This window comes from Thamnophis sirtalis, unplaced genomic scaffold (assembly GCF_051295495.1).
Source record: "Thamnophis sirtalis isolate CommonGarterSnake01/CBP01778 unplaced genomic scaffold, rThaSir2_p1.2 scaffold_2, whole genome shotgun sequence".
Classification (NCBI taxonomy): Eukaryota; Metazoa; Chordata; class Lepidosauria; order Squamata; family Natricidae; genus Thamnophis; species Thamnophis sirtalis.
The window spans coordinates 69,982,012-70,049,370 of NW_028261382.1; the positions used below are offsets into that span (position 1 = coordinate 69,982,012).

General features: G+C 44.7%; 1 protein-coding gene, 1 non-coding gene and 1 pseudogene across 3 annotated transcripts; 2 read left to right on the plus strand and 1 right to left on the minus strand.

Moving 5' to 3' along the window:
- Window positions 1-6,041: 6,041 nt before the first annotated feature.
- TACR1 (tachykinin receptor 1) lies at window positions 6,042-22,859 on the plus strand. Of its 2 annotated transcripts, XM_014063564.2 has the most exons (5): window positions 6,045-6,522; window positions 15,485-15,679; window positions 20,613-20,763; window positions 21,552-21,748; window positions 22,091-22,859. In XM_014063564.2, the coding sequence occupies exons 1-5, from the start codon at window positions 6,140-6,142 to the stop codon at window positions 22,380-22,382; spliced, it is 1,218 nt and encodes a 405-aa protein (XP_013919039.2). In that variant the 5' UTR covers window positions 6,045-6,139; the 3' UTR covers window positions 22,383-22,859. The 2 variants fall into 2 exon arrangements, with proteins under 2 accessions (XP_013919040.2, XP_013919039.2); XM_014063565.2 differs by lacking the exon at window positions 15,485-15,679 and having other exon boundaries at window positions 6,042-6,522.
- A 5,579-nt stretch (window positions 22,860-28,438) lies between these two features.
- LOC148048913 (uncharacterized) lies at window positions 28,439-32,748 on the minus strand (annotated as a pseudogene).
- A 417-nt stretch (window positions 32,749-33,165) lies between these two features.
- On the plus strand, window positions 33,166-33,274 carry LOC148048914 (U6 spliceosomal RNA). Its single transcript, XR_015695737.1, has one exon. It is a non-coding gene; the product is annotated as a U6 spliceosomal RNA (small nuclear RNA).
- Window positions 33,275-67,359: the final 34,085 nt, after the last annotated feature.

Sequence of the window (67,359 nt, forward strand, 5' to 3'; positions counted from 1 at the left end):
ATGTTCTTGAATCCCTCTCTGTGAGATGGGGTTGTTTCTAACTTTTTTTAAGGGCCAAGCAACCTTAAGTGGAATGCTGTAGAAGTAAAGCGAAAAACAGGTGATGGAAAACTATTTAAGTAAAGCAGATTGGACTATCAGGATTGTTCTTTTCATGACTTGTTTTCAGTGCTGCCCCCTGCTGGCTGAAAAGGGTCTTCAGTTTTTGGACATAAGACAGGTTGCAGATATTTAAATGAAAGCTTTATTGGTTTTTTGTCATGCACTTCTTCCGGGGATGCTTGTTCTTTGATTTGACACACCATCAGTGGTTTTCTTATCTTTGTCTTACTGTCCAAGCAGCATAGGTTGGGCAGAGACTATAAATCCCAATTTACAAGCTATAAACATGTTCATTCAACAATGAAGTCAAAACCACCCAAAAGTCATAATGGCTTTATTCAAGGCACAACTACAGCCACTTCCTTTTGTTTGTTCAATGTCCATATCTAACCTCCTTGCAGTGAAATGTTTTGTTTCCAAGTTGGCATGCTTGGACTTGGAGAAGCCACCTCACTTGACAAAGTGTTTTATCCTGATGATACCAGCCTCTAGGCGCTCCCTTTCCTGAAGGCCACCTGGGGAACGAGGCCATTAGAAAAGCAGATCACTAGTGGATGTAATATCTAAATTAGGAGAGGATATGGATCTGCAGCCTCACTGAATGCCCAGATAATTTGACCTCTCTTACACATTTATTGACATATTGCAAGGTTTATTTACTATTGCCCCTACACGGATTCCCAGGACTTGATATTTTTATGAATCCAATAAAGACCATTTGAACTTGCCATTACATTGTACCGGTAAACCAAATCCCTCCCTTGGCATCCACTCAGAACAACCATAAAGAAATCTCTGGTGACCTCTAGGAAAGCAGAGTGAATAGGAATCTTCCAAAGATGCCTCCATGCCATATGCTCTGTGGAAGAAGTCTGTTCAAGCCACCAGAAAAAGTGTCATCCAGATCTCCAGGTGAAGTGTTAATGCCATTTTATAATACTCTGGTAAGGCCACGCTTGGAATACTGCATCTAGTTCTGGTCACCAAGATACAAAAAGGATGCCGAGGTCCTAGAAAGAATGCAGAGAAGAGCAACAAAGGTGATTAGGGCTCTGTAGGCTAAACTGTACAACGAACAGTTAAGGGAATTAGATATGCCTGGTCCATCAGAAAGAAGGACTAGAGATGACATGATAGTGGCCTTCCAGTATTTGAGGGGCTCTTCCCTCACAGAGGGGAGAGGTTCAATCTATGTTCCAAAGCATCTGAAGGCAGAACAAGGAGTAACAGGTGGAAGATTACTGAAGAGAGAGCCAACTTAGAATTAAGGAGTAATTTCCTGACAGAACAATTAATCAGTGGAACGAACAGCCCTTCAGAAGTTCTGGGTGCTCCATCACTGGAGGTTTTTAAGAAGAAACTAGAGGACATTTGTCCAGAATGGTACAAGGGCTCCTTTTTTAGTAGAGGGTTGGACTAGGAGACCTCCAAGATCCTTCCAACCCTATTATTCGATATTCTATGTTCCAAGCAAGGTCTAAGTGTTGCCTTAAAGGAGAGATGGGAGGCGTAAAAGTGTAATAACCAAGACCATGCAAGAATCTTGTGAGTTTAAAATCGTAGCCCAGTCTTTCTCAATCTTGACAAGTTCAAGACATGTGAACTTCAACTCTACCTAAAGAACAGCTACAGACACAGGCATTTCTTGCCACTGGATTTCCCAGGCATGGACTCCTGGACAGAGTGAAAACACAGACGGTGCTCTCAAAATGGAGACTCAGAAGGGTTAGGACTCTCTCCTACATGGTTGTTTATACCTTTAAAGCCCTGCCCTCAGGCTTAGATCTAAAAAGGCACAAGAAATCATTAGCATCAGCCAACCTACAGCATAATAGCTAGCATTAACCAACCTGAGATGGAGAGACCGAAACTAATTAAAACAGTTGTCGGATTATTTGTCCTCTTTATGGCAGCAACCTTTGGAGGGCCTGCTCCCAATGGAAAGGATGCTTAAGAGCTCTGGCACCCCCACCCCACCCTTTGCTCCCCACCCATCTCTGGCTAGTTGGCAGCTGGAATTGAGCAGCCTTTAAAGTAGGACGTAAAGTGAGATTTGGACATTAAGTGTGAAACCTACTGGGTCAGGCTGGACAGCCTCCTACAGCCTCTTTACTTCTATATTAAAGCAACATAGGCAGAGTTGCAGCTTGCAGCTTGCAAAAGAACAGGAAGCAAGTGCCTAACCACAAGATGTCCCTATCAATGTTCCCTCTAATTTTTTTTCAGTGTGAGCAGAAAAGTATAGTGTTTGAGCAGCATATTTTCATGCCTGAGCACCTGAATTTTTTTCACAGATGTCACCTAAGACAACAATGAAATCAGTATTATTTGAAACTCAAAGTTATGTTTATTCAAGGTACCCGCTTAATTAAAAGTGTTATATAATATCAGTATCACTTAACAACGCTCCTGCTTAGCAACCAAAATGTTGGCTCAGAAAGTCTGGCATTTGAAGCACGCAAGTCTTAAAGCTGTTGTTACAAGACCCTTGCACCCCTAACCCTTTAGGGGGAAAAAACCCCAGGGGTCTTCAAACATGACAGCTTTAAGACTTGTGGACTTCAACTCCCAGAATTCCTCCCTAAGGGGAATTGTATATTTGGACTGTTTCATAGTTACATTAGAGAACTACATTGTTAGAACTTAGCACAAAAGATACCTTTTATCTGAAAATCCAAATAGAGTAAACCTGCTATTATCCCAGAGCACTAATGTCATTTGTCCCAATCTGTTTTACGAGTCTGTATTAAAATAGATAGAAATATTTTCACTAAATTTTATAGATCTATATTTCAGGAACCTATCAGAAGTTAGGGCAAGATAAGAGTGGAAGAATGAATTTTGTTGCAGGTCATCGGGATTTTTTCAGCATCTTAAAAGTGGAGCGCATGTGCATTGAACTAGCAATACCCATTTAATAACAAAAGGAAATGGCTGAATTAAATTTGGTAAAGTTGCAAGCGAGCTGTAAAAAGCTTGTGGTTTTTAAAATCATAGAATCAGAAGGGATACTGGAGGTCTTCTAGTCCAGCCCCTTGTCCAAGGCAGGAGTCTTTATATCATCTGAGACAAATGGCCGTCCAGTCTTTTGAAAACCTGTAGCAAATGAATTAAGATTCCATTGATTTTAATTGTTCTTACTGTCAGATTTCTCCTTATTTCCAGCTTGAGTCTCCTGACAAGTTTCCATTGCTTCTTGTCCTGTCCTCAGGTGCTATTGCTGCCGCCTCCTCCTCCTCCTCCTCCTCCAACAGCACCAAGACATTTGCTGCCCAGCGCTGCGGCTGAGGTGAAGCCGCCAAACCTCCCGCTGGGGCCCCCCGCAGCGTTGGGCGGAAATCCGGCAGTGCTGTTGGAGGAGGAGGAGGCGGCGGCAGCAGATATAGGAGAATGATTTCTTACTGTTGCTTGATAAACAGTTGGAATCTGAAATTTTTCCTGAAGAAGTTAAAGGTTTAAATTTTTAACCAAAATGTCTTTTAAACTCTGTATTATCTACTTAATGTTAATCATGCTTGCTCATTTTAGTTCCACTTATAAAAATAAATTTACTGGACCAAAATTGAAGCCAATATAGAAAATATTTCAATTAAAGCCAACAAACAGATTGGCTTTAAACTTCCTATAATTAAAATATCAAGCTGTATTCTCTGAAGTCAGCCATGTTCATTACTATACCTACATTTCTCTATTTGCCCCAAAGGATTTAAAAATATCTTGAAAATAAAGAGAAAAAAACTTTTTCTAGAATAAAGCTTAAACAAGTAAATAGGAAAAAAGACATAAACACATACAATAGATTATGTAATGTCCATTACTTCACTTTGTAATTCTTCCGTATAAACCAATCCTCTCCATTCCATTAAATATGTGCCCATAACAGACTTTAATATTTGTATGTGTGTAAGTATGTATAAACATACATGTTCAAGCAGATATACCTCCTAATCATATACTGCAACAGTAAGAGCAATAAAGTTTATATTCATTAATCAAATTTATACAGCCACACATCTATCTCATCCAAGGCACCTCTTAGACATATTAGACAACTTCCACTCCAATCTTCTCTTTTGGATGCCCCCCTCGCCCGCTGCCAGGAGAGCCTCCCTGACACTGAGCCGGAGAGCCTCATTCTGATGCAGCCCCAGACAGGAACAGTGCATGAAGTTGTGACACTCCCAATGAAAGCACAGGAGACCCACTTGGAGAGATCAATGGGATCTTCTAGTCCAGAAACCCAATGGTGACCTCATACTACTTGCAACCACTAAGATATTTACTTTACAAACAAGCAAATCAAAATAAAAATCAGAAAGGAGGTACTGATAACATCTTCAGAAATGTATCTTGATGTAGGACCAAATCCCTCCCTAAAATGAAAAGCCCACCAGTAAAACACTACGGAAACCGCCGGAGTCAAACTTCCTCAAGAAAATGAAAAAAAAATGTTTGCCACGAAGGATGCTGGACAATTGGAAACCGTTGCCTCTTTAGCAAAGGGGGAAGCAGCCGATTCCTCCTTCTCCCCTCCTGGATAGATTAGTGGAGTTCTAGCCGCCTGCAAGGGACTTCCCCACGTTTCCTTTACAGAAATCTCTGCGCGGCAGATAGAAACTGCTGCGCGGGATTTTCTTGCCATGTGCGCGGCCGCGCAGCCACGCACCTTAGAGGGAACAGTGGTCCCTATGTCAAAACCTATGTCAAAACCCATGTCAAAAGTCCAAGGTTCAATTAAAGTTCGTTAATGACACGTACTCCATAAACAAAAGGAGAAGACAGACCCCATCTCCTTCTAAGTCTTCCTCCTCAAGGTAAAGACTAAGAAATGTGTTAAGTATTTCCGTATTACGCTGCCTTTGAGAATGTATAAGAACGCGTGCTTCGATAATGAAGGTGGTTCAGAACTTGCAATGCTAGCCATGGGCTAGCTTTCTGAACCTGGCTGCCAAATAAACTTTTCCTGTAAACTGAGAAGTCTAAAGCCTGTCATTTTCTGCAACACCTTCCTCCTGCTTTGTGGTTTGAGTTGGCCTCCTGTTCCTTTTCACCCATTTTACCCTGAAGAAGGAAAGGACGCCACGCCCTCTCCCCCTTGCCCAGGCTCCTGGACCAATTGGGAAAGACCATTCTGAGAAGGGGAGAAAAAAGGGCCCCCCTCCTGGGAAGAGGTTATCCATCGCATTTTACATGGCTTGGGGGTCACTTGGAGCAGCAACTGTCCCAAGGGATTCCTGGGCCAATTGGGGCTGCAGACTCTAAGGGGTTTGTTACCTAGCCTCTCTTCCACTTTTGCATTGCTACTTTATATGGCAAACCTGAGGAAAGGACGGTATCCTCTTGATTCTCCTGAAAGAGACATTGGATCCTTCAGGCTGAAGAAGTTAAATAAAATCGCACTAACTTTGGTGGAATCTCCCCTCCCGTCCGGCCTCCAGTTCCATCCAGCCAAAGCCTCCTTTTAAGGAGGGCCGCGGGTGGGGCGGAGTACTTGAGCCAGAAGCCCCGGCGTCTCTGAAGAAGCGGGGGAGACCCACAGGCCTTCCGAAAGCCCCGGCAGAAGGGCAGGAAGGCGGGGGCGGCTGGTTCTCCGTCCCGAGGAAAGGAGGCAGCGGGGCAGCTCGAAGCCGCCGAAGGCCGCTCCCGCCTGACCCGTGGAAGAAACTTCCTAAGGCGAAGCCTTCGCCGCCGACCCGAGCAGCGCAGGAGAGGCGGCTGGAGGCCGGGACCGGACCGCCTTCGCTCCACGCCGAGCGCCCCAGGGACTGGGTGGCGGGCCCGGCCCTTCCGACTCCCCACGAGGCGGCAGGCGGGGCTGGTCAGAAGGCGCGTCGGGGAACTGCCAGCCGTCACTGCCCACCTTCCTTGACGCGCCGCCGCCGCCGGGCTATAAGAAGCCGCCGGGCTGGCGCAAGGCAGGCAGGCGCTCCGGGCGGCGGAGGCTCAACAGGCGGCCAGAGGGAAGGCGGCTTAAAGCGCGAGGGGCGCGGGAGGTGTTGCGCGGCGACCCGGCTCTGCTGCCGGTGGGGCAGCGGGCATGGAGGCGAGCACGGTGGCGGCGGCGGCCAACGGCTCGGCGGCCAACGGCTCGGCGACCAACCCCTTCGTTCAGACGGGCTGGCAGATCGCGCTGTGGTCGGCGGCCTACGCGCTGGTGGTGCTGGTGTCGGTGGTGGGCAACCTGGTGGTGATGTGGGTGGTGCTGGCCCACCGGCGGATGCGCACCGTCACCAACTATTTCCTGGTCAACCTGGCCTTCGCCGAGGCCGCCATGGCCGCCTTCAACACGCTGGTCAACTTCACCTACGCCGTGCACAACGACTGGTACTACGGGCGAGCCTACTGTCGCTTCCATAACTTCTTCCCGGTGACCGCCGTCCTCGCCAGCATCTACTCCATGACGGCCATCGCCGCCGATAGGTGAGATGCCGCCGCGCGTCCCGGCACCAGCTCCCGCGCGGCCTCGGCGCGACTCTTCGGGCGGGAGGAGCGGGAGGGGAGCGCGGCGGGGCGGGTTACGCTCCTTCTGCCCCGGCCGGCCGCAGTTGGGCGAGGCTCGCTGGAGGGAGACGGCAAGGCAGCCGGACGCCCGCGGGAAGGCGGCGGCTCCAGGCTTTGCCGCGGCAATTGATGTTGCCCGTCCAGGAGCAGAAAGTTCCGCCCTTTACCCCCGCCCGGCTTTTGCCCACCGCCCGCTTCTAAAGGAGGGGCGGGCGGCGCCGGTGATTAATAGCCGGGACTCACACGGACACTGATGGAGCCCCGGCGGCTGCCTGTCCTCAGTGCGCTGAAGTCTTCCCCCGGGGAAGGGGCCTCCGCTGCTCTTGCCTGGGTCCCTTGGGAAAGCCCCCCACCTGCTCTGTGGCCCCTCCCAGACTCCCTTTCCCAATTGGGGCTCCACAGGGGCTACTAGAGAACGAGGCGGGCCGGTCCTTCCGCGCTCTCTGCTCAATTGCCGGAGCCTCGGCATGTTCAAATGCCTGCCGGACTTCGCACATCAAGCGCGCTGCAGAAGCGAAAACAATGCGGTTCTCCCGACAATCTCGGGAGGCGGCTTGGCTGAGAGGCAGAAACTTGCTCAGATTCGGTGCATTTTCACTTCTTACATCAGAATAAGTCCCCCGCCCCCCCCTTTTTTTACCGAATTGGAGCGAAGACCAGAGACGCATCTAAGGCCTGTGCAGGTTTCCGCAGAAATCCCGGCGAATTGTCAAACCCTGTTTCAGAATTCATCTCTTTCCTGCTTTGGCAAAATGCCCTAAACGGGCACTCTGGCTTTACCAGAGGTGCGAAGTCACAGAAACAAAAGAAAGCTGCACGGGAGATGCTAATGCTTCCACCTCAGTCCTGCCTGGAGCCCCAAGTGGGATCCCTGCTGTTCCCCCTCCTCCTCCAGGCTGTTCTCCCCACAACAGCTCCCTGGGAGCTTGGTTGGGCTGCGGCCACCAATGTCTCTTGTGGAGCTTGGGGAACCTTTTGGGTCCAGGATGGATCTGACAAACGGCTCCCAACTGTTTGATGAGGTTTGATGGAGGCTGGCAAAGTGAGCTACTACCCCTCTCCTTTGCCTGGGGGGCCACCCAGGAAGAAGGCTGGTTTATTTCTGTATGAATTTGAAAATTGTCCTGCATGCCCATCCTCAGACTTTATTCCCATGGGCAAGCTGGTGGCCCATGGAGGGAGCAAAGTCAACTGGTTCTCCTCCTTCATGGCTACCCCACTGCAAATGCCCTTTGCTGCCCGTGGTGGGATGAGGGGCTTGTGAATGTGCTTTGCGGGACATGAGCTAGGAAGGCAGGTAGGGAGCCTCCTTGCACCAGTGATGGCCAGCAGGGTCTTGGAGATCAGCTGGTTTAATAAAAAAAGGTTCTCTGCCCTCCTTCGTGGGGGTGGGGGGAGATATTTGCTCCACATAGTTTGTAAACATTGCTTTTAAAACTGAGGATATCTATCCATGCCTTTTTGTCAGGAGTAAAGCTTTTTGTGGTTTTCAAAGGATTTTAATAACAACCCCCCCCCATTTTTCAGTATTTTTCAGAGAAGAGTTTCATGGAGGGTTTTTTGTATGTGTGTTCTGAAACCCACTATCGTTACATGAAGTGAAAAGCTTTCATTATTGTAGAATGGTAGCAGTGCAGGAAACATCTGCCTTTTACCACAGCAAAACTAGAAAACGTTTTACTTCCCTCTTGACTGCCTTGAAACATTCCTACCATAAAAAGTAAGGCGGCGGCTAGGGGAGGGGGAGGCATGGGGCTTTCCTCTAGGAAAAATGAATGTCTGGATGATTGCTTCTTGCATTTTTTAAATATGTGCTGATATCACCTGGAACATGCTGGTACATTCCAGTTAGAAGGCCGGGGGTGGCAGGGAACTCCCTGTACGCTTCATCCACCACTAATTTGGATGTCAGAGCTGCAGTTTTTCATCTGTTGGCTGTTATTGCTCTGCTGTAATGAACGCTTTTCATTTCATGCAAGGAGGGTGAGTTTCTGCCATCCGTGGACTCTTAGTGCCCAACATTTAGAAGGCTCCCCTTCTGCATATGCTACAAGTCTTTAGGGGTTTGGAATAATGCAAAATGTGTCCTCTAACCTAATAAATTCTAATTCTAATTCTCTGTTTTATTTTTGTTTTATTTTGTTGGGCATTTGCTTTTGAAACTTAAAATCCTAATCCTTGGGATTTTCAACAGCAATTACTTTGAGTCTGGAGAATTTGAGAAGTTAAGAGTGGGTTTTCACACATTAGGTGCTGGGTCCTCATCTTTCCACAGCTAAGAAAAGCAGAGTGGATGAAGTCAAAAGCAAAATTTATTAAATAAATGGGCAAAATGCAAATTGTAGGCCATTGAGAAGCCGATTACAGTGTTTTTTGTTGCTCAAGTGAGATGATTTAAGTGCAGAATATTTCTTATGCATTTGAATACACACCAACATTCCATTCGTTCAAGTATCAGCATTTTGAACTATTGATCAGTCAGCATGATGGAAAGATGCTACACCACCTTGGAGTAACTGCATCAACTGAAGCAGCTTCAGCACTGGGAGAGGGAGAGGCCAGGTTAAAAACATAGCAATAAAACCAATAAGTTAATTGAAATAACAGCTGGAAAGACACGGCTCTCTAATGCCCAAGCTTTGTGCTGGACAGGGCTGCAGTTGAGGGGGAGAGTAATTGCCTCAGGACCAACACAAGGAGTATATTACTCATATTATGCAGGAAGAAACCAAATGGCATAGAAAGTATCCACTCTGGGGGGGGAAATAGCCCCTTTTTCTGCCTGTACAGTATGAAATTAATCATGGGGATACTTTTATTCCCTTTTCATGCCATTTGTACATTCCTTTGAATTCTCCAGAAATGATGTTGTTAGTTGCATAGTCGTGTCCGACCCATCATGACCCCATGGACAACTTTCCTCCAGGCCCTCCTGTCCTCTACCATCCTCTGGAGTACATTTAAGCTCACACCTACTGCTTCCATCATTCCATCCAGCCACCTCATTCTCTGTTGTTCCTTTCTTCTTTTTCCCTCAGTTTTTTCCCAGCATTAGGCTCTTCTCCAGGGAGTCCTTCCTCCCTGGAAGCCAAAGTATTTGAGTTTCATATTCAGGGTCTGGCCTTCTAAAAAGTAGTCCAGGTTGATCTTCTCTAGGACTGACCACTTTAATCGCCTTGCAAGGGACTCACGGGAGTCTTCTCCAGCAACAGAGTTCAAAGGCTTCAATTCTTTGGTACTCAGCTTTTCCCATGGTCCAACTTTCACAGCCATCCATTGCAACTGGAGGAACCATGGCCTTGACTATACGCACTTTTGTTGGCAGGGTGATGTCTCTGCTTTTTAGTATGCTGTCTAGATTTGCCATAGCTTTCCTCCCCAGGAGCAGGCGTCTTTTAATTTCTTGGCTGCAGTTCCCATCTGCGGTGATTTTGGAGCCCAGGAAAATCAAATCTGTCACTACCTCCATTTCTTCCCCATCTATTTGTCAGAAATTGAGAGGCTGGATGTCATGATGTTAGATTTCTTAATGTTGAGTTTCAAGCCAACTTTTGCACTCTCCTTCTTGGAGAAATATCTTCTTCAGAGATACTAGTCAGGCAAAGAATTATAAAAAAACAGGACAGGGGAAATAAGTGAAATAAGTTTCTAAATCTGGTCACGTCTTTCATTCATCATCTCTACAGCTCCAAATCAGTTGCAAGGTGAGGGTTCTAGGCTAGGTGTTTGTAAGCTGAGAACTACCTGTATTTTTAACTTTAATTCTTTTTTATAAGTGTGAGCCTCCTAGAATCATTATATGAGATAGCTGGCATATATGTCCAGTAAACAAACAAATAATTTCTCTAAAAGATCACATACAGGAAAGACCAGGTTTCATCCACATCCTTATGTGCCAATGAATGCCATTGATCACCACGGGGTTCCTTCTGAGTAGACCTCATGGGAAGGGAGGGGAAGCATGTCATCCACACACACACACACCCAAACTCTTCTCTGCTTTTAATTCTTCCTTTACAGCCAATTGAGCAAACAGCCTCCTATGCAACATGAACCACTGAAATCATACCATGACGCTCAGTCTACTGGCATCATATATCTTATGAACAAATATTTTTGGTTACTTCCTTGCAAAATATATTTGCAATTAACCATTTTCAACAAGGGGTTATGAATAATGCCTTTATTCACAAGTAGCCCCACTTTTGCATGGTCTTCTGTGCCCCTGCCCAAAGCAACACTGCAGAGGCAGGTTCCACCTTTGTGGAAGACCAGGCAATTGGGGGCTCCCCTCACCTCTGGGGAGTGGATGTTCCACAATGTGGGGGCAGCGACAGGGAATGCCCTCTTCCCAGACCCCTCCCCCAGTTGAAATTCTTTGACTGACGGCTCTGTCTCATGCCTTCCCTACCTGACCAGGTGGAATGGGCTAAGGACAAAGGTGCTTCCATAGCAGTGACGTGCGGTGAGGTTTATGGCTGGTGAGGCACTGATGTCACACACACACACACACACACACACACACACACACACACAGATATCACACAAGGGCCCTTCACTAAACATTTTTTTTACTGGTGGGGAATTAAAATTCCCCTTTTCCTCAATGGGAAATCATATTCAGACAAAGAAAATTATTAAAAATATCCTTTCCTTTCTGAAGCCTTGCACCTATATTGGGAGGGGGGAATAGGGGAAATGCAAGCGGCAAGGCCAGCCTGCCCCCTTCTTGTCTCCCACCTCCCCTTCCCAACGGGACAAGAAGGCAGTGGGCTGGTCTTGCAAATGGGGATCAGTGCACTCACCGCCTCCCCCGGGAGGAGCTCTGCAGTGGGACAGATGAACGGAAGGGGAGATCGCCCCTTCCTCCTCCACGCCCCCAAACCCCATCTTCCCTGGCCTGCACTCCTGCGCCCAGGCTCCTTTGGGTTCGGGGGTAATCCGAATGGGGGGAGGAGGGGATCCCCGGGGCGGAGGCCTCCTGGTGCAATGGTCTTCTGCAGCTCCGGAGCGAACCTTCGCCTTCCCCGCCCAGGATTGCAAGGCTGGAGGCCTCGGTAGCAACCATCCCCAGCTGGCCAACCCTCGCCCGTACCATCAGCGGTGGGACCCGCGCAGTTCCTCTCCTCCCCGGCGCCATCCGGTGGGCATGCGAGCACTGCATGCGAGCGCTGAATGTACGGCCGGCCCGGAAGGCATGCCAGCACTTTAGAGTGCTGGCAGGGCTCGGCCACCATTCAGCGAAACATGTTTCGCTGAATGGCGGCTGAGCTCTAAAGTGCCGGCTTGCCTTCTGGGCCGGCTGGCGTGGAAGGCAACCCGGCACTTTAAAGGCATGCCGGCACTTTAGAGTTCCGGCAGAGCTCGGCCGCCATTCAGTGAAACATGTCCTGGTTTGTGGCCGGGCAGCACGCTTGCACTTCAAAGTGCATGCCGCCCGGCCACAAACCAGGACATGTTTCGCTCTATGGCGCGCCGAGGCGGCATGGCTTTAAAAAATAAAAAAATAAAAAAAATAAAAAATGAAAAATAAAAATAGATGTGCCAGCTCGCGCGCCAGCAGAGGCGGCTAAAAAAAAAAGCCACACACACACACACGCACATACACATAATAAAAACAAATTACAATTACTTACATTACAAATAAATTGAATTCCTCCCCCCTGCCCCCTCCCTCTGACCCACATACCTTCCAGCTGCGTCAAAAATGCTAGATTTGGTCTAGCCAGGGCGAGCCAGGCTAGGCTAGTTGCTGCTAGAGTCACCACGTGGATGACTCTGCTTAAATGTTTTAAAATAGCCTCTAAACAAAGTGCCCTCTGCAGGAGGAGGCGGGAGAATCATGTGCCTCATTTGCATACAGAATTTTTTGCTTTTTAACCCTTGGTTAACTCTTAAAAGGCGAAAAATTCCTTATGCAAAGGAGGCCCATAGTTCTCTAGCCTCCTCCTACTAACTGCACTAAGTAGACTCAGAGTCACTGTGACTTAGAGTCTGGGAGCAACTACCTTGGCCTTTTTAATTATTTTAAAAATTGTTTCCTTTTTCTTAGGAGACTGGTGAGGCCCCACCTCCCCTGCCTCTAGTGACTGCACGTCACTGTTCCATAGGTAGCCTGGCCCCAAGCCATGTAGAGCTTTATAGGTGATAACCAACCCTTTGACCCAACCCCTGGAAGAATCAGAATCAGGAGAGAGCTGGAAAGGACCCTTGGAGCAGGAGACCCGATACCATTTTAGATAGGTGGCTGTCCAGTCTTTTCTTGAAAACCTCCAGGATGGAGCACTTCTGAAGGTGATTTCTGTTCCATTGGTTAATTGCCCTCACTGTTAGGAAGTGTCTCCTAACATTTTAAAACTAAACAAGGAAAGAAAAAATGTGCATTAAAAACCCCCACACATATTGAATGTCTCCCTCAGTCTTGAATGAGGTCCAGCCCCACTATGGTTGAGTGTGTTGTGTTTTAACCTGCTTTGTTTTCTTTATTTTTAAACTTTTTAGTACTTTTTAAATTGTCTTTTATGTAAGCCGTCCGGAGTCCTTCGGGATTGGGCAGCATATAAGTTTATTATAAAATTAAAATTAAAATTCAGTTGAATACTGATAAATGTATTTCAGCAATAATAGCTTCTGTCCCCTTGCAAAACAGGTCCACAAGTCAGTTTAACCCAACAAATTTGACCCAGCATCTGTCTACTGTAAAAAGGAACCGCTAACAGCTACCCTGTGGTAACAATCTATTATTGCATTTAACTCACAGAAATTCCACAATGGCTTCTAATCTATCATAAACCACTGCGGTCATTATCTCTGATCCTCGATTCATTCTTAAAAACAAAACTTTTCCTTAAAATTTTAATTGGGAACTTTCAAACAATTGCATCTCATTCCACAAAGTCATTATTCTTTGTTCTAAATATCTCTGCAGCATTTGTGGTTCAAAGAATCTTTCTAAAAAGTGTACAAAGAAGAGCAATAAAGATGATTAGAAATATGGGGGCTAAAGTGTACAATGAACAGATAAGGAAACTAGGATCTCTGGTCTAGGAAAGAGAAGGACTAGGGTTGAATGAGAGCCACCTTCCAATATTTGAGGGACTGTCACTGAGAGAACGGGGTCAACTTATTTTCCAAAGCACTTGAGGGCAGGGCAAGAAGTACATATAAAAGAACCAACCTACAACTAAGGACTATTTTCCTGTCAATTAGAACAAATAATCAGTGAAACAGCTTGCCTCCTGGAATTGGGGGGGGGGGGGGGGCGGCACCACTGGAGGTTTTCAAGAAGGTCCTGGGCAGCTATTTGTCTAGAATGGCATAACGTCTTCTGCTTGAACAGAGGGTTGAACTAGAAGACATCCAAGGTCCCTTCCAAACCTTGTAGTCTGTTTTATATGTTTAGTGTTGAATGAGACAAATTAAGTATATTTTAAAAAATGTAATAATACTAGTAGCAACAATGGTGCTTTGGAAGATCTGCAAGAAATACAATTTGCCTGCAGGCAAAAACTGGTGGGACCATCTTACCTAAGTGTAAGACCTTGAGTTTGTTAAAAAATTTGTTAGCCACCAGAGGCTTCCCAGATAGCTCAGAAACTGCATCAGAATGCTTATCTATGGTGTCTTGTCAAATTGGAAGAAAGTCAGATGGATTGCCCAGAAATCAGCTCCTGTTGTTCTACTAGTCAGTATTTAGAGCAGTGCCTTGAATGAAGGGTGGAAGGAAGATGGTCTCATCTCTACACACAATAGATGGCCTTGTAGCTGAGAAGACAGAAATAATATCCGAAATGTTGTTGATAGATTAGAGCGGTGAAGAGGAAGGGTCTTGGGCTGTAAACATACAGTGAATGTATATTAATCATGGAATAATGTTAATAGTTTATGATCTTGTGGGGCCACATTATTAGCTATCCAGGGCCGCATGTGTGACCCCTGGGCCACGAGCTGGAAAGGGCTACAAGTGACAGGATGAAATTTAACAGAGGCAACTATCCAGTTTTTCACTTTGGAAGTCAAAATAAAAGGCAGAGATATAAGAGCAAATGGATTGGTCAGTCTTGTCAGTCTTGTTCAACCTAGAATTGGATAGCTCTGAAATTAGCTAACAGTCCCTGCTTAGCACACTTAACTGGGAAATACAATTGAAAGGACCTTTGATCTTTCTCTAACTTACCCAGTTCCCGTTGCCCATTGCTCCCATCGGCCCCAGCCCCTCACCTCCTCTGCTCCCCTAATATCCTAGGGTAATGGACCCTAGGGTGGCTGAACCCTTTTCTCATACTTCAATTCTACTACAGCGCTTATTCTCTGGCTATGAAAATCCTGACAGCCGCTAGATGGCATCTCACAGATATGTCTCTCAGCCGCCACCTAGTAATCTATAGGTTGAATAATCAGCTGGCTGACCCTTACTTCAAGGATTAAAAAATAATAAATCAGTGAACAATAGGAGAGAAACTGCAGAACAAAGAGCATTTGTGGTGTTGTGCATAATTGTAGGAGGCTTTTCATATTGGGAATGAGGTTGGGTGGGACTGGAATGGTAGCCCCCAAAACCATCAATCTCAATCCAAACTGTATGGCAGCCCAGACGCTCTCTGGGTAAGGGCACACTGTGGGCTCCATGAGGCTTAGGGCAGGTGGCTTCCTGCCAGTTGCAGATGGGAAGGGAGCAGGGCAAAGCAGCGGAGGGGAGGTGGGCTGGGCGTCCAGGGATTTCAACTGGCAGCAGAGGATGAAGAAGCTCTCCCTGCACCTTTAAAGAGGAGACACGTGGCTGCAGGTGGATGCAAACTTCTCTCTTTGCTTAATATTTTCTTGCTACATTTTAAATCTCTCTCCTTCCCTCCCCCCCTCTCTCCCCCCCTCTTTTTTAAAGATACATGGCCATTATCCATCCTCTGCAACCAAGGCTATCAGCTGCAGCCACCAAGGTTGTCATCTGTGTTATATGGCTCTTGGCTTCGCTGCTCTCATTCCCTCAAGGATACTATTCCACCACTGAAGAGATGTCTGGGCGAGTGATGTGCTTTATCGATTGGCCACAAAATCAGACCCAGGTCTCTGCAATAACGTGAGTTGGCCTTGCTGTTGTTGTTGCTGGAGGTAGAAAGAGAGGGCTAGGCATTTCTCTTCCAAGAATGCGCTCATGATTCCAGAGGAGCCAGACTCTCAGGTTTCACCCCCTTCTGATTTTCTGGCCTCCCTGTACAGCATCCGAATGTTGCTCCATGGGTTGGATGAGGTCTTGGCTGCATTTCCTTCATTGCAGTAGACAAGGGGATAGTCACCCTCCCATCTTCAAATACCATATTTGGCCAAGAAAATACCCTCAGGCAGTTAAACATCACAAAACTGAGGAATTATTGTTTTATTACAGAGGTTTCTGTTTATTTTTCTTTTCCATTGATTGATAGATTAATCAAACATCTAGCTGCCTGCATCATGGTAATTATATTTATAATTTAGAAAGGAATTAAATGGAAACAAAGCTCAAACAATTGAGAGCTATAATGAATTTACAGTTGAAGAACTGGGGTGGTTGTGCAAAAAGCAACACACAGTGGTTTGCCAGATTGCCAGGGAGGTGATGGACTCTCTTTTACTTGTGTGCATGTGTGTGTGTGGGGGGGGGGTTAACCAAGCTCTTCTGACCCTCTGTTGCTAGGAAGGCTGAAGTAATTGGTGCTTCTGGTAGGCAAGGTGGATCCACACCCAGGTGATCTCCAAGGTTCCTTCTAACCCAGACAGTTTATGATATTCAAAATCCTAGATATTACAACTTTGTTGAGACATTTGCTATCCATTTTGATCCTTTCTTATTTTGTTCTGTTAACATCCTTTTTATTAAGTTGCCTCTAAGCAATTCTTTTCTGTTCTGGTATATATCTTTCCTGTGTCAAATGGCTTTCTTACGAATATAAAGTAATCACAATATGAAAAATGCCAAAGAAAATAAATTGAATTTTGACATTCCACTGAAATGAGAAACCATGGAGCAGTGAAGAACGTATCTGCCTCTGGCCCTGGAAGCTTCTCACTCAAGCAGCCTTGAAAGCCGGCCTGATAAAAAAAGGGAAAGCGCCACACAAGCTCAGTCTGGTCTCATGTTCCCCATATCTCCTTTAATTTATGCAGGAGTTGGAAGTAGGAGGGCCAATCCCTGGAATGAAATCTAGTCAGCTGCAATTGGAATCTGCACATTTCTCCTGTTGAATAGACAACTGTCAGGAATTCTCTGATGGGCTCAGAGGACAAATGTCCTTGTGGATGGAGAGCTCTTTAGAGAGCTAGACGTAGAAGGGGAACGGGGACAATCACAGTGGAGGAATGGACTGTACAAAATGCTGTAAAACGCAGAGTCCTTCCAGGGTGGACTTTTTGAAACCTGCTCAAAAACACCTTGATGTAAAGGCTGAGCAGTGACAGGGTTGAGTCCTAAATGAGGCTTGAGTGTCTGTGGGAGATTTGTAGGAGGTTTCAAAAAGACCAAAATGAAGGAATGTGGTTCGGTATATTGAAGGGCTGTGTGTTGAGGTCTCCCTCTGCAAACTCATGAACTTATTTGTACAGCATGTTACGTAAGTAGTCCTCAACTTACGATCACAAATTAGCCCAAAATTTATGTTGCTAAATGAGGCAGTTAAGTGAATTTTGCTCCATTTTATGACCTTTCTTGTCACAGTCTTTAAGCGAATCATTGCAATTGTTAAGTTAGTGACATGGTTGTTAAGGGAATCTGTTGACTTCTCTTGTCAGAAGTTCACAAAAGGGAATCACGTGACCCCAGGACACTACAACCGTCATAAATATGAGTCAGCTGCCAAACATCTGAATTTTAATCACGTGACCATGGAGATGCCACAGCGAAGATAAGTCTGAGAAACAGCCCTAAGTCACTTTTTTCAGTGCCATTATAACTTTAAACGGTCAGTAAATGAGCGGTTGTAAGTCAAGGACTACCAATATTTGTTCTTTCAATGTTTTAAACTTTTTTCACCCTTTTTAAAAATCTCGGCCTGGAGTTTAGGGACTCTTTGCCGTGAGGGCTCCAAGAACATGAAAAGTGGGCAAATTGATTCCTGCAGAACAATTTGATGAGCTGCATGACTTCAGTGAGTCATATAGTTGTAAATAAAACAATTAGTTCTCTCTAATTCTTTCTAGAAACTATGGCAAAAAATATTACCAGTATCTGGGACCTTGCTTCTGGAATTTCTCAACCTCATAAAATGAAATTGCTTCCTCTTCCTCTCTATTTCCAACCTTCTGGACTTTCTTCTGAACTCTTCCCTGCTCCCCACCAGTCCTTTCCCTCTCTCTCTCTTTCTATCGGATCTCCAGCTCAGGAAAGAGTCCCTTGCATTAACAGGAGAGGGAGCTTTGACCAAAGCAGGAAAAGGTTTGAAAAGGTTGAGAGCCAGAAAAGGAAAACCACAGAACAATGTGGTAAAAATGCATGTGGCACCTGTGTAATGCATTTGAAATGCAGATGAAGCAGCTGCAGAGCAATGTGTTTCTCTGCCCATCCTGATCAATAGAGACCTTGAAAATGCAATGCAGACAACATATGTACAGTGAGTTTTCCTTTTGGGGAACATCAGCGCATGACACCAGCAACAAGGCCTGCGTTTAGCTATAACTCAATACTTGCAGGTGACACATGTGCGCATGGCAATATGGCTGGGAAGAAAATCCTCTGTAACATTTTTATCCAATGCTGGCTGCCCAGGGGGGGTCAGACAGCTGTTGCAGCCACATATCAACGTTTAGCCGACATACCAGGATAACTTCCTGTAGCTGAGAGCCTCCTGGCCCCCTGCAGAAGCTGCTGCACCAACAGCACTGCAGGGCATTTGACACACACACACACACACACACACACACACACACACACACACACACACACACCCTGGGTGTTTTCCCCTTGTGCTCCCCCAGCCTCCAAAGGAGAGAGTGGCTTAAAGCCCCTTATTTTTTTCTGTTGAGAAGCAAAGTGATGGATGAGAGTTCCCAATGGAAGGAACTTTGCAATTATCAGCACATAAATATTTATATCATGCACGCAAGAGACTCCTACCTGCCTTTTACTCTTAATAATAATATTCCTGGGGTTCTCCACACATCTGGCAGCCTCCACACATCTTCGATTTTCAAGCCCCAGAATTGTGAAGGCCACACCAGAGATCCCTGGTCCTTTGCCCCAGTTCAACAGAATGTAAGCTTTGCCCCTGAAACTCTTTTTACGTGTCCCCATTAGGTTGGTTTCTAGTGTTTCGCTACCTTTTTATTCCTTGTTCCTTTTTCTTATTGCATGTTTTAAAATGTTTTTTTATTTGTGGTGTCAGATGAGGGTCAGACAATGCAAACTCAATGAATAATTAAATAAGTGTTATATAATATACTCTTTCTGGGTTCTAGAGAAGGTGCTGAAAATTGCCTAAATGAAACAAAGAATTGAGTGAATGACTCTCGGCTGCAGAAAGGCTGAAAGGCATTCAGTCTGGAGAAAAAATACAGGAGAAAGGATATCAGAGTTTGCATATATAAAAATAGAGAGAGGGTGATATGAATTATTTCCATTGCTGCAGACTCCAGAACTGCAAATAATCTGCATGAGTTGCAACTGCCTAGATTTCACTTAAGTAGAAGGAAAGAGTTCTATTGAGATCTATACTACCTCCAGAGATTGTAGGTTAGCCATCTAAAAAGAGGCTGGGCAGCCACTTCTAATTAGTTTTCCTACCTATCTGCAGCGAGTTGGATTAGATTATCTTTGCAGCCTCTTCCAGAATGACAATTTGATTATGCCATTGTTTCTTTTATTTGGTATTTCTGTCATCACTTCTCAGTGATGGAAAGGGAGGCGCCTTACGCGTTCTACAAAACAGTCTCTTTCTTTCCTGGGTGAATCTTGGCCTCCAAGTAATGGAGCTACATTCAGACCGAATTTGGGCAGTTGTTGCCTTGGCTGCCATTCAGGTCACTTCCAGTCCTGTGGCCCCCTCCACCTCCCGAGGCCAGAATAACTTCTCATCAAGCGGATTGGCCCTGGATAAACTTCTGGCATCTTTTGTTGCCGCAGCAAATTGAAAAATGAACCTGGTGTAACGCCAGTGTTTATTCTTGGTGTGATATCTCCTATTTCAGCATTTGCCATCTCGAAAGAGCTGAAGGTTGCAGGTGAGGAGGAGTAAATGCTGCCTCTCTGGGAAAATGTACAGCTCTCCTTCATGTCTCCCGCATAGCAACTGAATCGCTCCTGGCCCAAGAGAAAGAGCCAGGAGCTTCAGCTCCAAGACTTTATTGTGAGACACACACTAGGGAGGTTCATACTCCTCAGTAACAGAGCTGAGGGTTGGGCCTGCTCAGGTCACTCATCAAATCCCCCGGCTGCTCGGGGGGGGGGGGGAGCTCTGAGCCATCGGAGGAAATTGTTTGTTGTTGTTTATTGGATTTATATGGCAAGTCTTTGGGATGAAACCCACCTAAGGGGCTTTTGCCAATCAGCCAGACAGGAGGCGAGAGAGAAGGGCTTGGCTTGGACGGAGACTTTGGGGCAGGTGGAAGGGAGAGCACTGGGGTGTGCGTGTGCAGCTGTTCCTTGCCACACCCTCTGCAGCCGAGGTAGTTCTTCTATGGAAAGGACATTGCACATACTACTTCATTTGAGGAGTGGGGTAAGATAAGGAATTTTCTTTCTAATTCTATGATCTGTGATCAGGTGGGCTACAGGTCATTGTGGGGAAAATCTCTCTGGGTGACTGTTAAGAGCTGATGGTCTGTAGTCTGTATGTGGGGGAGCTAAAAGCATTAGATGTGGGCTACTATAGTTGTCCAGTACATCCATCATCAGCCTGAAGGTTTTGTCTCTTCCTCTAATAAGCAGCCCAAACTACACCATCATACATTTGTCAGGAGATTGCAGTGATGTTCCAACTAGCAGCCAGATTTGCATCAGGAATAAAATGGAAAGAATGTTCAGACTTGTGTCTCGTTTATTCCAGGTATCAGGTCTGCATCACTATCCTAGCCTATGTCTTGCCACTCATAATGATAGCCTATGCCTATATTACGGTGGGCATTACCCTGTGGGCTAGTGCGATACCAGGGGACTCTTCAGACCGCTACCATGAACAGGTGTCTGCCAAGCGCAAGGTAAGCTCTGTCAGAAGAAGCTCAACCAGAAAGGAAAGCCCTGTCAAAGAAGGCAGTTCAGGTCGGGGTCCAAAGGGTAAGTGAATAGACGGAGGTAGAAACAGGCAGCCAGGATCTCTTGCCAACCACTCGGAGTCATTTGAGGTTGGTTTATTTCAAGAATGGGGAAGCCCTCGAGATAGCACCACCAATGCCAGAAAGCAGGGCTAAGGATGATGGGTGCTGGGAATTGTGGCTGAGCGACATCCCACAGACCTCAGCTGCTTCGCCATTCCCTTTTTACAGCATGTCATTGAGTTACATGTATTAAAAGTTAGCATATTCCAGGTCCCATTTTGTAACATAGCTTGTTCTCCCAAATGAACATGATGCCATGAATGCGCTGAGAGAGCTCTTGGCTTCTTCAAAGAGGGAAAGGAAGAATCCAAAGGATCACAACCCTGATAGTGGATGCAATGTCTCCCAGGGCATCTTCCTACAGCTGGCCTGCTGTTTCCATTAGGACACTGTTTCTCAACCTTGGTGATTTTAAGTCCTGTGGACTTTAACTCCCAGAATTCCCCAGCTCTGCTGGTTGGGGGATTCTGGGAGTTGAAGTCCACAGGACTTAAAGTCACCAAGATTGAGAAACACTGCATTAGGGGAAGGCAAAAGCCACTGCAGGTGTCTCTGGCCTTGCCTGGCCATGCTGCTTTGTGGGCCCTGGGGGCCTCCATAGGAGCAGCCCCACTTGTCTCCTCAACCGGACTCTGTGCTTAACCTGGGTGGCTCTCCTCTTCCTCTGGCAGGTGGTCAAGATGATGATCACGGTGGTTTTTACCTTCGCCATTTGCTGGCTGCCTTACCACATCTTCTTCCTCCTGCAACTCTTCGAGGATGATATGTTCTTGGAGAAGTACATCCAGCAGGTCTACCTGGCCATCATGTGGCTGGCCATGAGCTCCACTATGTACAACCCGATTATTTACTGTTGTCTCAATGACAGGTAAGACCTTCTTCTTATGGCAGCTTCCCTTGAATATGAATAAATGTAAAGTAAATTACAGTAAAAACATACAAATTAACATAATTTATGCAAAATGGACTATGTTTTTAACAGCCCAGAGAATTCAGCTTTTCTTAGCATGGAATGACCATTAGATAGTAATACAACAAAGACCCTTGGACTATTTCAGCCCCCGGGGTCATGAGAAGCGCAGCCTTTCCCGTGCTGGATGGAAACCCAGCTGATCCTGGAAGCCGAGGGGAGGCATGAGGGCATCCGAGGAGGCTTCAGCAGCCTCCAGGCAGGCTCTCCTCCTGTGGCTGATGTGCTCTGTCTTTTCAGGTTCCGGGTGGGCTTCAAGCGGGCTTTCCAGTGGTGCCCATTCATCCATGCCAGTGAATACGAAGGATTGGAAATGAAATCAGCCAGGTACCTGCAGGTCCAGAACAGCCTCTACAAGACCAGCCGGATGGAGACGACGGTCTCTTCTGTCACTGGCAACCCAGAGGAAGAACCGGAGGATGGCAACAAACCCAGACGGCCCTCCCTTGACTTGACCTCCAATGGCTCTTCTCTCAGTGATACCAAAACCATCTCAGAGAGCCTGAGCTTCTATTCCAATACGCTTCCCTGAGCAAACACATGATTTAGCCACACTGTGACACCACTTCCATCCCTCCAATGAAGTCCCCCCATCCCAGAACAAATGGACCCTTTCCTGTGGCTGCCCCATGGGCTTTCCTTCTCCTTCCAAGGGGTTCCATCCGATGTTGTTCTTCTCCGCTGGTCATGGATCCTGTGCCTTCCTTCCACCCAACCTTTCCTCCTCCCTCTGTCCAGGATCTCTAGGCAGGGGTCATCTGTCCATCTCCTCTCTATTAAGCTGCCATTGTGGAAGCAGTGGATATGAAAGAAACTTGTTTGAGGTTTTTTTGGAGGGGTGTAAATGAAATATATACGAAGTTGGAGTTTAAACTTTAATTTTTCTTGGAACTCAATTCAAAATCCATTTCTACAACAGAACATTTGAATTTATAATATTTGTAATAGTATTTTGTTCCATTAATGAACTTTCAGTTACTTTCCTTGAGTAACTGGTATACTTCCAGGATCACTTTTCTTCCATTCATTCATCAGTGTTTGTTCCCGGGCTTAGAGGGAAGTCCTTGACTACCTCTAGTGAGGTGAATTAATTCTGTTTCAGGATCTCTGCCTTTACCATAAGATATGGCTCAAGGCTCCATTCAACATTTTCTTAGGGCTCAGTCTCCTCGATGAAAACATTAGACTCATTCAATGTCGAAAATCACACAAAGAAAGGTTCGACTGTATGGTTTCTGTTAGCAAGAAATGTTTCTTCTTTCATAGGAAAAGATTAACTCAGGCATAGCAGCCGTCCAGTCATCCACCCAAAGCATCATCTGGAATGTTCTAGAATTTCCAACAGGATTGTGGGAATTGGCCACAACATGTTTGAATCTTCCTTGAAGTTTGTGCATTCCATGACTAGCAAAGCCGAGGGGAGGGGAGGCTGCCAACTGTCTACCTGCAAGCATCAGGACTGATGCCTCCTTGCAACACGCACGGCTTGAGCAGCTGGCAAAGGACCAAAACGAATGTGTGATTGTAATGCAGCGCCTGCTTTGGCACCAAGCTCATGTGACAGAGATGAATAGATGCTGGCTTAATAAGATGGAACCAAATAGCATTTTAGAAAAGCTATGTGGTAATAAAAATCGGATAAAATAATTTAACAGGATAGAATCAATTGTGGGTGAAAATACAGCAGGCCCGTTTCAGCATGAGTCTTATGCTCTATCACAAGGGGGCCATCGGCTTCTCAAGCAAGCCATCTCTTCCAGTTATGGAGAAATTTTGAGGCTACAGGAGAGACCCACAAGTCTCTTGCCACGGCCGGAGTGCTGCATCAGCTCCTGCTGACGAAAGTGATCACAATAGCACAATATTAGCTCTGTTGCATACAAGAGGATGGGATGAAGACTTGCCGAAGTCAGTATGGAAAATCTTCTCTAACGAGATGACAAACTAGTCAGTGATTCAGTTACCTGCTATCTAACTTCAAACATATGTGTGTCTGCATCCACCTACAATACCTTTATAACAAAACTCTTGTGTGGCAAAATATTTTTCATTGCATACTATGTTATGCAACTACATGGTAGCTAGGAGATATTTGCTGATTGTCCTGAAAAATGGTACAACCCAGTTTTCCACAGACACAAAGCTGAGCACAAGTTGCCCAAAACCTCCTATAGTATTTCCACAAATGGCCAAAGATCAACATCACAGAACATCACTTTACCCATTATGCCTGCATCAAGGGCCTCTTGCAAATACGCAATAAAGGAAAAGGCCCAGACCATAATACAGGCCAGAGACTTGCTGATGTCCCTGGGCAGAGCTGGCCTGTGTATCCATTTCCTGTGTTTCTTGATCTTCCAGCAACTTTGGAGAGTGTTGTTTAGACAGTCCTTCCAGATTGGCTGCATGTCTTGGAAGAGGGTGCCACCATGTTGCATTGGTTATCCTACTATCTCCTTGAGTGATTTCACTTGTTGTTCAGTGGTAAGATTTTTGTGAGGTGCCTCAGGGCTGACGGCTTTTCATCCATCTAGGTGAGTCTGCTGGATGAGATTATTCATGAGCTTGGGGTTTGTTGTCATCAGGTTGATTATGACACCCAACTCTACATCTCAACTGTGGGCTATTCAAGTTGAAGCCCCCAGACAAATCCCAATGTCTGGAAGCTGCATAGGTCTTGATGGTGAAGAGAAGTTCAGGCTCAATCCTGATAAGACTGATTATGAATTTTGGGGGTTTTGATTTATAGTATTGGAAAAGGCTGTACTTCCCCATTTCAGATTGATGCACAAACTTGGTGTCTTCTCCAATGCACTCTGCATGGAGCTGCCCTTGAAGATCAGCCACTGGTCCAGAACATGGTGGTGTGTGGAGTGATATGCTCACTGTTCTGTGAGCTGTGCTGATTGCCGCTGGGCTTCCAGGCTCAGTTTAAGATGCTGGTTACAAGCCTTTCATGGCATAAAGCCTGGCTATTTATAAAAAAAAACCTCTCTTCTATAATTTCTGCCCACTCAGTAAAATTTGGCAGAGAGTACATTCAAGGTTCCTTTGGTTAAACGATGTCATTTGTTGGGGCCCTGAAATGTGCCTTTTCTATCAGAGCACCTGCCCTCTGGAATAATATCCACTTACAGATGGATAAGGCTCCCACCCCATTAATGTTCCAGAAACCTTTCAGAAGCTGGCTGTTCCCCCAGGACGGGGTGGCTGCCGAAGCCCTCTGCGTAAGCTCTTCTTTTTCTGTTTCACTTGGTTTCTCTTCTCTTCTGCCTGTGAGCTCTTTCTCCGTTCCTATTGTGCTGCCTGCTAAAGGGGATACTGCCCAGAGTCATTTGAAGTTGGGTGGACTCATCAATAAAGAAACAAACAAAGCAAGCTGTCAAGCAAGCAGTTGACAGCCATTACTCAATGACCAGGCACAGGATATTTGGACTGCTGCATGACAGAACGTAAGACATTCCCTGTTGGGTCAAAGCCAACTGCTTCTCAGTGGCTCCTCCAAAGGAGGGAAGGAAAGCCGTGTTCTTCCCCACGGCTGTTGTTCTGCCTAGGGGTGTACCAGTCCCCACCTACCCCAAAGAATGGGTCCGCAGAGGCCTGGGCACCACGTGACGCCCCCACCCTGAAGCGGAAGGGACCTTGCTTGTATGAATGGGCCAGCAGCAAATCAAACAGGAGAATCGTGATGCTTTTTATACTGCTGTGAAACCATTTAGGCAGGGTGGGGGGAATGGAGCAATGTAGCTGAGGCTGAACAACAGGTGGGGGGGTTGAGGATAGAGAATGTGCTGTTTACTGTATATGTAATTTCTTTCTTGTGTACATTGTGCAGGCCTGGGGAGCACTTCATAGGTGCTACATGTTTTTACTTAAATGTGCTGCAACATAGTCATGTTCAGAATTGTAGCTTTTGTTGTGAAATGAAAAACCTAATGGGAAAGGTTCCCTGTATCCTGTCCTAGTTTTGGATGCTACAATTGTTTGTGAAATGTTGACGGGCCAAAATAAACCATCCCTATCAGAGTAGTTCACCTACGCAAGAGCATTATATTTTGTGAGTCAAATCCTTATAACTGGGGTTTTCTTGAGTTTTGGGTGTTCTAATGTATGGAATAATAACAATAGAAATCTCTTTAAGAAGAATTGCAGAGACATCTTGCCAGTAAAAATTAGAGTAAAATTGTAATAGAGATTTTAATGGAATGTTTGTCCAAGAATACAATAAAATTTTGATCCTAGAAAAACTGTTTAGAAAGAAATAAAAAATTGCCTTCCAGCTAGAGGAAAGAAGCAGATGAGTAGAAAATGCAGATAGTTCAGCATGAAAGTGGCTTATCCTTTGCTTAAGGGATGCTCAAGCACCTCTTCTTAAAATATTATAGTGATAAATAACTATTCTAAGGGGGGGGGGAATGTTCACTTCACAGGATTGCCTTTCTACATTGAGATAATCAGACAAGTCCCCCATTGCCCACTTAAGAGGCAGAGGCTTTGCTGCCCTACGTCTCAGCTGCTTCCCAGGCCTGCAGCAAGGCCGAATCCAAGGGTGGCTGCCTGAAGGCCTCCACGCTCTCTTCCCAAAATCCTCCAGGTCTTCATAAACCTGGTAGTTAGATAGTCCTGCCAACCAGAGGTGGTATTCAGCCAGTCCTGACAGGTTCTGGAGCAACAGTAGCGGAAATTTTGAGAGTGGGGAGGGAATGGGGATTTTGCAATATCCTTCCCCTGCCATGTCCACAAAGCCACACCCACAGAATTGGGAGCAAAAACTTTTTAATCCCACCACTGAACTAGATGTCAGTTGCTTCTCAAGGATATGCTGAACACTTCTTTTGGTTTTGTTTTAATAAAAAATAACAATTGTTGCTCCTTCTTCCTTACGCAATTCAATGGAATAATTCTTTTCATGGCTGCTATTTCCTTTTTTCCTGATTTAGTTGCCTTGTTGATCCTAGAAGGGATAGTACCAGTGACGTGCGGTGAGGTTTATGGCTGGTGAAGCAAAAAGAAAGCGGCTTTTGGCCGCCCCGCCACTATGTCCGACATAGAGGTGTCCCGCCTCTATATCGGACATAGCGGCGGGGCAGCCAAAAGCCACTTTCTTTTTTTTTAATTGAAAAGCTAATAAATTTTACAAATATTTCACCTTCCCCTTCCCTCCCCCCACCCCAACCCTCCCTCTCCCCAACTTTACAGAGCAAAATACAGGGTATAAACATTTGACAATCATACACTAAGATAAGCTAACTAACTATAGCATCTTACCTCTTGTACTTTAACTCCCCTTTTGTTAAACTAAATTTAAATAAATTATAACATTCCTTGTTCATTCATAAGCTAATTGAAATTTCTTAGTCTGGTATTTATTTTGAATGTAATCAATCCATCTTCTCCATTCCAACTTATATTTCTCATCTGAATGGTCCTTCAGATATGCTGAGATTTTGGCCATCTCTGCTAAATTTACTACTTTTAACGTCCATTCTTGAATAGTAGGCAATTCTTCCTTCTTCCAGTACTGCAACAATCTTGCTGCCATTATTAAGTTCAGAATCAAATTAGTCTCTATAACTGTACAGTGTGTATTTATACCTAGCAAGAACAACGGAGGAGTAAACTTTATTCTCTTTTTAAGAATATTTTGAATAATCCACCATATTTTTATCCAAAATGCTTTAACTTTTTTATGTCCACCATACATGATAATACGTAGCGTCAGCACAATTTCATCTCCGACATTTGGATTATAAATTCAGATACATACAAGCCAGCTTTTTGGGATCTAGATGCCATCTATAAAGCATCTTATAAAAATTCTCTCTCAAGTTTTGAGCTTGCGTAAATTTTACATTTCTTACCCAAATCTTTTCCCATGTTTCCATCATTATTGGTTCTTCAAAGTTTTGTGCCCATTTTATCATACAATCTTTAACTGTTTCAGACTCTATTACTATTAATATATTATACAACCTTTTTATATGCATTTGACTCTGGTCCCTAATTTGTTTTACCAGATTTTCCTCATTTTGTATGATACCAATTTTCTGGTCTTTTTTCCATCTAGCCTGCAACTTTCCATACTGAAACCAGGTTTGAATTACTCTTTCCTCTCTTAATACATTCAAAGGCTTTAACTGTAGTACACCTCTTTCTATGTTAAGAAGCTCTTTATATGTAATTACATCCTGTTTTTGTTCTATACTTAAAAATCCTGTCCACCTTCTTATTATATACTAAATAAGCATGCCAACCATATACCAAATCATATCCCTCAATATTCAATATTCTGTCCTCTGTTAAGTTAATCCAATCACTAATTGTTGATAAAACTACTGCTTCATAGTATAATTTTAAGTTGGGCATTTTCAAACCTCCTCTTTCACTTTTATCTTGCATTATTTTAAGTTTTATTCTCAGTCTCTTCCCTGCCCAAACAAAGTTATTAATACCTTTCTGCCATTCTTCCAAATTTGCATCTTTTTTGAGTATTGGTATCATTTGAAAAAGAAATAAAAACTTAGGCAAAACGTTCATTTTTACTACTGCTATCCTTCCCAGCAAAGACAGTTGTAATTTTTCCCATTTGTTCATCTCTGTCTGTATTTTGTGCCATAATGGTTCATAATTATACTTGTGTAATTTCCCATTTGAAGTTGTGATATAAACTCCTAAATATTTAACCTTTTTTACTATCTCACATCCTGTTACTCTTTATAATTCTTCTTTTTTATTTATATTCATATTTTTAACTATCATCTTTGTTTTCCCTAGATTTATTTTAAACCCAGATACTTGACCATATTGATTAATTATATTCATTAAACCTATAGCTGATTTCCCCAGTTGGGTTAAAGTTACAACCAAGTCATCTGCAAATGCTCGTACTCTGTATTCATAATGCCTAATCTTAATTCCCTGTACATCATCTGAATCACATATTCTGTTCAGCAATAATTCCAAAATTAAAATAAACAATAATGGAGACAGGGGACATCCCTATCTTGTTCCTTTTTCGATTTTAAAACATTCTGTTAAACTACCATTAACTATAATTTGTGCTGTTTGTTTCTGATATTTTGCGTTAATAGATTGTATAAAATACTCTCCAAACTGCATCTTTTGTATTATTTTCATTAGAAATTGCCAATTTACTTGGTCAAATGCTTTCTCCGCATCTAAGAATATAAGCACTGCAGGGACTTGGTTATTCTTCCTCAAATACTCCAGTACATTAACAATTTGTCTTACATTACTTTTCATTTGTCTCTCATGTATAAAACCAGATTGATCATTGTGAATCATTTGTTGCATAACTGACATTAACCTATTTGCTAGTATTTTAGCAAAGATTTATAATCTGTATTAAGTAGTGATATAGGCCTATAGTTTTTTGGCTGACTATGATCTTGATCTTTCAGAATCAGGGAAATAAAGGCTGTTCTCCAAGATGGTGGTACCCTTCCTCCCAATTGTATTTTACTAAATAGTTCCTTAAGGGGTTCTACCATTTCTAGTTGTAAATTTTTATAGTAAAGCACTGTCAATCCATCTGTACCAGGGACCTTACCAACTTTTAATTGCTTAATTACCAGGAGAATTTCCTCTGTGGTTATCGGTTGATTAATTCTTTCCCTTTGCTCATCTGTAACTATGGGCATATTCTCCTTCTCCAAATATCTATCTATATCTATAACTTGTATTTTATCACCAGCATACAGTCTCGTATAAAATTCTAAAAAGGCCTTTTTAATCATATTATGTTGATACACTTCTTTACCTTTGTACTCTATCTTCTCTATAGTGCGAGACTTTTGTTTTTTCCTTAACATATATGCTAACCATCTACCTGGTTTATTTGCATTGCATTTATTTGCATATAGCAAATTAGTTGCTTCCTGGTCTGACATCAACATGTTAAATTGCCGTCGCAGTAAAGTAATTACTTCTTTTGTCTTCTTATCATCTGGGTTAGATATTAGCACCTGCTCTTTCTTTTTATCTCCTCTTCTAGTTCCCTCCATTTTTCCCCCTGTCTATGTCTTTGTAGGTTATTCAAATTTATTAGAACACCTTTCATATATGCTTTACTTGCATCCCAAACCATTTCCATGGGTGCTCCCTTATGCATGTTAAAAACAAAATATTCTTTCAATAGTTTTTTACATTATATCACATTTCCCTCATATCAAAATAATTTTTCATTTAACCTTCAAGACCTCCTAGACCCCTCTCCATATTCCAGTTCCATCCACACCAGATTATGATCTGTTAGGATTCTCGGGCATATCTTCGTCTTCTTCACCCTGGAAAGAAAGTCATTCGTAATTAATATAAAGTCAATTCTAGAAAAGGATTGGTGCCTATCAGAAAAAAATGTAAAGTCTTGTTAACATTCCGTTCATGCCAAATATCTCTCAGTTCCATATCATCCATCATGTCGAAAAAAGATTTAGGCAATCTTGCTCGTATTTGGGTATTTTGCAAAAGTCCCTTCTTGTCTTTCATAGTATCCAATACTCCATTCCAGTCACCCAATAATATACACGATCTATAATCCCATTGTATTAATTTAGTATGCAGCAACTTGTAAAAATTTTATTGTTGTTGATTGGGAGCATATACTCCCGTTAAGAGTATTTTCTTTCCTTCTATTAACAATTCAATTGCAATATATCTTCCTTGAGGCTCTGCTTCAATTTATTTAGCCTTTAAGTCTTTCCTTAAATATATAGCTATGCCATTTTTCTTCTCCGGAGCAGATGCCACAAAGTGTATTCCTAGTCTTGCATTTATCAAATATTTCTGGTCATTTATTCTAATATGTGTTTCTTGCAAACAAATTACATCATTTTTCAATTGTTTCAAATAGTGAAATTTTTTTTCCCCTTTTTTGTGGTGAATTTAAAAATTTAAGGTTAAAGATTTAATTGTCATCTTTAGCCCCCTGAAGCTTTTTAAGAGCCACCTGGAAATCCTGCTGGAATTTCTTTTTCAGTCTGGCTCCCCCACAGTTTCTGTATTTGTATTTATAGTTTCTTGAGTTGTTGTCTGAGCTTGTTGCATCTTTAATTCTTGTTCTTTATATTTAGTTACCGCTCGAGTTTGTCTTTGTTCCATAACTCCTTCTGTCTCCTCAAATAATTCCAAGGCTTGAACAGCACCCGAAAGTTGCTTTAAATCTTCTTGTGTACTCAGGGCACCTCCTTGGGCTTTTACCTGGGTAGCTTCCTTTCTAGCCTCCCCTGCTTCTTTCCTTCTTCTGGCTCCTGAAGATGGTGGGTATCCAGCCTTTAGTACATTGCTGTAAAAATCTCTTGCCTTCCAGACTGAGTTAAGATGATTTCTTTCTCCTAAATAATTCACCGCCAATCTGGCTGGAACCTCCCATCTATACTGTATCTGGCGATTTCTAAGTTGATTTCATCAACTAGGAATGCATAGTCCTTTCTGGATCTCAACATTTTAGGGGGAGTTTCCTTCAGTACTGCCATCTCCTGTCCTGCCACCTGTAGCTTGTTTTTAAAAGTCATTTGTAATATTCCATTCCTTGTTTTCCTGGTAACAAAATAGATTACAATATCTCTTGGTAGTTGTCTCTGTCTAGCAATCCATGAGTTAACATGATAGATTTTGTCAATCTGCCAATCATATTCTGTCTTTGGTTCGCCAATTAACTGAGCAAAAGCTTCTGCAAAAATCTCTTTCAAATTTTCTTGGTTATTTTCTTTCAGGCCTCTTATTCTCAAAGCAAATTCCATCACTCTATATTGTGTCATTGTGACTTCTGCCTCTGTCTTATCGATCTTGATTTGAGCTCATCAACTTTGTTCTCCAAGTTCACATTAGACTGATTAATTTCTTCTATCCTATCCTCCAGCGATGTTACATAACCAAGCAAGCCCTTAAATGCATCCACAATATCCTCTCTTATTTGTTGATTGCGGGTTTGGATTAAATCCTTAATTCAGACATTTCGTGAGACACATCTTTAAAAGCAGTTATAATTTTTTCTTGCAAAACAGAGGCTTGTGCCTTTAAAGCGCCTTGGAGGGCTTCAAGTGTCAATGTTTGTGCATCTGCTGGGTAAGAAAGACTGCAGTTTGGATGGCTGAGTTGGGGAGCTTCCAGCACTCTTGCGAGCACCTATTTTTGTTTGCTTTGAAGTCATTTCCAAATATTCAAATCACACTTTCCAGCAGCCAAGTTATTGAGTCCAAAAAGTCCACTTAATCCCCAAATTTGTTAGATCTTATAGTTTATTAGTAAACCAATGCTGTTTTCTTTAATCTTGAGCTCTTTGTTCTTTTAAAGTTGAGTCCATTGATTAGAACAAGGTTAATGACGTTAACAAGTACTTAACAAGTACTTTCCTTTTAAGTTTCACTTTCACAACACCCTTTAACTTTCAGGTGGCATCTTCATTTCCCTTTTGTTCCCCTCAATCTTTACAGAAGGAAGTAATACTGCATCAGAGTTAAAGTTTGTACTTGCAAGTATAAACACTCCTGTCTTTGCTCTGCCTGCTTCTTATTCAAATGTAGATTAAATGTTGTTTGCAGGGATGGTCGCAGCGTTTTGTTCTGCTACAGCAGAAATGTCCCGGATGCGGAGCTCTGTCGGGCCGCTGAGGAGCTATCACCCTTCGAGCCCCAGAATTGCTCCTCGGGGTCTAGGGGAGCTCTACCCTTGCCCAGCTGCTCACCTCCCCCTCTTTTCTCGAGGGGAAAGTTTTCAAACCGCTAGACAGCTGCTTTACGCTGTTCTAGCAGCTTATATGCAATCACAGAGCTGGCGTTCCAACAGGAGCGTATTTCAACGCCTATGGTGCCCCTGGAAGTCCCAAAAGCCGCTTTCTTGAAAGTGGTTTTTGGCTGCCCCACCTCTATGTCAGACATAGCGGCGGAGAGGGCAAAAGCCGCTTTCTAGAAAGAAAGAAAGTGCCAGCCCGCCAGCAGGTAAAAGACCCGCCTCTGCTGGCGGGCTGCCCCAAAACAGAGAAAGCTGGTAGCCTGCCCTCCCTGCCTCTCCTACCCCCTTCCCTCTGAGTGAAGAAACAAACTGTCAGCGTTCCAAATACCATGTAGAATTAAATCAGAATCAAAGGCAAAACAATGCTTAAAGTTCCAATTTAATAAAGCAGGCATGTTGGCATAATGCTTTGGGATTCCAACTCTGAAAGTTACATCAGAATCCCACCCAGTTAAAAGTTCATGATCTTGTCCCCACACCCACAGTCCATCACATGGTCCAATCTCCTTCTTCCACGGTGGTGTCCATGCCCAGCTTCTTCCGGTCAGGTGTACTGGTGCGGAGAACAAAGGATGACCTTGCACATATACTAAAATTGGAACGATACAGAGAAGATTAGCATGGCCCCTGCGCAGGGATGACATGCAAATTCGTGAAGGGTTCCATATTTTTGAATCAACCAATAACCTCGGGGGAAATCCTCCAGGTAGTTAAACAGCTAAAGGCAGGGAAAGCAGCGGATACAGATGGTTTGACAGCGGCTTATTACAAAAACTGACAATTAGAAATGGTAGAACCCCTTAAGGAATTATTTAATAAAATCCAAATGGAAGGGAAGGTACCCCCATTTTGGAAGATAGCTTTCATATCCCTGATACCTAAAGAAGATCAAGATCTTAGTCAACCAAAAAATTACAGACCTATATCATTACTTAACATAGATTATAAAAATTTTCCAAAAATATTAGTGAATAGGTTAATGTTGGTTATTCAACAATTGATTCATAATGATCAAACTGGTTTTATACAAGGGAAACAAATGAGAAGTAATGTAAGACAAATTGTTAATATACTGGAATACTTGGGAAAGAATAATCAAATCCCCGCAGCGCTTATATTTTTAGATGCCGAGAAAGCCTTTGATCGAGTGAATTGGCAATTTTTAATGAAAACAATGCAAAAGATGCAAATAGGAGAGTATTTTTTACAATCAATTAAAGCAATATATCAGGAACAAACAGGACAAATTATAGTCAATGGAAGTTTAACAGACCCATTTAAAATCGAGAAAGGTACGAGACAGGGTTGCCCCCTATCGCCATTTTTGTTTATTATAACCCTGGAATTATTGTTGAATAAAATACAGGGGTCAGATGATTTACAGGGAATCAAGATTAGGCATCAAGAATATAGACTACGTGCATTTGCGGACGATCTGGTTATAACATTAATCCAACCAGAGAAATATATCAAGGTTTTAATGAATATGATTAATCAATATGGCCAAGTATCTGGATTTAAAATAAACCTAGGAAAAACAAAGATGCTAGTTAAAAACATGAACACTAATCAAAGGGAAGACTTAGAAAAAATGATAGGATGTGAAATAGTTAAAAAGATTAAATATCTAGGAGTCTACATTTCAACTTCAAACGGGAAACTATATAAGTATAATTACGAGCCACTATGGCATAGTATACAGACAGAGATGAAAAATTGGGAAAAATTACAATTATCCTTGTTGGGAAGAATAGCAGCAGTGAAAATGAATGTCTTGCCTAAATTTCTATTTCTTTTTCAAATGATACCAATACTTAAAAAAGATGCAAACTTGCTAGGATGGCAGAAGGATATTAACAAATTTGTGTGGGCAGGGAAGAAGCCGAGAATAAAATTTAAAATTATGCAAGATGTACATGAGAGAGGAGGTTTGAAATTGCCAAATCTAAAATTATATTATGAAGCAGTAGTTTTATCACTAATCAGTGATTGGATTAACTCAACAGATGATAGAATACTTAACATCGAAGGGCATGATTTGGTATATGGTTGGCATGCTTATCTGTTATATGACAAGAAGGTGGATAAGAATTTTAAAAGTCATATTTTAAGGAATGCTCTATTGCAGGTCTGGAAAAAATATCAACATAAACTAAACGATAAGATACCTATGTGGGCAATTCCCAGACATGCAATAGAGAACATAAATATAGTACAAAAGCAGGATGTAACCACATACAGACAGCTTCTCACTTTAGAAAGAGGTGTATTACAACTAAAACCCTTGAATGTACTAAAAGAGGAAAAGGTAATTCAAACATGGTTTCAGTATGGGCAATTACAGGACAGATGGAAAAAAGATCAAAATATTGGTTTTGCGCAAAATGAGGTTATCTACTAAAACAAATTAGGGATCAAAGTCAAATGCATATAAAAAGGTTATACAATGTATTAATAGAAATGGATTCGGAAACAGAATTAGTCAAAGATTGTATGATAAAGTGGGCACAAAATTTTGAAGAACCAATAATGTTGGATACATGGGAAAAGATATGGGTAAGAAATGTAATATTCACGCAAGCCCAAAATCTGAGAAAGAACTTTTATAAGATAATTTATAGATGGCATTTAGATCCTAAAAAACTGGCCTGTATGTACCCGAATTTACAATCTAAATGCTGGAGATGTGTTTGTGTTGATGCTAAGGTAAATATTTGTAAAAGCCTTTTTTCCCCAAAAAAATTCAATAAAAAAAATGAAAAACAATATATTCCACAATTCTACTCCTTCTATTCCCCCCTCCCATTGACTATACTTAAAGAAACAGCATAATGAAATAAGAGTAAGTGTGGCAGGCCAAAATTATGAAAGGAATATAAATGCAGACCTGACTGCCCGACACAGAGAAAGAAAGCTGGTGGGCTGCCCATGCTGCCTCTCCTACCCCCTTCCCTATGAGTGAAGAAACAATCACACGCACACACAGACACAAATTACTTACAATTACTTACAAATTACATTAATTTTGAATTCCTCCCCCTCCCTCCGACTCACATACCTTTTCTAGCTGTTTCACAATCACAGAGGATTTTAACTCTGCTCTTGCCTGCCATCATGAAAATGTAAAAATATAAAAGGAAAAAGGCAAGAGCTGCTGAGGTCAGGTTGGGTTAGCTGCTGCCAGAGTCCCCAATGGATGACTCTGTTTAACTGTTTTAAAAAGCCTCTAAAAAAACACCCTCTACAGGAGGAGGCAAGAGAACCATGTGCCTCATCTGCATAAGAAATTTTTCTGCTTTTAACCCTTGCTTAACTCTGCTCAAGTGATCATAAAGTCTGACTAAATGAGGCATGTGGTTCTCCCGCCTCCTCCTGTAGAGGGCACTTTTTAGAGACTTTTTAAAACAGTTAAGCACTAAGCAGAGTCATCCACTGTGACTCTAGTAGCAACTACCTCAGCCTTTTTCCTTTTACATTATTTTTTCTTTTCATGATGACAGTGGTGAGGCTCTGCCTCCCCTGACTGCACATCACTGGATAGTACCACTATAGTATACTGGTGAGTTCTGGTCACCATGATATAAAAAAAGATGCTGAGACTGTAGAAGGAGCACAGAGAAGAGCAAGAAAGGTAATTATGGGTCTGGAGGCCAAATCATATGAGGATCAGTTAAGGGAATTATGTACTTCATGTCTAATGAAGAGAAGGATTAAAGGATGACATGACAGATCTTCCAATGCTTGAGGGGCTGTCACAAAGAAGGGGAATTATTCTCTAAGCAGTGACATGTGGTGAGGTTTATGGCTGGTGATGCACTGATACAATTTTTTTAGACTTGTGGCCTTCAACTCCCAGAATTCCACAGCTAGGCATGCTCAGTTTTTTTGTCCTTTGCGAAATAAGTTTCCTTCTTTCTTTTTCTTTTTCTTCTCCCTTCTCCTCCTTCCTCCCTCTCTCCCTCCCTCCTCCCGCTCTCAAACACACACACACACACACAGACAGAAGTTGAATTGGATTATCTCTCCTACCCCCTTCCCTCTCTCACTCAAACAAACTCTCTCTCAAACAAGCACACAGACACACACACACACACACACACACACACAGTTGGATTGGAGGGAGTCAGTGAAACCACAGGAGGAGGCAGGAAGCCAGTCAAAGAGCCATACTGGAGCACACACACTTTCCCCCAGCCCCAGAAGAATCCAGCCCAGCTTCACTGATTACAGGTTTGAAAAGACAACGTGGCTCTGCCTGCAATCAAACTACACTTGGGGAGGGAGAGCACTTTCCTCCAGCCTTTCCCCAAAGCCCCACACCAGGAGGATGAAGTTTGTATTCCTCCCCCTCCCTCCGACCCACACATACCTTTTCCAACTGTTTCAGAGAGGATTTCAACTCTGCTCTTGCCTGTCATCATGAAAAAAAATGTAAAAGGAAAAAGGCAAGAGCTGAGGTCAGGCTGAGCTAGTTGCTGCCTCAACGTGGATGACTGCTTAACTGTCACTGTGGATGACTCTGCTTAGTGCTTAACTGTTTAAAAAAGCCTCTAAAAAAGCACCCTCTACAGGAGGAGGCAGGAGAACGACATGCCTCACCTACATCAGGAATTTTTAGGCTTTTAACCCTTGCTTAACTCTGCTCGAGTGATCATAAAACACCTAAAGTCGGACTATTTTTTTTTTTTTGCTTCTAGAAAGGAATGGTTTTTTTTCATCATAAAAAGTTTTTATTTTCCATTTTCATAGCATATAATCACATGTATACTATTACATAGTCAATATCAAGTTGTATTATTAAGTACTTACATCAATTCATCTTATCATCAACTACCAAAGGGGAAAAAAACCCAGTTATTGGCTCTTCTGCTCTCCATACACCATATTTATACCTTATCCGACACTTTCTTCCCCTTCTCTCCTCCCCCTTTCTACATCCTGTCTTCCGTCCATCATTTTCTACTCTACTTCCCCTTCCTTTCTCCTTCTCCTCTCTCCCCTTACCACTCCTCCTTATACACCTCATCTTCCCCCTCTCTCCTATCTCTCTCTTCCTATCTTTCTTCTCTCCTCTGCTTCCCACTCTTCTCTAATTCACCTGGTATATTTCAGCTTCTGAGCAAACTCCCTTTTGTGTTGATGGTATTTATAATTCCATTTCAATATACATAAAAAAGAAAAAAATAGCAGTATACATGTACAATCATCCAACATTCCTCCTCCAACTTAGTAAACTTCACTCCCTCCCCCCTCCCCCCAACCCCCTCAACCTTCCCCCACCCTGACTTCCCAGAACCAATACAAGGTATAAATCTTTAACAAAAACAGTTTCAGATATACTTTAAAAAAACGTAGAAAGTTAATAACATCTTTGAATTGAGCTTAGCTCCTCCTTGCTAGGCTAACTATAAACAATTTGTATCATTTCTAATCTTAATCATAAGATATCTGAAATTTCCTAGACCCATATTTATTTTGAATATAGTCAATCCATTTTTCCCAGTCTCGTTTATATCTCTTGTTTGAATTATCCTTGAGATATGCAAATATTTTAGCCATCTCTGCTAAGTTTGTGATTTTCAATGTCCATTCCTAGATAGTAAACAAATCTTCCTTCTTCCAGTATTGTGCCACCATCAATCTAGCTGCAGTTATCAAATGCAACGTCAAGTTAATCTCTACTGCTGTACAGTCAGTAATTATACATAACAAAAAATAGGTGGGGGTAAACTTTATCCTTTTTTTTTAGAACATTTTGCATAATCCATCATATTTTTTTGCAAAATACCTTAAACTTTTTATAAATCTACCATGTCATTTAATTAATATTGATGTTTTTTCCCAACCCGTAGCAAGGCATTCCCCAGAGCATGACCTTTAAAATTCTCATCCACTTCTTTATTATACAGCAAACAAGCATCCATATACCAAATCATACCCTTCAATACTGAACACTCCATTTCCTGCTAAATTGATCCAATTGCTTAACATTCCATATTAGAGACTTAAGTTACCATCATTAGCCCCCTGAAACTTTTTAATAGCCATCTGAACATCTTGGAATTTAACCTTTGGCCTAGCTCCTCCCACTGTTTCTGATGTAACACCTGTATGCTCCTGAACGATGGCTTGTGTACGTTGCTTTCTTAATTCCTGTTCCATTCGTCTGGTAACCACACGGTCTTGTCTTTGTTCTTTAGCTTCTTGTACCTCTGAAAGAACAAGTTGATCCCCCCTTGTTAAAACTTGAGTGGTTTGCTTTCCATCATATCCTTCTTGTTCTCTTTGTCTAAATCTAGAGAAAGAGGGTTGTCCACCCTTCAGTACGTTGGTGTAGAAATCTTGTGCCTTCCATACTGTATTGAGGCGATGTCTTTTTCCAAGGTAGCTAAATGCGATGCCAGTTGGTGCGTTCCATCTAAACTGTTTCTGGCGATTTTTAAGCTCTTCCACTAAAAGGCATAGTCTTTCCTAGATCTCAGCATTGTAGGTGGTATCTCCTTCAAGACAGTCACCTCCCGACCCCCGATTTGAAGCTTATTTTTGTAGGATTACTGTAATATCGTGTTTCTCACATCTCTAGTGACGAAGTAGACCACTATATCTCTTGGTAATTGTTTTTGTTTTGCCAGCGAGGAATTAATGCAGTAAACCTTTTCAATTTGCCAATCAAGATTCTCTCTTGACCTTCCCGCCATCAGGTCGAAGGCTTCAGAGAGAGTCTGTTTCAGTTCTCTTGTGTATTTTCAGGGAGGCCCCTTATCCTTAAAGCAAATTCCATTTGCCTATACTGTAGCATTATGATTTCATTTTCTGCATCGCTAACCTTTTGCTGGACCGCCTCCATCTTCATTACCAAGTTCATATTAGAGTCACTAAGATCTTCTAACTTTTCTTCAAGGCCCTGTGCATAACCAGCTAGCGAATTCAGAGCCATCAGAAAGTCCCCTCTAATCATTTGGTTACATGTCATAACTTTTTGCTTAGAAGCCATCTCAAACTTAATCTTCTTTAGTCAGTTAAAAAGTCCAGGCAGTCCAATTATACAGCAATTGCTATTTGTTTTGATAATAAATCACTTCTTGGTAATAAATCACTTTTAGGCTTCGGAAAAGTTCTATCCGAGACACGCCCCTCCTACACAGCTTGGCGCCATTTTTATAGAACTTTCAACAAGTAATCAGCAGAAGGAATTCTTTGCAAATGGAGCTAAGGATTTATACATACAATTAAGATGTTCACAGGTATTGGTTCAGCTCGGCTTGAAGTCCATAATAAATCATTGTGCTGAGGATGAGCGAAAACCTTCGTTCTGTAATAAAAGGCAGAATGAATCCCGGCTCAGAGCTGCCATGCTACAGCCAGTGCTTTCCCCTTTCCCCCAGCGTTTAGGCTGAAAGGGCTAGTTGGAAAGCTTCCGATGCATAGCTTCTCATCTCTCTCTTCTAAGCCCGAAGGGAGGATAAATAAGCTGCCAAACATCTTGATAGATTGCTGTTTAGACAGATTAACGACGCCAAGATTCCAGAGCTGTTAAAGATAACAACCCTCTGTCAGGCTCCGCCCACCGGAAGCCTAAAGTCAGACTAGATGAGGCACGTCATTCTCCTGCCTCATCCTGTAGAGGGCGCTTTTTAGAGGCTTTTTTAAACAGTTAAGCACTAAGCAGAGTCATCCACGGTGACTCTGGCAGCAACTAACTCAGCCTGACCTCATCTCTTGCCTTTTTCCTTTTCCTTTTCTTTTCATGATGACAGTGGTGAGGCCCTGCCTCCCCTGCCTCCCCTGACTGCATGTCACTGTCTCTAAGGCACCTGAGGGCAGGACAAGAAGTAATGGGTGGAAGCTCATTAAAGACAGATCCAACCCAGAAATAAGGAGAGATTTTCTGACCATGAGAACAATTAACAGGTGGAACAGATCACCTCCCAGAGTTGTAACATTGTAATGACAGTTTACACAAGATAATTCAAATTGCAAAGCAGGCAGTAAAATGACAGCCACTTTATAAAAAAAGACAGAGAGACCTACTATTAAAATAGAATAGCCGCAAGTAGTCCAAATCTCCGAAGATGAAGTCAGAAAAGCTAAGACTAAGAATGAACTAGGAACAGCTATCGAAAATATTTTTTTGTCCAGGATGGAATAAGGTCTCCTGTCTTGGGCAGCAGTTGGACTAGAAGATCTCTGAGGTCCCTTCCAGCCCCGTGAGTCTATGATTCTAGTCGACCAGAGAGGATATAAAAGACTGCTGCAAAAATGTAGGTTGGATCAAGAGATCAGATTGAAGGGATGCAGCACTAGAGTGCAAATATGAACTAATTAAAGCAAGAACTGACGTCTCCATTATTCCTGTTCATATGTCAACCTGATATTTTGGATGCAGTGAGTTCACAAGAAACTCCTAAATGGTTTGAGCAGCTTAAGTAGAAAAACAATCCACTTTGACAAGCCTTTAACACGGAGGAATATTATGTCTAGAGCACCAATCCATAGCTCTAGGGGAGAAAGCTGGTTGTTAAATTAAGCCATGGAAGGGCGGGGACAGGCTCAGAAGCCATGACCTCTCAGGCTGGGCCATTCTCCTTCCTTCCCTTTTCAGGTGAATAAAAAACCGTTAATCCTGGCAATTGGCTCCACTTAGTCCATCAATCCATCACCCTCACCCTCTCCTGCCTCAGAGCCCCCTCATGAAGGCAGGAGGAGCAGCGGAGGCTCCTGCTGCTTCTACTGCAAGAGGTTTGGGGAGGGGAGCAAGGGTCCAGAGAAATGCTGCTGGCTGCTGAGGTACACCCCCGCAAGCTCCCAGTGCTGCATTGCATGTAACCCAGCCAAAGGGCCCCAACTGCCTTGGCCCCTTGGCTCCCCTGATGAAGAGTTCTGCCCGAGGGTTTTTTCTGGCAGGTTCGTGGCTTTCTGAAACTTCCTCCAGTGATAATTGGACAGAGGCTGAAGGAACTTTGATAAATGCTGCATTTTATCATTCTTCAATTTCTTTCTTTTTGGTAAATTGGCAAGCACCTTTCATAGCATCATGCAATGTTGCTTAATAAAATTAACTTAAAGATTTCTGACATTTCACTATAACGCCCTCTTCTCTTAATAGGAAGAAATTGCACTATATACTTCTGCTTACAAATAAGAGGGATTTGTTCCAGTTTACAATATAGCATGCCTATATCTAAAAATAATGACATTAAAGGCAAAAGAGGCAAAATGATAAGACAGATGCTCAGAACCAATTTCTGCATATATTCAAAATATTATTTGTGTGTTTACATATGGTCCCAACGTGTCACCAGGTCTTTTGCTCAACTTTCTGGATTGCCTCTTAAGTCACTTTGCTCATATTATTTCAAGATGGTTTCATTTGCACAGTCCTTCCTGTCCTTCTGGATGGATGGCAAATTCTCATTAATACTAATGAAGGCTCTATCTTGGGGGAGCTGTTGGATAATTGATTACTTATCTTATGACATACAGACAGACAGAAAGACAGACAGACACAAACACACACATCAAAAGGCACCGTCTTCTAGTACAAGCTTGTTCCCATAGTTGAGTTGGCCCCCGATACTTGCAGGAATGGGGGGCAGCAGGGGGGAAGTTTGCCCCTTCCCCTTGAGCATGGAAAGGTTCAATGCTAACCTCCATTTGCCTCTGGTGTTCTGCGTCAACAAATGCCTGTGTAAGTCCCTGGAAATCCCCCCTCCCCAAAAGTGTTTCCCAGGGTTTAAGCGCAAAGCAGCAGAGTTCTGTGCAGCCAGGGAGCATTTTGATTTTCATGGGAAATGTGCCCCGCTCTTCAGTTTTCAAACTTCAATTAAGTTGTTCACAAGCACAATCAAGGTGGGGGAAGACAATATTGTTTAAGGAAGCCAAATAAGGCAACAGGCATGACCAGAATAGAGACAAAGATAGTAGGGAAGTCAACCGTTTGCTTATAAAGAGGCAGATGAATTCCCACCCCTTTTTTGACCAAGCAAAGTGGGTGTCCCTCCTTTGGTATAACCCATAATAGGGTTCTCGGGGTGGCAGAATGATTGGGCTGTTTCAACGGAAGTGTTCCACTGAACTGCATCCCTAGTTTGAAAAAATATATTGACTTCAAATCTGTTATCATGGATTGCACCGATGGATCCATTCTCACAGCATGTGAGGCCACATTTATTTTTCTACCAGGGACTTTCTCAAGTGAATACAGAATGACAGAGTTTCAAGGGATCTTGGAGGTCTTCTAGTTCAAACCCCCCCCCCCTTTCTCAAACAGGAGATCCTATGCCATTCTGGGCAAAAGGTTGTCCGGTCTCTTCTTAAAAACCTTCAGTGATGCAGTACCTGCAGCTGATTAATTGTTCTTAATTAATTTAACACTGACATGAAATTTCTCCTTAGTTCTAGGTTGGATCACTCTTTCATGATGAATAAAATAACAAACGTGGAAGGTACCTTGGAGGTCATGTAGTCCAGCCCCCTGCTCAAGCAGGGGAATCTAACCCATTTCAGACAAATGGTTGTCCAATCTCTCTTAGAAATCCCCAGTGATGGAACACCTACAACCTCTGAAGGCAAGCTATTCCACTGCTCGATTGTTCTCATGTTAGGAAATTTCTTCTTAGTTCTAGGTTACTTCTCTCCTTGATTAGTTTCCATCCATTGGTTCTTATCTTACCTTAGGGTGCTTTGAAAAATAGTTTGCACCCACATTGTTGTGGCAGGCCCTCAAATACTGGACTATGGCTATCATAGCTCCCCTAATCCTTCTAAACATACCTAATTTCCACAACTATACCTCATATATTTTAGCCTCCAGCCCCCCAATCATCTTTGTTGCTCTTCTCTGCATTCTTTCCAGAGTCTTCCATCCATTACTTCTTGTCCTGCTCTCAGGTGTGTTAGAGAATAGGTTAATCCACTATTCTCTGTGACAGCCTCTCAAATATTGGGAGATTGCTACCATGTCACCTTTAGACCTTCTCCTTGTACAATTAGACATATCTAATTCCCACAACCGTTCATCTTATCAGTCTGTCAAGTCCGCTATCGTGTCCTGCCATTCTGTTGGAAGGGTGGGGGGAGAACAGCCTACTGGCATTTTCTGCATACCTTTCCTTTTCCTGTAATGGCTTGGCAATTAGGGAGGGGCATTGTCTTAGGAGATGGAGTACACGCCCCCCCCCCATCCAGTTCCAGCCTGGTTTCAAAGCCATCCATGCCCTGAGAGAGAAGTGTTATCTGCTTAGCACCTCAGCATTCTCAAAACAATCTTGCAGCATCACATCGGCTGCCGAGGGATTGCTCAGTGGGGTTGGGGTTGGGGGCATGAGAGAATTGCTTTGTGTGAGCTTTTTCAGATTCCACCTGATTTTACTGCAACCACATTCTCTCAGTAAAAGTTCTTTTGATTCAACTCATGGAGTCAAGAGTTCTGTTTTCCTGAGAGACCAGCTAGAGCAGTTCCTTATACCTTCTGTACCTTGATCCTATCTTCTATAAAGTAGGCTATTCCAGCCAGCTTGGTGTCATTAGTTCCCTTTTTATTCCCTCATATGAAAATACTAGCTGAATACCTATGCTCCACTACGAAACTATGTGATCGGGCTTGATAAATGGACACTTGTAGTTTCAAAATTAATGAGTAGTTACCACTGACCTCTCCTCTCCCCTTTTCGCTCTCAGACTGGCTCCACAGAAGCCTCATTTTCTCTCCTCTCCATTCTCTCCCACAGCCTGTCCCCACAGAAAGCTCCCCTGTCCCCTACCGATCTCTCCCTCAGGGGCTTCCCCACAGAAGCCGCACCTATCCTATCACCTTCTCTACCTCAGGCTTGTCGCAGAGAGGCCCTACCTATCCTATGATTTTCTCTCCCTCAGGTTTTTTTTTTTTTTTAAACTGTTTATTTCATTTTCATTTTCATTTTATACAATCACTTATATACTGTGCATTTTTTAAAAAAAGGGAAAATCAATGAACACAACTCATCTTCCACCATAGAAAACCAACATAGCACTTCAATCCCCCATACACCCTTTCTTCTCCCCCTCCAACTTTCATTTCTCCCCTCCAACATTCCCCTCTTCTACTTCCCTTCCCCCTCAAACATTCCTTTCTCCCCTTCCCTCCATCTCACCCTCCTTACATTCCCCTCTCACTCCCTCTTTACTTCTCCCTCTTCTTTCCCTCTACTCCTCACTTTGGTGTATCTCTACAATTCATTAATCTATTCAGTTTATAAGAAAAATGAAAAGAAAAAAGAGAAAAAAAAGAAAAAAAAGAAAAAAAAGAAAAGAGAGCAACAGTATACAAGTGCATTCTTATTGTTCTGAAAATTGGGACTGTATTTCCACCCTCCACCCTCCCCCCCTAAACCCCCCTCCCTAACCCCCTTTCGGCTTCCCAGGTCCCATACCCGGCATAACTTTTTATCAAGCACAGTCTGGAGTATATTAAAATCAAATAACTTTAGAATTAAAAGATAAAAGATAAATGAAAAACAAAAAAAAAGGAAATAGTAAAAAAAAGAAAAAAAACCACACACACACACACAAAAAAAGGAAAAACGGGAAAAGTCAACAAATTCTCTACATTAAACTCAGCTTCCCATCATTTTTAAATCTTAAACAATGTACCTCATTCCTAATTTCAGTTATTTTATTACTTGCAGGATTTCAAACTATATTGAAACCAAGTAAGTTAATTAAATGGAATTCCAGCGAAGGCCTTATCTCTTTATCTAAATATCCAAACCTTTGATTTATCTCTTTTACCTCCTTCTCTATTAAACCATTTAAACATTCAAATACTTCTCTCGGTTTCCTTTTCCAACTCCTCCCATCCTGCCTTTACCCGTGTCCATATATATATTTTATTTTCATCCGTACTCCTCTTATATTTGCTTCACCTTCCTGCAGACTCTATAGGTATATCTTTCCAAACATTATATTCAAATAACAATTTATACAAAGATCAGCTTACTTTCTGTCTCAAAATAAACTCTACTTAAACCTTCACTACCCTCCCATCTACCCCACACTTCCCAGCTCCATTCAACCCGAACCACAATCCAAGAAGATCACGATCTCCGCTCTCCTCACCCTAAAAAATAAATCATGAACAATTAAGTAGAAATTCAAAGTTATCCATCAAATCCTGTTTAAATCCCATACAATATATATTCCAAAATCATCGCCACTTCTTTCAGTCTCTTTCAGTCTCAATGTCTCCATCGTCAGTATGCAGCTATACTGTTTTACCCAAGACAGAAATCACAAAGTATTATTCAGATTAAAAATTAAGCAAATGTTTTAGAAGCATAACTAAGTCTTTATTCTCTACTCTTCTGCCCTTCCGGAGGGGGAAAGCAATGCCTCTCGCCTTGTAGCCACGTGTTCCGCTGTTTCTCTTCTCCTTCTCCTTGTCTTTCTCCATGTCCGGGTAATTCAGGAAGTCCCGCCTTCAGAATATTATAATAGAAATCTCGGGCTTCCCAAACAGAGTTGAGGCAATGTTTTTGGTTATCAAATGTAACAGTAATACCAAAAGGCACTTCCCATCTGTATTGTATCTGAGAGTTTCTGAGTTCCTTAGTTAAGAAGGCATAGTCTCTTCTGGCTCTTAATATTTGAGGTGATATTTCTTTAAAAACAATCAAGTCCTGTCCATCAATTCGCAGCCTCTTATTGTAGAACTCCTGTATTATCGCGTTTCTGGATTCTCTTGTGGCAAAATATATAATTATGTCCCTCGGAAGTTGTCGCTGTTTTGCTACGTACGAATTATGGCGATAGATTTTTTGAATCTGCCAATCAAAGTTAAGTCCCGGACTTCCCACTGAGCGACTAAAAGCCTCAAAAAAGGTCTGTTTCAAATTCTCCTGCTCATTTTCACGCAATCCCCTAACTCTTATTGCAGACTCAGTCTTCTTATAATTTATCATGACAAGTTGTTTTTGCGCAATTTGGATTTCCTGTTGTAATATTTCAATTTTAGATGTCAGGTTGGAATTAGCTTCTTCCAAAAGTTCCAATTTATCCTCCATTCCAGCAATATAATCTGTCATAACATTCATAACCTCGATCATATCCTCCTTTGTTTGAGCAATTTTGGCATCAAGTCTGTCATAAAAGTCTGAAATAAATTTTTGCATTTCCTCTCTGAACTCTTTAAGGATTTCAAAAAAAAATTCTTTCGTTAGGAAATCTCCAGTAGAGGGCGTAGAAGGCAAGGACAGCGGCTTTGTAACAAATGCCTGAGATGAGCGTCTGGGTTTCGATTTCGGTGCCATGATAAAAAGGGAAGCAAACAGAGTCTCTGCTCACGTTAATTTGAGATAAGGTAGTTTCAACAAACCCCTGGCAATCAATAAAAAGAAATCTTCGAGGGAACAGGGCTAATTAGTTTATAATCCCTTAAGTCTGTCCAGGAGGTTGAAGATATATCGTTATAGCAAATGCGGAAGTTACAAAATCGCCATTTTTTTTAAGAAAAAAAAAAGGTTAAACAAAAGGAGTCTTTTATAAAATTGAAGCTGGTATTTTAAATAGAGAAAAAGGAAAAATTCACAGGTATGTTCACTGCCCGGATTGATCTTAAATGGGTTAATTACAAAGGCTTGTTCTGGGGGGGGAAGTAACTCGCCTAGAGCTGAAAAAAAAACAGCTGAGAAGATCTGGCCGGAGTAAATGACTCAGCTTTCGTTGATTCACTCTCTTTCGTTCGCAGCCAAAAAGAAAAAAAAGGCTACGAACTTCAAAGAGGACTCTAACTGGCTGAGGGACCCTCCCTACTTTTTCCTTGCCTGGAAAAAGAGATATCTAAGATCTTAAATAGATATACGAACCAGAACTCTGAGGGCAGCTTCATTAAGCTGCCGACGGCGGCAAGAACCTCCCCCGGAACTCGATTTTCTCTCCCTCAGGTTTGTTAGAGAGGCCCCACCTACCCATTATCTTCCCTCCCTCAGGTTTGCCCCACAGAAGCCCCACCTATCCTATCACCTTCTCCCCTCAGGTTTGCCCCACAGAAGTCCCACATATCCTATCACCTTTCCTCCCTCAGGTTTGCCCCACAAAAGCCCGACCTATCTTATCTCCTTCCCTCCCTCAGGTTTCTTAGAGAGGCCCCACCTATCCTATAATCTTCTCTCTCTCAGGTATACCCCACATAAGCCCCACTTATTCTATCACCTTCTCTTCCTCAGGTTTGTTAGAGAGGCTCCACCTAAACTATCATCTTTTCTCCCTCAGGTATACCCCACAGAAGCCCTGCCTATCATATCACCTTCCCTCCCTCAGGCTTGCCCCACACAAGCCCCACCTATCCTATCACCTTCTCTCCCTCAGGTATGCCCCACAGAAGCCCCACATATTCTATCACCTTCTCTTCCTCAGATATGCCCCACAGAGGCCTGCCTACCATATCATCGTCCCTACATCAGGTTTGCCCCACACAAGCCCCACATCACTTTCTCTCCCTCAGGTATGCCCCACAGACGCCTTACCAATCCTATCACCTTCCCTCCCTCAGGTATGCCCCACAGACGCCTTACCAATCCTATCACCTTCCCTTCCTCAGGTTTGCCCCACAGAAGCCTCACCTAACTTATCACTTTTCCTCCCTCAGGTTTGTTGCAGAGTAGCCCCACATATCCTCGCTCCGACTAGGTAGGCGAATAGACACTAAAAACACCACCGTACCTAGTCAGAATCGATGCGGGAAGGAGCCCCAACGGTAGAGGGTGATCCAGGGGACATGAGCGGGCAGTTGTTGGGGGGTCGCCGTTTTCCGAGCGGCTCCCAGGCTATGCAACCGCCCTCGGTAGTCCTCCTACCATCTAGTTGTAAAGGAAATGGTGGCATGCTGATGGTGCCCTTTCCCGGCGGTTTTCAATGGCCCCAGCGTCCTTCGATCTCGCTGTTTGATTCCTCGACTGGGGGAAGCCTTAAACTCAGACTCACAGCAGACTACCGTGCCAGAGAGGGGGTGGCTGATCCAGGATGGCACTGAAGAGATCTGGCGGCTGGCCTTGCTTGTCTTGCTTGCTGCTGTTGCGTTCCTCCCAGGTGCCCCCCCCCCCATCGCTTTATCAGCTTGCGACGTTTTAGACATCCTCTGGCTTTTTCCGGACATCTGGTTTTGCTTTTCGCGATTGAGAGGAGCTCGGAGGAGCCCTTGGACTTATACCAGCTTGTTTTGCTTCCGGCAGTGTTAACGAGGCCGGCGCCTTACAACTCCATTCCTCGGGCGGGAGACCCAATAGAGCCATTTTGGACTGAACTGAACAGGGAACTATTGTGCCAGGGAGGGGGTAGCTGCCTTGGATGGCATCAAAGGGGATCGTTCGGCAGGTTCTGTTGTCGCCGTTACGCCCCCCCCCCCAGGCGCGCCCCCTCTCCTATATTACTTCAACGATTATGGAGTTTCCTTCCCTTTTTTTACCATCTTTACCATCTGGCTCTTTTTGTTTACTTTGTCTACGAACTTGGACCTGGACTCTCGGATCTCCAGAGCTACGTCCCTGCTCCTTTGTTGCGACTACGGCTGCCCACCGCTGCCCCAAAAACAGTATCCCAACTATCAAGGACATTATTCCATCATACCTTGGACTTGCCCTCCTTGGACTTTGCCATAGGATGGGAGAGGAGCAGAGTACCTCTCCACTCTCCTTCCCACATTGTTCCATTTTTAGATTTGCGCAATTTTTAGTCTCCACATTTTATGAATGAGGTGAGAATGATATGACTGTTGTTGTATGCGCCCACTTTTTTTTAACTCCTATTACTGTTGTAACTTTTCTGTGTTTTTAAATTGTTAGTGGGGAGCGAATGGTTCTGTGACTGTGTATGTCTGAGCAGGCTGGGGCCAATCCAGGTACCCTCTGTGCTGAGTATTAGGGGGGCTTGAGCTAATCCCAGCCTCAGGATGTGTGATTCGAAGGCCTGCCGGAGCATGCGGGGATTATGGGGGTGGGGGGGCACGGACACGGGAGTGGGCCGGAGCATTACGGTCTTAACAGGGAGGGGCAGATATGGCGGGGACTCTAGGGCAGGCCATTACCGGGGAAGGAGGGCTCGCTACGTCACAGAGATCCCTCCTTCCGGCCCTATGAGTCCCACTCCAAGGCCAGATGGTGGGAGTAATCAGGACCCTGGTCTCAGGCTGCTGTCACTAAATGCCAGGTCTGTAGTTCATAAGGCTCCTCTCGTTCGGGACTTAATTTTAGACGAGAGGGCAGACCTGGCATGTATTACTGAAACCTGGCTGGGCCCGGAGGGAGGAGTCCCCCTCGTAGAGATGTGCCCAGAGGGCTTTCAGGTGCTTCATCAGCCGAGGGCCCAGAGAAGGGGTGGGGGTGTGGCCATTGTTATCCAAGAGTCTCTAGCATTTCGTAGGATCCCTGCTCCAGAGCTTGTCGGGTGTGAGTCCCCGCTGGTGAAGTTGGACCTCAAGGGTCAAGTGGGTTTGCTGCTAATGTACCTGCCTCCCAACAGCATTTCAGCAGCCCTCCCCTCGCTCCTCGAGTCGGTAGCCGAGCTGGCAGTTGAGTTCCCCAGGCTTATGGTTCTGGGGTATTTCAATTTGCCTTCGCTCGGTGAACACTCTGATGGAGCGCAGGAGTTCATGGCTTCCATGACAACCATGGGCTTGACCCAAGTAATCCGGGGCCCAACCCACTTGGCGGGTCACATGCTTGGCCTCGTATTTCTCTCGGAGCAGTGGAGCTACCCCTTGGTCTGAGGGGTAGTGAGATCTTACCCCTGTCATGGTCGGACCACTACCTACTGAGGCTTGACTTTCGGAGACCAAACCCCCACTGTAGGGAGGAGGAACCGACCAGGTGGTTCCACCCCAGGTGACTTATGGACCCCTTGGGGTTCCAGACGGAGCTTGGGGCTATTCCTGATACTCTCGCCCGCAGTCCGGCGGAGACTCTGGTTGCTGCTTGGAATTCGGCAGCGACGGAGTCTCTTAACCGGATTGCGCCTCTACGGCCGCTCCAAGGCAGTGGATCCAGGAGGGCCCCTTGGTTTACTGAGGAACTCCGGGAGAAGAAGCGCCGAAAGAGATGCCTAGAGCACCAATGGAGATCCAGTAAATCTGAATTGAACCGAGCACTTTTAACATCTTGCATCAGAGAGTACATCCGGGCAATCAGGACATCAAAAAGAACTCACATTGCCTCTCTGATTGCTTCCGCTGAGTCGCACCCAGCCGCCCTGTTCAGGATAACCCGTTCCCTCCTAAATAGGAGGGATACGGGTGATCCTTTGCAGGGCAGGGCTGAGGATTATGTCCAATTCCTCGCGGATAAAGTTGCTTGGTTTCGGACGGACCTGGACTCCAATTCTGCAGAACCAGCCAAGGCACTAAGAGATAATCTGGTAGGTCATCGCTGGATTGATTTTCAGGCTGTTACCCCTGAGGACGTGGACAAGGCCATGAGAGCTGTAGGTGCCTCCACATGCGTGCTGGACCCGTGCCCCTCCTGGCTGGTTGTTAACAGCAGGGAGGTGACACGGGGCTGGATCCAGGCGGTTGTTGCCGCCTCCTTACGGGAAGGGGTCTTTCCCCCCGCTTTAAAGGCGGCGGTGGTGAGACCCCTCGTGAAGAAACTATCTTTGGATGCAGCCGTTCTAAACAACTATCGTCCAGTCTCCAACCTCCCCTTTGTGGGGAAGGTTGTTGAGAAGGTGGTGGCCTTTTAGCTCCAGCGGTCCTTGGAGGAAGCCAGTTATCTTGATCCATTCCAGTCAGGCTTCAGGCCTGGCTACAGCACAGAAACCGCTTTGGTCGCATTGACCGATGATCTCTGGAGAGCCAGGGATGGAGGTCACGCCTCCATCCTGGTACTCCTTGACCTCTCTGCGGCTTTTGATACCATCAACCATGGTATCCTTCTGCGACGACTGCGGGAGGTGGGGGTGGGAGGCACTGTTTTACGGTGGTTCTCCTCTTACCTCTCGGACAGGTCGCAGTTGGTGTTAGTCGGAGGGCAGAGATTGACCCCCAGGCCCCTAACATATGGGGTGCCGCAGGGTTCAGTCCTGTCCCCCCTTCTTTTTAATATCTACATGAAAACGCTGGGCGATATCATTTGACGGCACGGGATAAAATACCACCAGTATGCGGACGATACACAGTTGTATCTGTCCACCCCGTGCCAACTCAATGAAGCAATGAACGTGATGAGCCAGGGCCTTGAAGCTGTTAGAGACTGGATGGGGGTTAACAAGCTTGTACTCAATCCAGATAAAACCGAGTGGCTGTTGTGCTTCCCTCCCACTAATTGGCCAAGTGTTCCATCTCTCAGGCTGGGGGGTCAAATACTACGCCCCTCAGATAGGGTCGGCAACTTGGGAGTCCTCCTGGATCCACAGCTGACCTTTGAACACCATTTGTCAGCTGTGACCAGGGGAGCATTTGCCCAGGTTCGCCTGGTGCACCAGTTGCGTCCCTACCTAAACCGGGAGGCTCTCACAACAGTCATTCGTGCCCTTGTGACCTCTAGGCTGGAATACTGCAATGTGCTCTACATGGGGCTGCCCTTGAAGAGTATTTGGCGACTTCAGCTGGTCCAGAATGCAGCCGCGCGAGCGATCGTGGGTGCACCTCGTTTCATCCACGTAACATCTATCCTCCGGGAGCTGCACTGGCTGCCTGTTGATCTCCGGGTGCGCTTCAAGGTGCTAGTTGTCACCTACAAAGCCCTTCATGGTATTGGATCTGGGTACTTGAGAGATCGCCTACTGCCAATTACCTCCACTAGGCCAATAAGATCCCATAGATTAGGCCTCCTCCGAATTCCATCAGCCGGCCAATGTCGGCTGGCAACTACCCGGAGGAGAGCCTTCTCGGTGGCTGCTCCGACCCTCTGGAACGAACTCCCCATGGAGATACGTACCCTCACCACCCTCCAGACCTTCCGAATAGCCCTTAAGTCCTGGCTGTCCCGACAGGCCTGGGGCTAAAGATTTCAACCCCGCTCGAATAGTATGACTGTTGTGCTTTATTTAATGATGTATTGTTTTTATGTTTGTAACTTGTTTGTCCTCCCTCCCCCTGAATTGTGAGCCACCACCTATCCTATCACCTTCCCTCACTTGGGTTTGCCCCACAGAAGCCCCATCTATCCTATCACCTTCCCTCCCTCAGGCTTGCCCCATAGAAGCCCCACCTATCCTATCACCTTCTCTCCCTCAGGTATGCCCAACAGAAGCCCCACCTATTCTATCACGTTCTATTCCTCAGATATGCCCCACAGAAGCCCCACATATCCTATCACCTTTCCTCCCTCAGGTTTGCCCCACAAAAGCCCCTCCTGTCTTATCTCCTTCCCTCCCTCAGGTTTCTTAGAGAGGCCCCACCTATCATCTTCTCTCTCTCAGGTATACCCCACATAAGCCCCACCTATCCTATCACCTTCTCTCCCTCAAGTTTGTTAGAGAGGCTCCACCTAAACTATCATCTTTTCTCCCTCAGGTGCACCCCACAGAAGCCACACCTATTCTATCACCTTCTCTCCCTCAGATATGCCCCACAGAGGCCCCGCCTACTATATTATCTTCCCTCCATCAGGTTTGCCCCACACAAGGCCCACATATCCAATCACCTTCTCTCCCTCAGGTATGCCCCACAGAGGCCTTACCAATCCTATCCCCTTCCCTCCCTCAGGTTTGCCTCAAAGAAGCCCCACCTATCCTATTACCTTCTCTCCCTCAGGTTTTTAGAGAGGCCCTACCTATCCTATCACCTTCCCTCCCTCAGGTTTGCCCCACAGAAGCCCCACCGATCCTATCACCTTTCCTCCCTCAGGCTTCCCCCACAGAAGCCCCACCTACCATATGATCTTCCCTCCATCAGGTTTGCCCCACACAGCAGCCCCACCTATCCAATCACCTTCCCTCCCTCAGGTTTGGCCCACAGAGGCCCTACCTATGCTATCACATTCCCTCCCTCAGGTTGCCACACAGAAGCCCCACCTATCCCATCATCTTCCCTCCCTCAGGTTTGCCCCACAGAGGCCCCACATATCCTATCACCTTTCCTCCCTCAGGCTTGCCCCACAGAAGCCCCACCTACCATATCATCTTCCCTCCATCAGGTTTGCCCCACACAAGCCCCACATATCCAATCACCTTCACTCCCTCAGGTATGCCCCACAGACGGCTTACCAATCCTATCACCTTTCCCCCCTCAGGTGTGTCGCAGACTAGCCCCACCTATCCAATCACCTTCTCTCCCTCAGGTATGCTCAACAGAAGCTCCACCTACCTTATCACCTTCCCGCCCTCAGGTTTGCTCCTTAGAAGTCCCACATATCCTAACCGTCCCGCCCTCACGTTTGCCCCACAGAAGCCCCACCATCCTATCACCTTCTCTCCCTCAGGTTTGTCCAACAGAAGCCCCACCTATCCTATCACCTTCCCTCCCTCAGGTTTGCACCACAGAAGTCCCACCTACCTTATCACCTTCCCTCCCTCAGGTTTGTCCAACAGAAACCCCACATATCCTACGCTCCCACAGGTTTGTCCAACAGAAGCTCACCTATCCTACCCTCCCTCAGGTTTGTCCAACAGAACCCCGACCTATGCTATCACATTCCCTCCCTCGGGCTTGTCCAACAGTAGACCCACCTATCCTATCACCTTCCCTCCCTCAGGTTTGCCCCACAGAAGCCCCACCTACCTTATCACCTTCTCTCCCTCAGGTTTGTTAGAGAGGCCCTACCAATCATATCACCCACAGAAGTCCCACCTACCTTATGACCTTCCCTCCCTCAGGTTTGTCCAACAGAAACCCCACCTATTGTACCCTCCCTCAGGTTTGCCCCACAGAAGACCCACTTACCTTATCACCTTCTCTGCCTCATATATGCTCCACAGAAGCCCCACCTATCCTATCACCTTCTCTCCCTCAGTTATGCCCCACAGAAGCACCACCTACCTTTTCACCTCCCTTCCCTCAGGTTTGTCCAACAGAAGCCCCACCTACCTTATCACCTTTTCTCCCTCAGGTTTGCCCCACTGAAGCCCCACCTACCTTATCATCTCCCTTCCCTCAGGTTTGTCCAACAGAAGCCCCACCTACCTTATCACCTTTTCTCCCTCAGGTTTGTCCAACAGAAGCCCCACCTACCTTATCACCTTTTCTCCCTCAGGTTTGCCCCACTGAAGCCCCACCTACCTTATCATCTCCCTTCCCTATGGTTTGTCCAACAGAAGCCCCACCTATCCTACCCTCCCTCAGATTTATACAACAGAAGCCCCACCTATCCTATCACCTTCTCTCCCTCAGGTTTGTCCAACAGAAGCCCCACCTACCTTATTATCTCCCTTCCCTCAGGTTTGTCCAACAGAAGCCCCACCTATCCTATCACCTTCTCTCCCTCAGGTTTGTCCAACAGAAGCCCCACCTATCCTACCCTCCCTCAGATTTATACAACAGAAGCCCCACCTATCCTATCTCCTCCCAACCCTCAGGTTTGTCCAACAGAAGGCCCACCTATCCTATCACCTTCTCTCCCTCAGGTTTGCCCCACTGAATCCCCACCTATCCTATCACCTTCTCTCCCTCAGGTTTGCCCCACTGAATCCCCACCTATCCTACCACCTTCCCTCCCTCAGGTTTGCCCTACAGAAGCCCGGCTTATCCTATCAATGTCCATGCCTCAGGTATGCCCCACAGAAGCCCCACCTATCCTATCAACTTCCCTCAAACAGGTTTGCCCCACAGAAGCCCCAAATATCCCATCACCTTCTCTCCCTCAGGTTTGTTAGAGAGGCCCTACCAATCGTATCACCCACAGACGCCCCACTTATCCTATCACCTTCTCTCCCTCAGGTTTGTCCAACAGAAGCCCCACCTATCCTATCCTCCCTCAGGTTTGTCCAACAGAAGTCCCACCTACCTTATCACCTTCCCTCAAACAGGTTTGCCCCACAGAAGCCCCACCTACCTTATCACCTTCTCTCCCTCAGGCTTGTCCAACAGAAGCCCCACCTATCCTATCACCTTCTCTCCCTCAGGTTTGCCCCACAGAAGACCCCCATCCTATGCTAGCACATTCCCTCCCTCAGGTTCGTCCAACAGTAGCCCCGCCTACCTTATCACCTTCTCTCCATCAGGTTTGCCCCACAGAAGTCCCACCTACCTTGTCACCTTCCCTCCCTCAGGTTTGTCCAACAGAAGCCCCACCTATCCTATCACCTTCTCTCCCTCAGGTTTGCACCACAGAGGTCCCACCTACCTTATCACCTTCCCTCCCTCAGGTTTGTCCAACAGAAACCCCACCTTTCCTACCCTCCCTCAGGTTTGTCCAACAGAAACCCCACCTATCCTACCCTCCCTCAGGTTTGTCCAACAGAACCCCAACCTATGCTATCACATTCCCTCCCTCAGACTTGTCCAACAGTAGCCCCACCTATCCTGTCACCTTCCCTCCCTCAGGTTTGCCCCACAGAAGCCCCACCTACCTTATCACCTTCTCTCCCTCAGGTTTGCCCCACTGAAGCCCCACATACCTTATCATCTCCCTTCCCTCAGGTTTGCCCCACAGAAGCCCCACCTACCTTATCACCTTCTCTCCCTCAGACTTCTCTCCAAAATCCTAGCAATCAGGCTGGATGAGTTATGTGCTAGCCACGCCCACGTCCAAGGTGAAAAATATTATATTTGGGATCATCTCAATCCCATTTTTCACGGAATGAGAAAGGCATCTTTTTTAAAGAAAATTCCCCTGTGTATACTTGCAGATTTTACTATCATATTGGTAACTATTTTTCAATGTACCAGCTTTTTGAATCAATGATGCTGTGTGTATGGAAAATGGCACAGAGAAAATGATCAGACACATCCTCTTGCAAATTAGATTTCATTAAAATTGTTTACATAGCCGATTTGTCATTTTTAGGGGAAGAAGAACCTTTGAGGAGCTAAAGATGCTTTGGGATTCCAGGCACAACTGAAATAACTTAAACAGCATGACTGAAAAAGAGAAGAGCTTATTTGTTTTCCGGGAGACAGATGCATTAAATCACTTCAGGCAATCAACTCAAGGCTTCTTGCTTGGAGCCAGCAACCTCTTCCACCACCCCACCCTCGCTAGACATGTTACACTAAGGCCCCATAGGGATCGGCGTTTGGTCTGCACTGGGTAGCACTTTCAGCTGCTTTTTCAATGCTACCTGATAACTAGTCACATTTCTATTAAGCCAGGTCCCAGACAAGGTTAGCGCTATCTCTGGGGTCTGCAAACAGTCCCTTTGGTCAGGAGGGAAGCCATGTGGATCTAAATAAATAAGCAAGCAAGCAAGAGCCAGGCCCACCTTTCTGAGGGCAGGGTAGGCATTCATGTGGCCCAAGAGTCCAGGCTAGGCTGCTGACCCACTGCTGCCAGGCCTCCAAGCAGGTTGGGGCTTAGGGCACCAAATGACTTCAGTTCTGTTTTGCCTGCTCCCGGTTTTCGGTGGGTTTCTTTGCTGTCACACTGAATTGTGTCTGGGTTTGCCTGTGTTACTATATGCACAGCACTGGAATAAATAGCAGGAATATTTTCAGGAAGGATTGTTGGGTAGGATGTTAGCCCATCTATAATTCATAAGAAGGTGGCAATTAGAGGGGAAGCAGCTGGAGATCTGCTTCTTTTCTTCTTTTTTGACACCACAGTCGTTGTCTTCTTGTCACTTGTAATTTATTGGTGCTGTTTAGGGTGAATTAAGCAGCATCAACAGGCAAGACGTGGCCAGAAAAAGGAAGTGTACCAACAGGATGAGATTCAAAGGGTCTTTCGTGAATTCTTTATAGGATTGTACACAAATGATAAAATTCAAGGCTTAGATATAGATAGATACCTGGGTAAAGAAAAAATACCCATAGTTAAAGACGAGCAGAGGGAAAGACTGAATCAACCAATAACTTGGGGGGAAATTCTCCAGATAATTAAACAGCTAAAGGCAGGGAAAGCACCGGGTACAGATGGCTTGTCGGCGGCTTATTACAAAAACTTACAATTAGAAATGGTAGAACATCTTAAGGAATTATTTAATAAGATCCAAGTGGAAGGGAAGGTACCCCCATCTTGGAAGACAGCCTTCATATCCCTGATACCTAAAGAAGATCAAGATTTTACTCAACCCCAAAATTATAACCTATATCATTACTCAATATAGATTATAAAATTTTTACTAAAATACTAGCGAATAGGTTAATGTTGGTTATTCAGCAATTGATTCATAATGATCAAACAGGTTTTATTCAAGGGAGAAAAATGAGAAGTAATGTAAGACTAATTGTCAATACACTAGAATACCTGGGAAAGAACAACCAAATCCCTGCTGCGCTTATATTTTTAGATGCTGAGAAAGCCTTTGATCGAGTGAATTGGCAATTCCTGCTGAAAATATTGCAAAAAATGCAAATAGGAGAGCACTTTTTACAATCAATTAAAGCAATATATCAGGAACAAACACTCAAATCATAGTTAGTTAAGGTGACCAGACGTCCCAATTTTCACGGGACAGTCACGATTTTGCACAATTTGTCCCGCATCCTGGGGCATTCTTAAAAAGTCCCGATTTTTGTGACCAGACCCGGAAGTAAGCCTGCCCCGCCCTCAGCCCTGTATACCCATCCCAGCCGGCCAGTATTTTGTCCCTTCTGTCTCCCCGTTGCTCAGAAAAGCAAGTCTGGGAAGGTCCTTTGCTAGCAGGCAGGTTCTAGGACGCCTGCCGCCACCAAAGGACCTTCCCGGAGTTGCTTTTCTGAGCAACGGGGAGACAGAAGGGATGCAATCTCCTTTCATTCTTCCTCTGCCTCATTCACTCGTTCGGGCAGCAGAGAATGAAAGAAAATTGCATAGCCAAGGACAAAGGAGCCTGCAGCCTCCTTCATTCAAATGTTCAGGCAGCGGAGATGGGGGGGGCTTTCTCGCACGCCTTCTTTCTCTGAAGCCACGCCGGATTCAGCAAACCGGGCAGCCCGTGCCCTTGGGATTGTACAGCAGCTGAAGATCGCCTGGTTAAAAAGGAGGAAGAGGAGGCTCCGCTAGTCTGGAGCCCATCCACGGGGGCAGGGATCCACACACACACACACACACACACACACACACACACGGAGGGAGGAGAGACAGAGAGAGAGACAGACACACACACAGAGAGAATGACAGAGAGAGAGAGACAGAGGGAGGGAGGGAGATAGAGGCAAAGAGTCATACAGAGAGTGAGAGACAAACAGATACAGAGAGAGAGAGAGGGAGGCTGAAGGAGTGTTTATGCACAGAAGGGGGATTTAAAACTTTGGAGTGAATCCAGGAAGAGGGAAGAGATGGAGGACTGGCTTTTCGCTCCGATTTCTGAGCCCCCAGCTGTTAGTGACAGAGGAGGAGGAGGACGAAGGAAGGGGTTGCATTTTTGTTAGGCTGACAGCTCATTCTGTGGTATTTTAAAGAAGTCCCATTCTTTTTTTTTTAAGCACGAAAAGAAAAATCTGCAAAAAGTCACGGGGAGCCCGGGGAATGTTCCTTGCAAAGCATCATGGTCGCAGAGAATGCAAATGAAGGTGCTTATCTCCCCGCCTGGCTCCGTGTCCTTGTATTCAAATCGGAGTCATGCTGAGTCCCATTCAGAGGGCGGAGGAACGCTGTGCTTTTTGTTTTTGTTTTACCTATGTTCTCACAACTATGCAAAGGTGGGTTTTGTGCTACAAGGATCTTTCTTTCTTTCTCTGTCTGCGGTTCCGATTGCAGTTGTTTTCGATTAAAGCACCATTTCTCATTCCTTGCAAAACTGGGGAAAGGGCAGGGCTGCCTCCCCCCTTTCCTTGCAGCACCCTCAATTGCAAAATGTCCCCCTGATTTGGTTTATAAGTTCGCAGCAATGCGATCCAACAAATAGGAAAGTTTTAATAAGATTTTTGACTTTATTTGGTCTCTGCTGCCCCCCCCCCAACCCCCAACCCCTTCCAAGGAGAGAGTGGGAAGGAGAGGAAGGAAGGAGGGAGGGGGAAAGGAAAAGAAGAAGGGAGGGGGAGAAGATGGAAGGAGAACAGATGGAAGGAAGGAGAAAGAATACAAGGAGGAAGGAGAAGGAGGAAGATGGAAGAAGAAAGGAAGAAAAAGAAGGGAGGGAGAAAAGAGGGAAGGAGGTAGGAAGAAAAGGGGAAGAGAGGGAAAGAGCAGAAAGACAAAGAGGATGAAGTTGATAGGCAAGAGGAAGGTGGAAAGAAGGAAGAAAGAAAAAGGGAGGGAGAGAGGAAAGAAGAAAAGATGGAACTAGAAAGGAAAGAAGGGAGGGAGGGAGGAAAGGGGAAGACAGGGAAAGAGCAGAAAAACAGAGAAGGTGAAGGTAGATAGGCAGAAGGAAGGAAGAAGGAAGAAATAGGAAGGAGGGAAGGTGAAAGGATGGAAGGAGGAAGGAACAGAAGCGAAGAGGAAGAGAGAGATGGAAAGAGCAGAAAGATAGAGAAGGTAGATAGGCAAAAGAAAGGAAGCTGAAAGAATGGAAGGAGGAGGGAAGAGAAAAGGAGGAAGGGAGTGAGTGAGGAAAGAAGAGAGGATGGAAGGAGAAAGGAAGGAAGAGAGGGAAAGAGCAGAAGACGGATAAGGTGAAGGTAGATAAGCAAGAGGAATAAAGGAAGAAGTGAGGTGTCTCGAGGAGGGGAAAAACATTTAGTGACCAAAGTTACAATGTGTTGTGACTCAGCAGATGTCTGCTGTGAGTCTTTTCAGGATACAAGATTCATTATGCAGCTGGGGCTTGTAGAGGCAGGTTTGGAGATAAAAGGACGGATGCTGCCACGCCCTAATCGCAGGAGTCAACGTTCCTTTGTGCGTCCCTTGGTTTGTACAACATTGTTTGATCATCAGTCGTGGTTTATGTAAGATTCACTTGAATAAGTGCTCTATATGTCTGTAATCCTGATTCATAGAGACTTTGGAAGAAGTGTTTTGCTTTCGTTTTGTTCAAATTGAGTTGCCGTAAGAAAGATTTGTTTTCATTACGTTATCTGGTCAAAGACTTGTATTTATGTTATTTTGGGGCTTGAAGCCAGTTTGAACTGTGAACTGATAAAGAAAAGTTCCTTTTAAGTTTAATTGTCTGCCATTTGTTAAGAGCCGTGAAGGGGGGACAGAACACAATGGCATTGAAAAAGGGACTGATGACCATTTTTCACACTTAGCGACCGTTGCGACCATTTTTCACACTTAGTGACCGTTGCAGCATCCTCATGGTCACGTGATCAAAATTTTGTTGGGCAACAGATTCGTATTTATGATGGTTTCAGTGTCCTGGGGTGACCTTTTGACAAAATATAAAAATTTTAATCAACTCCCCCCCCCCCCCGGTCAATGGTGTCCCTCTTTACCAATCTGAAAATCTGGTCACCTTAGAGTTAATGGAAGTCTAACAGATTCATTTAAAATTGAGAAAGGTACAAGGCAGGGTTGTCCCTTATCCCCATTATTGTTTATCATAACTTTGGAACTATTGTTGAATAAAATACGAGGTTCAGAGGACTTACAAGGAATCAAGATTAGGCAGCAAGAATATTGAGTACGGGCATTTGCGGATGTTTTGGTTATAACATTAACCCAACCACAGGAATCTAGCAAGGTTTTAATGAATATGATTAATCAATATGGCCAAGTGTCAGGATTTAAAATAAACTTAGGGAAAACAAAGATACTAGTTACAAATATGAACACTAAACAAAGGGATGAACCAGAAGGAATGACAGGATGTGAAATAGTTAAAAAAGTCAAATATTTAGGAGTTTATATTTCAACCTCAAATGGGAAGTTATACAAGTACAATTATGAACCACTATGGCATAGTATACAGACAGAGATGAAAAAATGGGAGACACTTCAGTTATCTTTGCTGGGAAGAATAGCAGCAATGAAAATGAATATTCTACCTAAATTTTTATTTCTTTTTCAAACATTACCAATATTCAAAAAAGATGTGAACCTGCTAGAATGGCAGAAGGGCATTAATACATTTGTATGGGCAGGGAAGAAGCCGAGAGTAAAACTAAAAATAATGCAAGATGTGCGTGAGAGAGGCTTGAAATTACCCAATTTAAAGCTATATTATGAAGCAGTAGTTTTATCTGTAATTAGTGACTGGATTAATTTAACAGATGATAGAATACTTAATATTGAAGGGCATGATTTGGTATATGGTTGGCATGCTTATCTGCTATATAACAAAAAGGTGGACAAGAATTTCAAAAGTCATATTTTAAGGAATGCTCTACTGCGGGTCTAAAAAAAATATCAATGCAATAGCAATAGCAGTTAGACTTATATACCGCTTCATAGGGCTTTCAGCCCTCTCTAAGCGGTTTACAGAGTCAGCATATTGCCCCCACAGTCTGGGTCCTCATTTTACCCACCTTGGAAGGATGGAAGGCTGAGTCAACCCTGAGCCGGTGAGATTTGAACAGCCGAACTGCAGAACTGCAGTCAGCTGAAGTAGCCTGCAGTGCTGCATTTAACCACTGTGCCACCTCAGCTACAAACTAAATGATAAGTTACCCATGTGGGCAATTCCCAGACATGCAATAGAAAATATGAACATAGTACAAAAACAGGATGTAACTACTTACAGACAGCTTCTTACCTTAGAAAGAGGTGTACTACAATTAAAACCCTTGGATGTATTAAAAGAGGAAAAGGTAATTCAAACATGGTTTCAGTACGGGCAGTTACAAGCCAGATGGAAAATAGATCTAAAAATTGGCTTTATGCAAGTCGAGGATAATTTACTCAAACAAATTAGAGATCAAAGTCCAATGCGTATAAAGAGATTATATAATGTATTAATAAAAATGGACTCAGAAACAGAATTAGTTAAAGACTGTATGATAAAGTGGGCTCAAAATATTGAAGAACCAATAATGTTGGATACATGGGGAAAAATTTGGGTAAGAAATGTAAAATTTACACAAGCTTTCAAACTTTCAAACTTTAATGGTATTTGTATGCTGCCCACTCCCTAGGGACTCTGGGCAGCTCACAGCAAATAAAACAACAATAAAAAACATTTAAAGCATTTAAAATTACAAAATTAAAATCAACACAGCATCCATGCCTGCCGGAACAGCCAGGTCTTATTCACTTTACGGAAGGCTGGGAGGGTGGTGAGGGTCCGGATCTCAGCAGGAAGTTTGTTCCACAAGGCCAGTGCAGCTACAGAGAAGGCCCTCCCTCGGGGAGCCGCCAACCGGCATTGTCCGGTCGACGGCACCCGAAGGAGGCCCAACCTGTGTGATCTTATTGGTCGTTGGGAGGTAAATGGCAGGAGGCGGTCTCTCAGGTAGCCAGGTCCGATACCATGTAGGGCTTTAAAAGTAACGACTAGCACCTTGAAGCGAGTCCGGAGACCAATAGGAAGCCAGTGCAGCTCGCGGAGGATACCAATATCGCTCACGCGGCTGCATTCTGGACCAGCTGTAGTCTTCGGACACTCTTCAGGGGCAGCCCCATGTAGAGCGCGTTACAGTAATCCAGTCTTGAGGTGACGAGGGCGTGAGTGACTATTCGAAGTGCCTCCCGGTCCAGATAGGGCCGCAACTGGTGCACCAGGCGAACCTGGGCAAAGGCCCCCCTGGTCACAGCCGACAAATGGTGTTCTAACGTCAGCTGTGGGTCCAGGAGGACACCCAGACTGCGAGCCCTCTCCGAGGGGTGAATAATTTCATCCCCCAGGCTAAGAGGTGGAATATCAGGACCGTCCTTGGGAGGCAATATCAATAGCCACTCGGTCTTGTCTGGATTGAGTGCAAGCTTGTTCACTCCCATCCAGACCCTGACAGCCTCTAGGCATTGGCACATCACTTCAACTGCTTCACTGAGTTGGCACAGGGCGGACAGATACAGTTGTATATCGTCCGCGTATTGGTGATATTTAATCCCGTGCCGGCGTATGATCTCACCCAGCGGCTTCATGTAGATATTGAACAGGAGAGGGGTCAGGACCGAACCCTGCGGCACCCCATATTTGAGGGGCCTAGGGGTCGATCTCTGTCCCCCAACCAACACCGACTGCGACCTGTCCGAGAAGTAGGAGGAGAACCACCGTAGGACGGTGCTTCCCACTCCCACCTCCCGTAACCGTCGCAGAAGGATACCATGGTCGATGGTATCAAAGGCTGCTGAGAGGTCAAGAAGCGCTAGGATAGAGGAATGACCTCTATCCCTGGCTCGCCAGAGATCATCGGTCAGCGCAACCAAAGCAGTTTCGGTGCCGTAACCAGGCCTGAAACCCGACTGAAAGGGATCCAGATAATCCATTTCATCCAAGGTCCGTCGGAGTTGAAAGGCCACCACCTTCTCAACAACCTTCCCCATGAATGGGAGTTTGGAGACTGGACGATAGTTGTTCAAAATGGCTGGATCCAGGAAAGGTTTCTTGAGGAGGAGTCTCACCACCGCATCGTTTAAGGGGTGTGGGAAGGATCCCTCCCGAAGAAAGGTGTTAATAATCCCCTGGAGCCAACCACGTGTCACCTCCCTGCTGGCCGAGACCAGCCAGGAGGGACATGGGTCCAGTAAACAGGTGGAGGCACTCACTGCTCCCATGGCCTTGTCCACTTCCTCAGGAGCGACAAGTTGAAACTCGCTCCATAAAATCCGATCAGGACCTTCCCCCGGCACCTCGGCTGGTACCATCCAAGTGGAGTCCAGGTCCGTCCGAATCCAAGCGATTTTATCTGACAGAAACTGGGAAAATTCCTCAGCTCTACCCTGTAGAGGTTCGTCCGCATCCCTCCCTTTCAAGAGGGAGTGGGCTATCCTAAACAGGGCGGCTGGGCGCGATTCTGCAGATGCAATAAGAGCGGAAAAATACGCACATTTTGCTGATCGTATTGCCACTAGATAAGTCCTAACAAAGGCTCTTAATTGTGTTCGGTCAGATTCAGAGTTACTAGCCCTCCATCGTCGCTCTAGGCGTCTCTTTTGGCGCTTCATCTCCCGGAGTTCCTCAGTGAACCAAGGAGCCCTCCTGGATCCACTACCGTGGAGAGGCCGTAAAGGCGTGATCCGGTTTAGAGCCTCCGCCGCCACTATATTCCAAGCAACGACTAAGGACTCTGCCGGACTGCGGGCCAGGGATTCAGGTATCTCCCCAAGTGCCATCTGAAATCCCGTAGGGTCCATCAGGTGCCTGGGACGGAACCACCAAATCGGTTCCACCTCCCTACAGTGGGGGATTGGTTTCCGGAAGTCAAGCCTCACCAGGAAGTGATCTGACCATGACAGGGGCAAGATCTTAATGCCTCTCAACCCAAGATCACATCTCCACTGCCCCGAAAGAAACATGAGGTCGAGCGTGTGACCCGCTGTATGAGTCGGACCTTGAATTACTTGGGTCAAGTCCATGGCTGTCATGGAAGCCATGCACTCCCATTCTCCGTCAGAGCATTCACCGAGCCCAAAACTTGAGAGAAAACTTTTATAAGATGTTTTATAGATGGCATTTAGATCCTAAAAAATTGTCTTCTATGTTTCCGAATTTACAACCTAAATGCTGGAGATGTGATTGTGTGGACGCTACATATTTTCACATATTGTGGACTTGCAAAAAGGTTAAAGCATTTTGGATAAAAATATGATGGATTATGCAAAATGTTCTTTAAAAAGGGATAAAGTTTGCCCTCAGTTATTTTTGTTAGGTATAATTACTGATTGTACAGTTGTAGAGATTAATTTGATTTTGCACTTAATAATGGCAGCTAGATTGTTGGTGGCGCAATACTGGAAGAAGGAAGATTTGCCTACTATTCAAGAATGGACATTGGAAGTAACAAACCTAGCCGAGATGGCCAAAATATCTGCATATCTTAAGGACCATTCAAACAAGAGATACAAACTGGAGTGGAAAAGATGGATTGACTATACTCAAAATAAATATGGGACTAAGAAATTCCAGATAGCTTATGATTAGAGACCAGGAATTATAAATTGTCTAGAGCTAGTCTAGCAAGGAGGAGCTAAAGCTCAATTGAAAGATGTTATTAACTATCTTTTTGGGGGTTTTTTTCATGTGTATTTTAAATTGTTTTTGTTAAAGATTTATACCCTGTATTGGTTCTGGGAAGTCGGGGGGGGGGGGTAAGGTTGGGGGAGGTTTTGGGGGGAGGGTGGGGGGAGGGAAGTAAATATTTGTAAAAGTTTGTTTTTTAAAATTCTCATTAAAAAAAAAGAACTGCTTCCCCAACACCATGGCTGCAGCAGGGCCCCCAACCTACCTGGGTTCCTTGCCCCCTGCCAGCCTGGTGGACTGGAGCTGTGCTGTCAGGCTGGGCCCTGATGGCCAAAGAAAAGGGAGGGAGCCCGACTCTTCCACCGCCAGTGGCAGAATAGCCCGGTAACCAGTGGCTGCCAGACCAGTGCTAGTAAGCCCACTCCCCCCACCCCATAAAAATACAGCTGAAAAGTAAAGCTTGTCTGCCATCAGCCTGGCCTGTCAAGGTGGAACTAAATCAAGATCTAGAAGATGATCGCTGCCGCCAGGAGGCCAGCACAGCCTTGCTCTGCTCTTTCCCCACAACCTCTGAGGGCCCAGGCTTGGCATGCGGGGTGCAGAGCGGCAGCCTTTTCGGCTTCCCCTCTGTGCCTTGCAGCTGGTCCCAAGCGCAGCTGTGTGGTGAGCCCAGGTTTGCAGCTGCAGCTGCCTGCTGTTGCAGCACCCCCATGATGCCAGCCTGAGCCCTCGGAAAGCAATGACACCACTCTAAAAAATGGGAGTTCCTTTTAGACTTGGGCAGGCAGGGCATTCAAGAGTTTGGTGGGCTCTGCTTCCTGCTAGTCTCCTCTCGGGAGCCCCAGAGAACCAGTCTGCCATCTTCTACATTGCAGCTCATCTAATGAGCCTTATCTGCTCGCCCATAAATTTATGATGCTGTTACTTATTTAAAATAAGAATGTGCCATCCATCATGAAAAACACCTCCAGGTGGTGTACAACATTGAAGTATCTTTTTAATAATAGAGAATATAATAAACCATCCATTAGAAAAAGAACATGAAAGAAACAGTGACCAAGAGTCGTAGAGCCATACCACTCAGAGACACTCATTGCCAAGGAAGACACGACGGTGTCTGTCAGAAATTCCCTGCAGCCTTTTTGTTATTCTTACCATCCTTGTCTGTCTGTGTTGCAGAGGATCAAAGTCTTGTTAAAAAGAGGCCTCTATTCCTTCCTCTCATGCAATGGTCCTTTGACCTGGACCTGGATCCTACATACTTAGACTTCCAGACCTTAAAACTGGAAGGGGACCACGAGACCATCCAGTCCAACCCCCTTCTCAGCATAGGAATCCAAGTTCAAGCATGACCCTCCAGCCTTCGCTGGAACACCTCCTCCAGCGAAGGGAAGAAGAACTGCCAGAAAGCGGTTGGGATCTCACTTTCTCCCTCAAATCCATTATTTCATACCCTGCTTGGAGGTTCCACACAAGATGCCACTGAGGTCAGACTTTTTCCTGAGGTCAGGAAACTGAGGTTTGCAAGGGCCCATCGGATATCCACTTCATAGAGTTATGAGTTTTGGTTCTTCGCTTTTTTAAAAAATTGCATTTCGTTTAAACCTAATTTATGTAGCGCTATTTGCGCTTCATTCAATTTCATTCAACTTTGTTTTTCCCCTATAAACCAGATTCTGAATATTTTAATATAATTTTATTGATTTTCAAAAAAAAAATGAGATTAAAAGATAAATGAGCAACAATATTCTGTAAGCCAGCCAGAGTTCCTT

What these genes read in the sequence shown, in the direction of transcription:
- TACR1 (XM_014063564.2), top strand. Translation starts at nt 6,140, where the DNA reads ATGGAGGCGAGCACGGTGGCGGCGGCGGCCAACGGCTCGGCGGCCAAC. An exon ending in ACCCAGGTCTCTGCAATAAC is followed by an intron (nt 15,680 to 20,612) that starts GTGAGTTGGCCT and finishes CGTTTATTCCAG; the next exon opens with GTATCAGGTCTGCATCACTA. An exon ending in AGGTGTCTGCCAAGCGCAAG is followed by an intron (nt 20,764 to 21,551) that starts GTAAGCTCTGTC and finishes TTCCTCTGGCAG; the next exon opens with GTGGTCAAGATGATGATCAC.